Source organism: Phocoena phocoena, chromosome 1 (assembly GCF_963924675.1).
Source record: "Phocoena phocoena chromosome 1, mPhoPho1.1, whole genome shotgun sequence".
Taxonomy (NCBI): domain Eukaryota; kingdom Metazoa; phylum Chordata; class Mammalia; order Artiodactyla; family Phocoenidae; genus Phocoena; species Phocoena phocoena.
This window is the reverse complement of record NC_089219.1, coordinates 90,064,553-90,136,641: the sequence shown is the minus strand read 5'-3', so window position 1 is coordinate 90,136,641 and position 72,089 is coordinate 90,064,553.

The following is a 72,089-nucleotide window of genomic DNA, read 5'->3' as shown; positions in this document are numbered from 1 at the left end:
GGGGCAGTAAGGTTTAGAAGTAGAGGACTTCATAATCAGAGTAACCTGTCTTTGAAACACTGCTTTGCCACTGCTGTGTGAGAAAGTTATTTAACCTTTCTGAGCCTTGGTTTCTTGATCTATAACATAATACTATCTTCACATCAGGATTACTGTGCATTTTATATGATATAACAAATATGTGTGAAGTGTCTAGCACCGTGTTTAGGAGAATGGGAACTCAACTAAGCAGTGTTTTGTGTTCTTGATCAGATGCTGAGAGATAGGATGATGACGTGATAAATTAATGTTCTAGAAAGACAACTAGGGTGGCAATGTGGAGGATGGATTGATATATCAAGAAGCACAAGAAATGTATGATAGTTAAGAGTGTTTTGCAATGGTCTAACCAAAAGATGAATGTTAGAACTAAGGAAATAACCATTGGGATAGAAAAGAAGGAAGAATTAAGAGAAACACTCAGAAGTAGAATTGCCTTGTTGCTTGGCTGACTGTCAGGAGTAGAGAGGAGGGACAAGATAACCTGACAATTAATAATTGGGGAATCTTGTATATCATACTACCAGGGCCCAAGATAGGGAATATAGATGGAAAAATGGTCTGAAGGTAGATATTCTACTATTTTAGGTATATTGATTCAGGAAATGCTTGTTGAGAAGAGATGTCTAAGTAAGCAGATGGAGACATAGGTCTATATGTCAAGATTGTTAATTTAGATTTTAGAGTCAAGGAATACTTGTGAGTTGAAGGCATGCAAAAAGTGAGATCAACCAGGCAGAACCTATTACACCAGTACAGAAAAAGACAAAGACTAAACATCAGAGATATAATAATATTTAAGGGTCAGGCTATAAGGTGGGGTGGAAGTAACCCAGGAAAAGCCCCAAAATGACTAGTCTAGATAAACTAGATATAAACTAGAAATTGGGAAGTAAAATGAAGAAAGTGACATGACATATAAAACCAAAAGAAGAGAGACTTTAGAGGGAAGGTCAACAAATTATCACAGAAAAGATTAAAAACATGAGGACTAGTGGGAGTTCACTAGTAATGCTTTGAAAGCTTCAGTGGATTATATAAAAAGGAATTCACTGGGCAAAAAAGAGGTAAGGGATCTACAGAAGATAATAAGCATAAGCAAAGACACAGAAACAGGAAATAGTAAAGTGTGCCTGGTTTATCTCATTTTTGTGCAGATTAGAAAAAAGCACCCATTTGGGCAGACATTACTCCAAAAGTGCTCAGCTAGGCAACAGTGCAGGCTTATCCCTGTGCTTTTGTGCAGTACATAGACTATGCAACCATTTGCAACAGCTACAGGGGAATAGTCCCATTTAGTTGAAATTCAGGGTACAGAAAAGATAGTACTAGAACATAAATATGGAAAGATGACTTATAGATCACATTTGGATAATATTGAAAGACAGTTGAGACTTGTGCTCAATTCAGGGGTCAATGGGGAGCCATCCATGTCTGTGACATTCACTTAAAGAAGATGATTCTAGCAACAAAATGTGGTATAAGTGAGAGGAGGAAAATGCAGGCAGTAAGGAAACCACGTGGAAAGCTATTGCAATTGTATAGCTTAATGCATAGGTTCATTTTTCCCTTTGATCTGATTTAAGAAAATTTTAATGAAGTCTAAGGAGAAAGGCGGTGCAGAAAAAGCACAGTGTTTATCTATGGAGCTTTCGTTTCCAAATGTAAAAAGAATTAGCTCCTCCAGGAGCAAATTAGGCAGATACAGAGAAAGGCACTCTCTGCTCAACTTGGCAATATGATTTAGTGTCCTGCTTTTCCAGTCCCCTAAGGAACTAAAATGCTTTGAACTACTATATGTGGCCTTTCCCTTGGGTCATCCTCATGTTTTTCTGCTACTAGGTGAAAAGCTGATTCCTAGAAGTCCAGAACTTTAAAAACTAAAATGTTTAATCAAACCAACTATTTGGCCTCACATGGATTGTCTTTCCTGCTCATCCCATAAAATACTCATAAAATGACTACTATCTGATTTACAATTACTTAATTGATTTTTAAAACAAATCAGTTAACCTGGCTTAATGAATCTAAAAAGGCAAGTTAAAGAACAAAAAAGGGGAGAGGAATGAGAACATAATAGGGAAACGAAGAGAAAGATAAGTTAGAATAAGTTAAGAATTATTAAGTGCATATTTGTGCACCTTGCTCCATGTGAAAAACAATGAGACACATTATATAATCCTCATAACAATCCTGCTATTGTTATCAACATTTTACAGATAAGAAATACTAACTACTTAGAGATTTGACTTGCCCAATTATACCCACGGCAACTGATTCTAAACGATGCCAAGTCATTAATAAGGAAATATATATTGATATTATCATGATACTCCTACTGAACAACAGTTAAAATGAATATACTAATTCTACATGAATCAGCAGGGGTAAACCTTGATCCATACTGTTGAGTAGAAAAAGCAAGTTTCAAAAGAATGTATATAGAAGGAAAACATATATGTAACATTTTTAATTAAAAAACAAAAATAACATCCAGTTCATTCGCATCCAACCAAGATGGAGTAACAGTGATCAGATTTATCCTTTATCCTCCCTACTGAAATGATTAGAAAAAATATCAAGCAAAGAAACAAATGAGGAGAGCCATAGATTACTGCCTTGAAAGAAATTTCAGTCTGTGACAGAGAAGGAATTAAGAAGACTGCATGAGTTAAAGAGACAGCTGAGATCCCTGGGAGATTAGGCAACCAGATTTCATAGGAAAAGTACCAAAGAGGACAGAGCTGGACAGGGAAAAGACCCTGGAGATCTGTAGAGGACCACATTCCACCACCCCACTCCACCCCCATGAGCATTCAGCAGAGCACTGATCAGTGCAAGTGTGTGAGAAAATTATCCAAGGCAAGGAAAAACTATTGGAAATGATTAGAGAGAATATACCCAGCACTCACATAGGGTAAGATCAGTGTCTTTTCTGACCAGCAAGACTGTAAAAGCTCTTAATTCACAGGGCAGTGGAAAGAGTACCCAGGAAGGTATCATTTCATTAGTGGAGAAAAATTAATTCTAGAATGAGCAGTAAGCCAAATTTACCAGACAAATCATTTTTATAATTTCCCAGATCCAAAAGAAAACAAAGAAACTAAAAACAAAGCTGTAAAGATTTATAGGAATACAAAATTATCCAGCAACAAAAAAGATAAAATTCAAAATGTCTGGAAGCTAATCAAAAAATATCATGCATGTCAAGAGAGAGGAAAACACAATTCATAATGAGGAGAATAACAAATCAATTGAAATTGATCCAGAATTGACATAGAAGCTAGAATTAGCAGACAAGGACATTGAAACATTTATTACAACTATATTCTACATGTTTGAAAAGTTACAGACATAGAAGACATTTTGTAAAAGACCTAGATACAACTTCTAGAGATGAAAACCACCATATCTGAAGTGAAAAATACACTAGCCAGGATTAATGGCAGATTAGACATTGCAGAAGATAAGATGACTCAACTTAAAGGTAAAACAATAGAGAATATCCAAAATGAAATGCACAGAGAAAAGGGGAATTTTTTTAATGAAAAGAGCATCAGAGAGCTGTATGACAACATCACTTGGAGTCCTCAAAGGATAGGAGAGACGGGAAAGAACCAAAATAATATTTGAATAAATAATGGCCAAGATTTTTCCAAACATTATGTACAATATTCACCCACATATCTAAGAAGCTCAATGAATCCCAAGCATAAGAAACAGGAAGAAAATTTCACCAAGGCATATCATAATCAAATTGCTGAAAAGCACTGATTAAGAGAAATTCTTAAAAGAAGACAGAGAAAAAAGGTATGTGACATAGAGAGGAACAAACCTAAGAATAACATCAGAGTTCTCATCAGAAAGAATGCAAGCAAGAAGAGAGTGAAGCATCGTCTTTAAAGTACTGGTGGGGAAAAACAACTAGCAACTTGGAATTCTATACCCAGTAAAGTCTATACTTTATTTTTCTTATAAGTAAGTTGTAGACAATGATAGTATCTACCTCAAAGCGTTGTTGTGAAGATTAAATTGTGTGATTTGTGTGTGAATGTGTGGTGTGTGTGTGTGTCCGTGTGTCTGTGTGTGTGTGTGTATGCCAGCCAGAATAATGACTGGCATAATGAAAGCACTATAATTGTTTGCTATTACTTATGGTTTTACATATATATATGTATACATATATATGTATACATATACATGTATATATACATATATACATACATATATACATATGTATATATATATATGTATATATGTATACATATACGTGTATATATACATATATACATATATATGTATATACATATGTATATATACGTATTTATATATGTATATATGTATATATATGTATATATATTTTTTACATATATATGTATATATATATATATATAAATTAAAAGTAGAAAAACATGGATGAGAAGGACATACATAAAGCAACCCTACCACCAAATGAAACTTAAAAGATTTTGCACAGCAAAGGAAACCATAAACAAGACCAAAAGACAACCCTCAGAATGGGAGAAAATATTTGCAAATGAAGCAACTGGCAAAGGATTAATGTCCAAAATTTACAAGCAGCTCATGCAGCTCAATATTGAAAAACAAACAACCCAATCCAAAAATGGGCAGAAGGCCTAAATAGACATTTCTTCAAAGAAGATATACAGGTTGCCAACAAACACATGAAAGAATGCTCAACATCATTAATCATTAGAGAAATGCAAATCAAAAAAAACTACAATGAGATATCACCTCACACCAGTCAGAATGGGCATCATCAAAAAATCTACAAACAATAAATGCTGGAGAGGGTGTGGAGAAAAGGGAACCCTCTTGCACTGTTGGTGGGAATGTAAATTGATACAGTCACTATGGAGAACAGTATGGAGGTTCTTTAAAAAACTAAAAATTGAACTACCATATGACACAGCAATCCCACTACTGGGCATATACCCTGAGAAAACCATAATTCCAAAAGAGTCATGTGCCACAATGTTCATTGCAGGTCTATTTACAACAGCCAGGACATGGCAGCAACCTAAGTGTCCATCGACAGATGAATGGATAAAGGAGATGTGGCACATATATACAATGAAATATTACTCAGCCATAAAAAGAAATGAAATTGAGTTATTTGTAGTGAGGTGGATGGACCTAGAATCTGTCATACAGAGTGAAGTAAGTCAGAAAGAGAAAAACAAATACTGTATGCTAACACATATATATAGAATCTAAAAAACAAAAAACAAAAAGAAAAAGAAAGTGGTCATGAAGAACCTAGGGGCAGGATGGAAATAAAGAAGCAGACCTTCTAGAGAGTGGACTTGAGGACATGGGGAGGGGAAGGATAAGCTGGGACGAAGTGAGAGAGTGGCATGGACATATATACCCTACCAAATGTAAAATAGATAGCTAGTGGGAAGTAGTCATATGGCACAGGGAGATCAGCTTGGTGCTTTGTGACCACCTAGAGAGGTGGGATGCGGGGGTGGGAGGGAGGGAGATGCAAGAGGGAAGAGATATGGGGATATATGCATATGTATAGCTGATTCACTTTGTTATGGAGTGGAAGCCAACACACCATTGTAAAGCAATTATACTCCAATAATGATGTTTAAAAAAATGTTCTAAAAAAAAAAAGAATAGCTGAGACAAAAAAAAAGCAACAACCCTACCAATAAAAAGTCAGAGAAAAAGAGTAAAAGACAGCTGGAAATTGTATGTCCAATGACAAATACATGATGAGTAAGGTAATGGAACAATCCTTATCTTCACCAGCCTCATAGGAAAAAGGGAAGCATTCTGATCACGGAAAGAGAAGAGATGCTCTTCCTACTCCAGTTATATGTGAGAAAAAGACTACAGGAAATTATCCACTCAACTGTCCTTACCTTTCAATCACTATGGAAAATCAACCCCCAGGGACTGTGGACCATTGAGGACAAACATCTCTCCTGTTTTGGGATGGCTGGCCATAAAATCAAACCGTGAGCATCATTTAGAGGCTTAGGCAAAAACTACTGCCAGAAAGTTCTTAATTCTCAAATCTGTGAATGAACTTCAAGGTCCCAATATCCCTTTGAAATTGTATACAAAATGGGATATATAGGAATATGTTGTGTGAGTGAGTGTGTGTGTGTGTGTGTGTGTGTGTGTGTGTGTTTAGAGAGAGGTCCCATAGTCTTCAACAGATTGTCAAAGTGAAGACCTTAACCACCGAAATGATACAAATGCCTGAGCCAAGAGAAACCTGATTGAAACCAAAAGGTACGTTAATTAGGTTGTCTAATTCTAAGGCTAATTCTCTTCTTTAAAAGTTCATAGGATTTTTGTCGGTCTTGGGGATTATCAAGCCAATTAAAATGGGTAAAGAATTAAGATACCAGAATATAATTTATTAGTTGACCATGACAAACATAATTGCTATGAAATCTGAACTTTAGAAAATGCATCCACAGCATTCTTTCTCTTATGATCCAACTTTAAAAAGAAGCTATCATAATCCCAAGGTTATACAGACAGAATAGGATTGAAAATATTTAAATGGTCTTATTTAAAATCCTCCTAATAAGATAGACTTACGAGTTTTTCCCACTATTAGTGTAATCCTGGCAATGGAACCAAAAGACGTTAAATATTTTCACCCTAGGGACATGCTCTTTTCTCTAGGCATAACTGGATGGTCCTTGATCAAACCATTTAAGAGCTCCTTGTTTTTGGAACGTTGTCTAGACTGTCTTCTATTACTACCCTTTTTTCTTTATATCTGTTAATAATTTTGTTTATGCTACTGCTCTAAGTTACCAATATAGCCTGGAAATGAAAACAACCTCTTGGTTTCATAATGCAACTCTAAAAGTACAATGCTTTTCCTTTTATCCTCAAAGAATTCTCACATAAATTCAAGTACTACATAACAATAACCTTACTATTATCAAACAGAAATATCTCCCAATGGTTTACATTGAGTCTTCTAATATTGCATAATATTTATTGACTGAGTCCTCAACACTCTGATCCATGTCCACCTCACCTTCCCTTCACCATGTGCCCCAGCAGAAGGTGAAACTAGTTATGCACTTGTGTGTGGGCACATGTGCACAGCCACACACACAAATAACTAGGTTCAAGTATAAGGTCTTTGAGGTCAAGATTGTTAATTGCCTCACCAATTACTCCTGAGACTGTACAGCTGTGACAAGCAGTGACTCTTAAGCACTAACTTACAGTTGATTTTAAGCAAAGAGACAAACTCTGCTCTACATGAAATGGGAACAATGTTTAGTGTGGAGATGCTGATTTGCCTTGCAAAAATGATTTGAATAACATACTAATAATGATAAATCTCCTTTAAGAAACAAAAACTTTAACCATAATGAAATCCTTTTCATGTACTATTTATATACATGTTCTCATTAAAAGAAGATTCTGAACTTTTTCTACCAAAAATTCTTTAAAAGTCTCTTTAAATATTAAATATTTCAGGGCTTCCCTGATGGCGCAGTGGTTAAGAATCTGCATGCCAATTAAGGGGATATGGGTTCGAGCCCTGGTCCGGGAAGATCCCACATGCTGCGGAGCAAGAAATCCCTTGCACCATAACTACTGAGCCCACGCGCCTAGAACCAGTGCTCCACAAGAGAAGCTACCGCGATGAAAAGCGTGCGCACCATAACAATCTGTAGCCCCCACTCGCCTCAACTAGAGAAAAGCCCGCGTGTATCAACAAAGACCCAGTGCGGCCAAAAATAAAATAAATAAATTAAAACATATATATTAAATATTTCTTACAAGCACTCATTAAGTACAGAGTTGTGGAACCATTCTTGTTATTCCTTGCTATTTCTCTTTCCTACTGGAATGGAGAAGATCTATGAATAGGACACCTGTGCCATTTCTTAATTGTTTTGAGAAGAGCATACAGGGTAGGAGACCTGTGGCATTTTTTTGCAGTATGCGGGGCTCTCACTGTTGTGGCCTCTCCCATTGCGGAGCACAGGCTCCGGACGTGCAGACTCAGCAGCCATGGCTCACGGGCCCAGCCGCTCCGCAGCATGTGGGATCTTCCCGGACCGGGGAACGAACCCGTGTCCCCTGCATCGGCAGGCGGACTCTCAACCACTGCGCCACCAGGAAAGCCCGGGGAGTGAAATATTAATGGGAAAGTAACTTTGACATTCCTCTAAGCTCTGTACTAATACAAGCATGGTTGACAAAGCCCTCATTTCAAAAGTCAGAAACTCTGGAGAGATAACAAATAAAAATGACTCCAAGACAGGTCCTGGCCCCATAATATTGATACTGCATAAAAATGGAAAATACTGAACTTGAAGAAAATAAGAGCTAGAAAAGAGAGACACAAACTAGTGACTATTATAAACCAGAGAGAGAGAGACACAGAGAAATAGAGAATCAGAAAGAGACAGAGAGAGGGGCTTTCTATACATGCCTCAAGATTTTCAAATGCAGTGCCTTATAACAAATTAAAATGGGAAACTGGTTTGGAAAATAAAAAAGGGATAAATAGCTCAGGCAGTTGCCCTCTAAACCCTCACCCACACCCCACCCACAGCAACCCCCTGCCCCATTATCCCCTTATCAGGGTTAATATATTTCTACTTTTTTTAGGGTTGATAGCATAATATAGAATTACATTTTAGTGCACCTCTGCCACTAGCTAGTTGATAATTAATCAAATGTGGATTTATTGAGGATTTTCTATAGGCCAGGACTCTGCTGAGAGCCAAAGCTACACTGTCAGTGTTCCTGTTCTAAGAAAACTCACAGTGCCTTCATTTAACAAATATTTTTGGTTGCCCTTACCACACAGCATACCAGGTACTTAAAGATATAATGGCTTCCAAGGTAGACATTGCCCCTGATCCCATGGAGATTGCATTCTAAGCCAAAATTAAGACTTTAAACAGCGTATTCATTTTTACAACTTATTCATAACCCATTACAACTGTGATGAGACTTAACAGCACACATACTGACTACCTTGACCTAATTCTGAGAAATAAAGTAATTTTTCCTAATAATGGTCTAACCTTTAGAGCCATTTACTCCCAAGTTTAAATCCAAGCTCCACTACTCTTAGCTTTGTAACCTTGAAAAAGTCACTTAACTTTTCTCACTGCTCTGTACCTCGGTTTCTTAATTGATGAAATGGAGATAATAAATAGAACGTCCTTTGCAGGCTTGTGCTGAGACTTAAATAAGTTAATATTGTAAAGTGCTTAAGATAGTGTCTGGCACATAATAAAGCTCAGAAAAATGCTAGCTGAAATTACATTTATCAAAAAGCTGTGGAGTAAGAGAGAAGAGTGGGAAAAGGAGAGAGAGGGAGAGGTAATGCCATACAGCAAAACCTGCATGTGCAAAGGTGCTGATAAAGGTCCAATTGAAGAATGAAGGGAATTGAAAAGAAAAATATGCAAAATTGGAGAGATAGGCAGGCCCTCAAGAGTTTTAGATAGTAATCCAATTGGGTGTTGTGAAGAGTTTTAAGCGGGAGAGTAACATGGTTAAATTTTCATTTTAAGTAAAACAATCTCCAATGAAAAGAATGTTTTATAAGAGCAAAATAGAGGAAGAAAGCTTAAGAAGCTATAGCTGCAATATCAGTGACAGATGATAATTCCTTAAAATTGAGAGGCAGTGGTTAGAGATAAAGTTATATTTAAGATGAAGGTGCAACTAAAACTTGAATATGGGTCAATTTGCATTAATTACTATGTTTAATCAGATTTCAAATTTCTATACCTGTATGCATAATGGTGCCATCCACTGAAATAAGGAAGATAAGAAGAGTTGGTTTCGAGGAAAATAAATGAATTCAGTATTGGGGCATGTGTATTAGTTTGCTAGGGCTGTGAAATTAAATACCACAGACTGGATGTCTTAAACAACAGAAGTTAGCTTTCTTACAGTTCTGGAGGCTAGAATTCCAAGATAAAAATGTCAGCAGGTTTGGATTCTTTTGAGGACTCTCTCCTTGGCTTGCAAATTGTCACCTGCTAGCTTTGTCCTCACATGGTTGTCCCTCAATCTGTATGTCTGTGTCCACATCTCCTCTTCTTATAAGGACACCAGTCATATTGAGTTAAGGTCCACCCTAATTATCTAATTTCAACTTAATTACCTCTTTAAAGGCCCTGTCTCCAAATTCAGTCACCTGCTGAAATACTGGGGGCTAGGGCTTTAACATATGAATTCGATGGGCACACAATTAAAGCCATAATAGTTTGTTATGTTTGAGGGTACCTGTGAGAAAATGCATGAAAATAATATATGAGCAGGATATATAGATCTAAAGTTCAAAGGAAAGGTCTTGGCCAGAAGTTCAAATTAATGTATATAATTAATGTAAATAATAACTGATAAATGAAGTCAGGAGTGTGGATGACTTCACCAAAAATATAGAGATGGAGAATGGAAGAGGGATTAGCCCACTGACTGTTCAAAGTTTAGAAAAAGGAGGGGGAGAAGGGGAAAGTTTACAAGGGAAAAATCTTCGCAGGAGACAAAGAAGCAGCAGCCAGAAACAAGGAGAGGAGAGAAGTATGAGGTTTATGGAAGTCAAAGGAAGAGAGTGCCTCAAAAAGAATGAGTATCCAAGTATGATAAATTCTGTGGAAATGGTGAAAATAATAAATCTATTAGGAGGTATTGATAGATAAAGAGATAATGATACAAGGCAATGTTCAAAGAGAAATAGAAACAGAGTGATATAAGACCATGGAGGGCCTAAGTTTATTCATTCAACACATATTTATGGAGCAGACACTAATCTGTATCAGAAGCTTAACAGTAAAAAGACAGAAAAAGTACCTGCCCGGCTGAACTTAACAGCCTAATCAGATTTAGAGTAAAATAACCAGGCATTTAAGTATAATGATAGATGAAGTACTATTCTGGAGAATTAGAAAGAATTTTTTACAAAAATAAGTGGACAGAGAGTAGAGGCAGAAAATAAGGCATTTCTAATAAAGGGACAACTATTTCCCAAGGCACTGAGGCATCAAAGAGCCCAGTGTTCTGGGGAACAAGAACAGAGAGATGTTCCATATTGACAGAGCTGTGACATGAAAAGCAAAGAAATGTATGTGTAAATATGTACGTTGAAGTCATATCATGAAAGAATTTCTAGGCCAAACTAAGAAATTTGCATTTTTTTCAATATCTATTGTGTCCAATAGAGATTTTTTAAACAGGAAGGAAATTGCCAATGTTGTGTTATAGAAACATCATTGACAGTAAGCAGGAGTGTGGGTCGGATTGAATAGAAATTAGTAACCAACACATCTATTAAGATTCTGCCCCAGTAAGCCAAGCAAGAGGTCCTGAGAGCTTTACTGAATCAGTGGCAAAAGAATATGGAAGAAAGGGACAACCAGAGCAACATTTTCAGATAGAATCGTCACATTTCATTTCCAATAAGACTGGGAGGGAAAAAAGGAGTTAATGATAGAATAAAACAAGGTAAATGGTGCTGCTCTTATTGAAGAACACCGGAGACAAACATTCAGAAAGTTCAAGAATGTAATTGGGGGCTTCCCTGGTGGCGCAGTGGTTGAGAGTCCGCCTGCTGATGCAGGGGACACGGGTTCGTGCCCCGGTCCGGGAAGATCCCACATGCCGCGGAGCGGCTGGGCCCGTGAGCCATGGCCGCTGAGCCTGCGCGTCCGGAGCCTGTGCTCCGCAACGGGAGAGGCCACAACAGTGAGAGGCCTGCGTACCATAAAAACAAACAAACAAGCAAAAAATGTAATTGGGATGGGATAATACTTTGAAACAATAATCATGCTTCTTTCCTGCATTCAGGCTCCAGTGAGGATATTCTACACTACTCCACTCAGAGCTGGGTTGGTACAGAAAAAATGCAAAGGAAAAGAAATAGAGAGCTGGCTTTTCATTCCGAAATAGAATTTTGAAATACACAGTACCTATAAAGTTGTTGATGGGAACGCTTTTAAAGTGTGAGATCGTTCTGAATTTTCAGGATCAAAAGCCATATGAAGGGCATAAAGTTAAAGCCTTAAAGAGTAAGCACAGAAAAATCTGAGCTCAGCCAGAGTCTATCCTTTCTACCTACCAGAGAGGAGGTGAAATTGTCTTGGGCTGGTGAAGAAGAGTCAGAGAAGAGACTAATTTTTATATACCTATATGGGACTCTGAGAAGTAGTCTCCCTGTCTCTACCCTAGATTAAAACCACTGAGGGAAGAGTGGGGAAATAAGGACAATAAATCACCCAGATTAGGGATTTAAGAGCAATGAAAACCTGAAGACCTATGCCACTTTGGGTTAGCATTAGCAGAATACAAATGAAGGCATCAGTCTTCCACGTCTCCAGATTGGCATGAAAGAGCAACAGAAAATTTTCGTGTCTACATTGGGTAAATGACAAAGGGCCAAGAGCCATGTTATAAATGACTAAAGAGTGATCTGCCAAATGAGTACTGAGACCAAATAGGAATACAGCTGTCTCAGCAGATGCTGAGGTCAGACTCTGATAACCAGAACTGATAACCAGACTCTGATAACCAGAACCAACATTAGTGAGGCTGCAAAGCAGACATCAGTAAGCATAGGCATAGATCACATAGAGCCCTACCACCTTCCTCCCACCCACCATGCTTTTTTATGGCCCTGAAACTTAAATGCAATCTCAAAGAGAAGTAGGAGAGAAGGAGACAGTGAATCAACTAAAACTAATCTAAAATCTTCTGCTACTAGGTATTGTCTGGTTACAGAAAAATAAAGGTATCTTTTTGATTATAGAACTTAAGTAAAGTAATAGAAATGTATGTCTAGGACTAAAAAGAAAAGTCTGAGACAGAGAGTCCAGTTTGGGAGCCACTATCAGACAGATGATAAACAGAAGCCATAAAAGTAGATGAGAAAGAGTAAGGAGGACAGAGTCCTCGGTGCTGTAGCATCAGGGAACAGGCAGAGAAGATCACAAAAATAGAGGCAACTGCCTCTCTTTCTGCTTATTCATTCAGAGATGAGCAGAAATGAGTACTGGTAGCAATTAAGGCAAGAAGCCCAAGGTCACCAGAATCAAAAACCATTTGGTATGCGTGCTGCATATAAGAAGGTTATTGTTGACCTGATCAGAGAGTTTCATGGGAATGAGAGAGACAGAAGCCAGATTTAATAGGTTCAGAAGAAAATGGGGAATTTGACAAAGTGAAGACAAAATGTACAGGCTGTGTTTTGGGGAAAACAGTGCAGAAAAGAAGGAAGGATATAGGGAAGAAATCTGAAGGTGATCTTCAGTTAAAGGAATGGTTTTGGGTTTTCATTTGATTTTTATTCCGAAGATATGTTTTTCTTTTGTTTTGGGGATGAGGAAAGGAAGTATTGAAGATGGAAAGGGAAAGAAAAACAGATGAAAGGGATGACTGAGTGATCTGTGAAAGAAGTTGTGAGAATGTCAGGTAGTGCAAAGTAAAAGACTTGGCTTTGGAATGAAGCAGCATGAAGGAACAAATAAACAAAGCCGGAATGAATTCTAAATAAGGAGTGAAGAAGTGAATTCAGTGAACTCCACTATATTTTTCCTAGGAAGATGGCAATGAGTAATCAGATGGGAGTGAAGAGGACAGGAGGAAATCAGAAGGGCCTAGGAAGTTGAGAATCCTATCATCAATAAATCCTAACATAAGTAGGAATGAATAAAGGACTGCTGAGCTGTTCTAAAAGCCCAGCTAAAAGCAAAACCCTAAAACATTAGTGCCACCTATCAACACAGTATCTTCTACAACAAAATTGACTGATCACTGCAAATACAAAGGAAACTAAGACACATTTCCTACAGTTAGGCTGCTCAGTTGCAGGAAACTTGTAAGTAAACAATTGCAGTTCAATGTTATAAGTCCTTTAGAAGAGGGGCAAAGTGCTGTGTATGTGACAACTAACTTTGGATATTAGAAAAGGCTTCACAGAGGACATGATATTTTACTTAGGATTTGAAGGAGGAAGTTTTATAAGGGAACAAGGAGAGGAGGATTTCTAATACAAATACAGTATACAGAAATCAGAATTATAAGAGGAGTTGGAAATTTCAGACTATGGTGTAAATTTGATGTGATTCTAGAATGGGCTGAGCAGAGGGGAAGGTTGGAGAGTACTCCTTTATAAAGGTAAAAGTAGAGATTGCAATAAACTATTTCTAAAGTTCCTTACAGTTTTTCTTCAGAGATTTTGTGCTTTTAGTTATGTAGGAGAGCCATAGGAAATAAGGACTCTCTGCTATCATGAAATAGTTTATTTTTTTAGTCCAACAGTAGAACGTGTTCAAAGCTGACAGGTAGAAAAGAGACACTCTACCATCATGCTGCACATAGTTATTTAACTCTTCCGGATTGCATATCAATACCTAGATAGATACAGATAGCGGATAGCTGATAGATAGATGAGAGATAGATAGGGAGATAGATATTTCACAGGTATATTTCCCGAAACTTCTGTCATTTCTTGGTTTCCTCTTTGGAAATCATAGTTAAGACCATATTGTAGAGTCATTAGTTGAAAAGAAAAAGAAAATGTTTCCTTTGGCTACAAGTGGGAAGATATTTTTGTTGATCCAGAAAAGACTCATTTGTGAAAACTGGCACACCAGATGGCAGCAAGTGGTCTGTACAACAATCTATTATAGTTTGATAATCACAATGCACTAAGTGGTGCTCCTTCCATAGTGCATCACTGGAGTGACAGAATGAAATGGAACTAAGAACACCATGGCTAAAAAGAATAAAGTGGACTTCAGCCCTGTAGATCTAGAGATATAAAATAATAAAGGAAAGATCACTGAACCACTTTTATTAATCCGTCAGGGTCTAATTAAGAGTCTTCACTCTCTGGAAATTGCACTGTAACCCTAATCTGACCACCCCCTTCAGATCCTTTTATTCTACTCTATTCAGAAAAAGTACTTTACCATCTCTACATCTGTTTTCATTTCTTTTTACTTCAGAAATGTTAACAAATTTCCTAAATCACCAGTCGGATTTACAAAAGTGAAACTAGCTAATCTCAGGTCCCCTTATGTTTTCTTAGAAATCTCAGTTTGAATTTTCACATCAAGTATTTCCCTTGCTGAATGCAGAATTCATTTTAATAGTCTACCAGTTACTATTGCTGTGGAAAAAGTTCCTCCAAAACTTAGCAGCTTAAAACAACAATTTTTACTTAAATCAACAAAGATTCTGTGAGTCAGAAATTTGGGAAAGATACAGTGTGGCTGGCTTTTCTCTGCTCCATGATATCAGGGGCATCAGCTGAATTACTATGTATGACCAGAGAGTCTGGGGCAGGAGTCATTTAGTGGTATCTTCACTTAAATATCTAAGTCTTGGGGTGGGGTAATTGACAGGAGCACCTACACACAGCCTCTCCTTTTGGCATGGGCTTCCTCACAACAAGGCAATCTCAGTGTACTCAGAGCTCTTACATGCAGGCATGACCAAAGCTCCAATACCTTTTATGATCTGGCTTCCTAAATCACACAGCATCACTTCCACTGAACTCTATTAGTTGTGAATGAGTAACTAAGGCCAGTCCTACTTCTCCATGAAACGAATGTCAAGGAATTTACAGATATCTTTTAAAATCACCACAAACAACAAGTAAGAATTAAGCCCATTTCCCCGTTTTTGTTCAATGGGAATAGAGTTTCAGTTATGCTAGATGAATAAATTCTAGAGACCTGCTGTACAACATGGTAACTGTAGTTAACAATATGGTATACATTTCAAAGTTTGTTAAGAGGGTAGATCTCATGTTAAGTGTTCTTGCCACAAAAACAAAACAAAACAAAAACCAAAGGATACAAGGAAACTTTGAGAGGTGTGGGTTATGTCCATTACCTTGATGGTGGTAACAGTAATACAGGTGTTTGCATATGTCCAAACTCATCAAATTGTATATATTAAACATATGCAGTTCTTCCTATATCACTTATACCTCAATAAACTTTTTTAAAAAACAGAAAAAGAATCCCATAATTTAAATCAGACCATTCAAAGTAGGGGAAAATATCCACTGTACAAAGAGCCTTTTAAACTCTTTAAAGACATTTTAATGTGAGCATTATATATCACATTTTTACTTATTCTGAAAGAACAGGTAGTGGTACTCTGATTTTAACTGGGCTTCAATTAAACATTCTCAGAGAATTCAAGCCTAACAAGATATATTCAACACTATATACAATCTGAAATCTCCTAATGTAGTTATTGAAATATATTCTAAGGACAATGTCCATAATGTCATTTAGAGTCATTTATATAAAAGCTCATGTTAGGAGTTCCTTTAAGAACTCAGTATTAAAGGGCTTCCCTGGTGGCGCAGTGGTTAAGAATCCGCCTGCCAATGCAGGGGACACAGGTTCAAGTCCTAGTCCAGGGAGATCCCACATGCCGCAGAGCAACTAAGCCCGTGAGCCACAGTTACTGAGCCCGCGCACCTAGAGCCCGTGCTCCACAGCAAGAGAAGCCACCACAATAAGCCTGCACACTGCAATGAAGAGTAACCCCCACTCACCTCTACTAGAGAAAAGCCCACGTGCAGCAACAAAGACCCAATGCAGCCAAAAATAAAATAAATAAAATAAATAAAAAAAATTTAAAAACTCATTCACTTTATAAAAAAAAAGAATTCAGTATCAAAGAAAGTTTGTTTGCATTTTAGAATCAGTAAACTTCCTCCTTTTGATAAGAGTGGTATAACTGCTTTGCACTGACCACTTGGAAGCTCAGAGCCAAATCTCCAATACAAGATTTATGTTAACACATAAAATTGAACATATGAACTTCCTTCATTATACCCTTTTCTGATTTTCATCTATTCCTATTTTATCAACCTTACCGTTATATTGCAAGATATCTCAAACCCTTTTAGAGAAGAAAAAGGGTACAATAAAATGGAAATAAGTAAATACTGCCTAACATTAAGGTTATTCTAAACATAATGTAATCTTTCTTCAACAATTTAAAACATTTTACAGCTTATAATCTCTTGGGATCTGTGTGATGAACATCTATTTTCTTTTAAAGTAAATTTTAAAGTTAGAAGGGATTAGGTTAAATCTAAATTAACCCTGTGACATACTTTGGAAGATACTTCATTTTGAAGCTTCTTTAAATCCACTATGTATGTTCCATCTCTTTCTCTCATAAAGACCATTAGAAAGCTAGAAACTTGAGTTCTGGTAACCTCTATTCTCCACCATTTCACCAAAAACTTACCAATTTACTTCTCCAGACCTTAGTTCTTTCATCTGTGAAGGTATAAAGTGGAGGAGAAAATTAGGAATTTTTGACCTTTCAAATCTTTTGGATTTCAGGTAAGTAAAATTTGGATATCAGGGAGGAAAGAAGACATTTATTTTTCATGTGTAAGAATTTTTTATCCATATGTTTTGACCCCACAAACATATTAATATTCTGAGGAAATAAAATAGCGTTAGTCTTTCAAATGATAAAGAAATATCATTATTAAACATACACTTTGTGCATTATAATTTTTGGAATCCAAATTAGTTATTACTAGTGCTTAGTAGAAAATGTGAGATTTTCATTTTCTTATCATTTGAGGTTATACTGTATGTAGACATAGCAAAAATTATAATACACTTACCTTTTTTTTACAATTAACCAATGAGATTAAAAACCTCAAAGTGAATATAAAAACGTTTAGTATTTTAAAATAAATGTTGGAATTCCCTTAACATCAAACCAAGTTAACTGATAAATTTTTATAATCTTTATGAGTCATTCAGCAATATGAAATGTATATATATATATATATTGCTTTATGTGTGTACTACAGGTATATGTATATCTTTCCACCTTTATTCTCCTAGAGATACAGTAGAATAGGAATAGTGATGTTTTTACTTTAGGCAAAGCCCTTTTCTAACTGCTGTACATATATTAACTCATTTAATCTTTTGGGAAATGACTTAGCATTTATATACTTTAGTACCCTAATAAGGAAGTGGGATTTTGCTTATACCCCTCACTGCTCAGAAATCTAGAAGACTCTTATTTTTATTTCCATTCAGTAATTCCTGAGTTTTGTTACTCTAATACTTAGTATAAGTACTTATAAATATACTTACTAAAAATTACAATTATTTATGCATTTTCCATCCTTCCAGTAGATTCAGAAACAAGTAGGTTTTATAATTTGTATTTGTACACAGGACACTGGTCCAAATAAAGCAAGCAATGAGTGAAGAATCTTTGCTTTCTCTACGAAAAGATCCAAAATTTTTTCTATGCTGGTTTCAGCAGACTTACAAAGATTTCTGAAATCATTTGTGTTGAAAAGTTTTCCAAAAGACTTCGAATCATCTTTCAAATCTCTCGTTCCTTGTTCTCTTGATCCTTAAGTTGCACTGTGAAATAGACTGGACACAGTGAGCAGTCTATGAACCGAAGACCCATTTCTTCATTGAAGCACAGAACAAACATTAATCTAGCAGTTCTGATTCAACCAGTCATAAAATCAATACCAGAACTTTGCGAAACTCCCAAGAATGGTAAACCTTGTATATTTGCTGTCAGAGGAAGTCTTTCATTACTACCAAATATGTTTGTGGTCTATGATGAAATGCAGCAATGAAGAGCACAGATTCTAATTAGACATAGAGAGACCTGGTGTGAATCCTGGCTCTGCCACTAGACAGAGTGGGTGGTCACGGTCCTGCCATTTAACCTCTGCCATCTCAGTTTTTCACAGTGAAACTGGAAAAATTAATTCTGCTTCATAGACTGGTTGTTAGGACCAAATGAGGAAATATGAAAATGCTTAGAATGAAGGCTGGCTTATAGGATTGTGTTCCATAAAGAATTTCCATGCATATTGATGAATATAGCTCAAAGCTGTTATATTGTTTTCTGCTCTCCTCCATATCTCATGGGGGAAAAATATGCATGGTATTGCACAATAAAATATCATTTAATGACTCCAGTTGAGTGAGATTGAAAATACATGTCACTCAATTTATAAGGACTTTAAAAGTCTTAAAGAAAAAAGGGACTTCGCTGGTTGCACAGTGGTTAAAAATCCACCTGCCAATGCAGCAGACACGGGTTCGATCCCTGGTCTGGGAAGATCCCACATGCCGTGGAGCAACTAAGCCCGTGCACCACAACTACTGAGCCTGCATGCCACAACTACTGAAGCCCACGCACCTAGAGCCCGTGCTCCGCAACAAGAGACACTACCGCAATGAGAAGCCCACGCACCTCAATGAAGAGTAGCTCCCGCTCGCTGCAACTAGAGAAAGCCTGCATGCAGCAATGAAGACCCAACACAGCCAAAAAAAAGAAAAAGTCTTAAAAAAGAAATATCACAACAACCTTCACTCTCAGCTCAATCTCTTTTCTTAAATCACCTTATAGAGGATGTCTTTGAAATCTGGTGGCGCTTTAGTGCATCCCATTTGCTAAATAAGAAATATATAGCTGCGGACTTCCCTGGTGGCACAGTGGTTAAGAATCCACCTGCCAATGCAGGGACATGGGTTCGAGCCCTGGTCTGGGAAGATCCCACATGCCACGGAGCAACTAAGCCCATGCACCACAACTACTGAGCCTGCTCTCTAGAGACCGTGAGCCACAACTACGGAAGCCTGCGTGCCTAGAAGCCATGCTCCGTCCGCAACAAGAGAACCAACTGCAATGAGAAGCCCCCACACGACAAGGAAGAGTAGCCCCCGCTCGCCGCAACTAGAGAAAGCCCGCGCACAGCAATGAAGGCCCAATGCAGCCAAAAGTAAATATATTAATTAATTTTTTTTAATTGCAAAAAGAAAAAGAAATATATAGCTGCTAAACCATTGCCCACTCAAAAATTCCAGCCGCATCCTATAAATTCCTGGGGCCTTGACAGTTTTGGCTGCAGTAATCAGTTAATCCTTGAAATTTTGAAGCAAGCTCACCTGACCTCCAGGGTAAGAATTGACTAATTCCTATGATTTTAGGACCACTATGAAAAGGTCTCAGTACAAAAGATTACCTGTTCTACTCCTACTGAATATAGATGTCTGAAATTTCTTTAACAAGAAACAAAATTATCCCTTCTGTAATTAACGATAAAGGTCAAATACCTTGAAAAAGCTAATATTTATTGAGAACCTACTATGTGGCAAAGACTTTTGTGCTTTCCATATTTTAACTCATTTTAAAACAAGAGCACAAACCTTTGACATAGAAACTACTATCTTCTCATTTTACACACAAGGAAACAGGCATAGATGGTATAAGTTACAAGCACACTGTAAGTGGTGGATCTGGGATTTGAATCCAGACAGTCCAGTTTTCAAACCTCTGCTTTTAATTACTTTGCAAAATAAGGAGCAGAGATTAACAGAGAGTTGTTTCTGGGGGTTTATTGATGGATAGGAGGAAATATACTGGAGACAGAGGGAGAAGACACAAATTTCTAAAACCAATTATTGCGAATGCCGTGGAAGGGAGAAAATGACACAGTAAAAAAGGCTAGAGGTACCTCAGTGACTTCATAGTTTTGTCAAGGGGATATCCTGATTTTCTTGGAGTCATTCTGGTAGACTTCTTTCATTTCCTAGGAACTTACTCATGAAAGCAGAGTGTCTGAAACAACCACCTAGGATCTTTCTTCAGGATTTCTTCCCCATCAGCACTGAGCTAGAGCTATATTTAAAACTGCATTTTAGGCTAACTAATAGCATCATTTACTGATAATTTATTAGTCTGTAACATAACCCATTTTAGAAAGTGCTAAAAAAATAAGTATAATACTTTTTTATAAATTTTCTATATCTCTGTGAAAGACTGTAGTTAGAGCTAATGAACATTTATTATACCCTGACACCTTCACACATGTAAATTTTAAGTGTTATGCAAATATCCTATTTTTTTCTAAGGTAAATGCCAGGTTGTTGACAAATGCTTTATTAGAAATAAGCTATGCAGAGAAGTAATTAATATTTTATTTTCAGTTTGACAAACAAGAGTTATTTAAAGATGGATTCTAATAAGGAGCATAGCTTTCCTAAGTGGTTTACAAATCTTGGAGCTGAGTAAATCAGCATCAGCAACTTGCCAGGCTACATATTCTATGACCCAAGAACCTCCCTCAGAAAATGGAGTGAAAGATCATTGGGAAGGAGACCAGGAGTCAACTACAATATTGGCAAGTGTTCAGTCCTAGTAAAAATCAACACAGATCATGTTGGTCTTGAACTCTGATATGAGTCAATGTTGAAAAAGTTTTATTTTTACTTTTCATTCGTAATATTTTCTATAACCAGATGAGGTGGCCAGAAATATAAAGGTACAGAATTAACTGTCCCACCAAATTTGCTAATTTTAGGTTCACTTATCAGTGATTTGTCCATTGAGTAGAGAAGGATGAATGTAATGTCAAGTCCATGGATTGCATGCTTATATTGATCAACTTTCTTACTTCCCAGATTTACATTGTGCGGCTACTGATTGGAGAATGGCCTTGGGGTTTGGGGATGGGGAAAAGTATGGCAGTTGAAAGATCAATTAGGAGACTTCTGATGTAGTAAAAGTGAGAGATGATGTGGACTTCACCAGAGCAGTAGAAATGTTGAGAAGTAATCAGATTTGGGAAGTCATTTGAGACAGCACCAATATGACTTCTTGATGGATTATGTATGGGATGTTAGAGAAACTGCATCATACAGCATTAGCACCTACTCTAGGCCATCAAGTACCCACTGAATTGGTCACTGAGCTACTTTGAGCAAGATAAAACAAACAAACAAAAAACACAAAACAAAAAACAAACTTGACTTCTAGCAAGAGAAAGTGCATAGCCATGGATATAATAGAGGAATGCAGTGGTGTGAGTTTTCACTTTGTTTTATATTGCTGAGAGTAAAGAAAAGTTAAGTTTAGAGATTTCTATATGAGCTGATTATAGGCTAATCTGTTTAAGAGACAGTTTTCAAACTCTTCTAAAATGAAATTTACTGGAAGTTTTCATCTGCCTCACTCCTATGGCATTAAATGAAAGTGCAAAAAACTCAACATATGTGGGAACATATTGGATTTTCAATGTCTAATTCTTCACTGGTTTCATCGTAAAATCTAATCTCTAGATTCTTGGCCAATTAAAATGTTGTATCTTCATTTTCTCTTGAGCTTTTTGCTCTAATAGTTGAATTCTTATGATTATTTATTTATTTGTTTGTTTATTTATTTGGTACACAAAGCACACAACTGTTAGAAATGGATTTTAAAACTGGTCATTTTCAGTGAAGCGTTTGACTTACATACATCAGGATGTGAGAAGGTCACAGCTTGCCAAACATGCCAATTACTGTTAATATTTTATTGATTTTAGTGAAAGTCATCTTCAGCTGTGCTAAGCATACATCTTATTGTGTTTCCTCAATCCAGATTGAGAGCAGGTTACAATCATCCTGGTCCCCAACAGAATTGCTTTCACTTAATTGTATTTTTGTGTACGGCCATTAATCCACATTGAAGGTAATTATAAGAAACAGTCTCTGAAATTCATAGTTATATATATTTCCATGATTTATAAAGGAGTTAGTTTATTACATCACAAGCATTCCTTTTTGTGATATACTTCTATATCTGATATTCCTACCCGATCAGAATATTAAAATTAGCTGCTAATTGTACTTTTGCAAAATAAATTATTTTTGTCTTATAATTGCTGTGAATCCTCTGATTCAATTTTCCTCTTTGCATAAACTGTTAAAAAAAATTCCAAGACATTTTGGGTTACATAGAAAATACTTAAATAGTCAACTACAGTGTGCACATTTACATTTTTCCTGTGTTTTTTATTTTTGCCCCAGGTTTTATAGATTCCCTGTTATATTTATTTTATGTAACTTTTTCAACTTTTGGGAAAAAGTCAAGATTGGACAAACGACTTGACCTCTTTGGATCTCAGTTTTCTGATTCTAAAACTTGAAAGTAAGATTACAAAACTTCCAGGATTCTTTCCTTCTATAACTGTGAATATTCAGATAGATGAAATATGTACTTCAGCTTCAGTAATAGGAGAAAGATTTTAGTACTTCTCAAATCTCTATATAAAAGCAGCTGCATACTCTGCCTACATAAAAAGCCAACTTTGCCTTCAGGAAATGGAAAATCCAATTCCTACCCTATCCTGTTAGGTTGCAAAGTCACACTCATTAGAACTGTACTCTTCAAGCAACATCTCTGAGTTCTTAGAACTTATGAGGTTATTTTAAGTGACTATAGCTCTCCAGCAGTTTGTAACCTACACCTAGGTGGCTCAGTTTATAACTGAACCTAAAAAAGTGGATAAAGAAAAACATGTTTTTCTTTTCATTTCAGGGGAGTATTTTATTTTGGCATGAACTATTGCCAGTTGCCTCTGTTCTCTATGTTGTGAATCCAGAAAATCATAAAGTAAAACTGTTTCCCAGACCAGATACAGGCTCTCATCATGCCAAGCTAATACAAACACAAAAACAAACAAACAGGAGATGCTAACGAGCAAAAATTTGAAGGAAATACCACTCTGTAAATCAACAAAGAGCTATGAAGTGGTGCAGTATTTTTAAAGCTGCATTATGCTGTGCCTATTCAAGAGCTTGAACCGTGGCCAGCTCCAAGCACTGACTATGTTTCACTGTTATATATCTTCCACTTGCGGTTTCTTAAGTGATTTGCAGACTGACGGATGTCAGAGATGACTGCTTTTGAGTCTCCCATAGTACTGCAGTCAGAATGGGAACTGAGAAACTGCAGGCCAACTGCCTCAAGAATTGCATCTTCCACACTGTGGTCTTTTCTGGTGACTAATTATTGTTTTAGATATCTCTAGGCCTTTTCTCTGCACCTTGTGTGAACAGAGAAGTAGCAAACTGAAAACAACACAGATGCCTCAACATTGACTCTACACTAACTTCTCTTAATTACCCTCTTTTATTTAGATTCCCACATAGAAACTAATAGAGGAGATTGTCCACATTTTATAAGGCCTGCAAATGTAAGCAGACTGTGTGCGGGCACACATGCAAATGTGCACCTGTGTGTATAAAAAGCTTATTAATCCTGACTTCCAGAACTGTTCCTATTTTCAAACTGGATTGTTAACAATACAGTTTTCCATTAATCCTAAATGAGAATCCTAGAGGAAAGAAAACCTTAGGAAAAACTTAGGCTCAAATAAACTAAATTCAGCAAGGTTGTTTTCAATCATCTCTATCTGAAACTTCAGAGTTTCTGTCACATAGAATGTTCCACAATTTAGAAGAGTGATATTCTACATCACTAATAAATATGTGATTAACAAAGTATAAGATTAAGAATTGAGCAAATCATTATTATGGTAAATAACCCAGGGTTCTTAAAAAATCTGAACTTTCTTTAAGCTTATAAAATGTTTCCAAAGAACTCTGCTTGGAAACCTGCATCACTCTTATTTTCTAACTCTGAGATAATTTGGAGATAAAAGATAAATTATTTTAAATTGCATGCTGCATAGTTTTCTCACTCAAAATGACTCAAAGATTTCTATTTTTTTCAACTTTTCCTCTGACTGTAGAATTAAAACTTTAGGATTTATATTTTATTTTATTTATTTTTTTGCGGTACGCAGGCCTCTCACTGCTGTGGCCTCTCCCATCGCGGAGCACAGGCTCCGGATGCATAGGCTCAGCGGCCATGGCTCACGGGTCCAGCCGCTCCACGGCATGTGGGATCTTCCCGGACCGGGGCACAAACCCTTTTCCCCTGCATCGGCAGGCGGACTCTCAACCACTGCGCCACCAGGGAAGCCCTAGGATTTATATTTTAAACTCACCAACAATTTTTTAAAAATTTACCTTAGCAATCAAATGCCTGTCTTGAATGTTGAATCATGATCATCAGGGAGGTTTTATTTTTTTAAATACAGATTCATAAAACTAACTCTATAAACTGAGTCAGTAGGTCTGAGAAGTGTATAGAAATCTGCTTTGTTTTGTTCTGTTCTTTTGCTCTGTTATATATTTCATAATATATTATTCTAATTATATAGTTAGTTAATATATAATATGTTATATATGAATTTTATACATGATATAATACATTAATATCAGAAACAGTAACCCTTAAGACAAAGAGCACCAAAGGAGATAAGATATTCAAAATGATATAATAATGACAAAGGGTCATTCATATCAAAACCTAACAATCATAAATGTGTGTGTACCTAATAAGAGAGTTTCACGGTACATGAAGTAAAGATGGACAGAATTAAAAACAGAAATAGATAAAGCTACATCGTTGGCGGTTTTAACACCCCTCTCTCACCAAATGATAGAACCAATTTTAAAAATCAGCAAAGACGTAGAAGTTCTGAACAACACTGTCAACCATCTTAATCTAATTGACTTTTATAAAACATTACAACCAACAACTGCAGAATACATTTTCTTTTTAAGTTCACATAGTATGTTCAACAAGATAGAAATATTTCTGGGGCAAAAACAGGTGTCAATAAACTTAAAAGAACTGAAATCACACAGCATGTGTTCTCTGACCAAAATAGAATCAAATTAGGAATAAGTAACAATAAGACATCTAGAAAAAAAACAAAATTTGAAAGGAAAAAATATAGCTCTCATATTAAATATTTATTTAATTAGTATTAAGATTTAAGGGTAGAGCTAGAGAAGCACTTACAAAGAAATGTGGTTTTTAATGCTTATAATAGAAAAGTAAAAGGTGCAAAATCAATGACCTTAAGTTCCACCTTAAAAACTGGAAAAAGAAGTGCAAAGAAAACCCAAAGTAAGCAGAAAACGATGAACCAGAGAATAGGCAAACAATAGAGAAAATTAGCATAGTCAAAACTTTGTTATTTGAAAAGATCAACAAAATTGATAACCTCCTCCACCCCCGGTATAATTAAGGAAAAAGAAAAAACAAAAATGATGTTTATGCATGATTGGGGATCACATAGGGTTCCATTATAACTAATCAACATAACTTTGTTAATATAAAGTGTCCGTCTTATTTGGACTTGTCCATCATATTTTCACATTCACTTTTCAATAGGAAGCATTCTGGATGTAACTTGAAGTAAAATGTTTCCTTATAAGCCTCAAATTTTTGAAATTCAATCAGTCAGTTGAAATATAGTCATATTTATGTTTGGATGAGAGATCTGTTCCAATAATCAACTGACTATGAAAGCTGTTAATTTTATGTATAAAACAATAGTTAAAATGTGAAATAGATTGACAGTTAATACAAATATTGAATTCACTAGTCAGACAACTTTAAAAATTATTATATTCTTTTAAGCCCAAAAGTATGTATGAAAATTTAAATAATACAAAGCAGAAAAATGAAGATTACTTTATATCTAATGTTAATATTTGTAAACTTGTTTGTTGTGCTAGTATTTTTAACACAAAATAACATAACTGAATTTGATATTTAGTTGTTGAATTCAACTTATGTTCTAAGAACTTCAAGAAAAATTCCTATTAGAGAATTATTCACATCTTTTGAGGAAAAATTCAAAGTGGACTACCTACTTGCTCCCTCAAAATTTTCTCGAAGGAAAAATTTCTCTATGATCATGCACTGGTGTAACCATAATAAATCCCTTAAATCATACAAAGTAAAGAATATAGGGGGTATGAATATGAGAGAAAAATGAGACATTCCAAATATTCTCATTAATTAAACTTCAAAATAACAAACTTCACCATAATGCTTTTTCAAAAAAGCATTCTTGAAAATTTCGAGTATAGGAAATCTCGATCAACTTTTTACAAAAGCTTTTAGGAAATTGTTATAGATTGTCTCTTATTTTCAGTAGATGAAGACAAAAATTTGTATGACCTGCTGAAGTTATAAATTCTCCTAGAAATACTGTTACTTGCCAGATAGAGCTGGATCAAGGTAGCCTCCTGCATTCCTCAAACTAGCAGCCCATAAAACTTAGAGCATGGAAAAGGGAAGAGAAACAGGGAGAGAGAGAGAAAGAAAGAGAGAGAGGGAGGAGGTGGGAGAGAGAGGAAAGAGGGGCAGGAAGAGGAGGAGGGGAAGGAGGAGAGGAGAGAGAAGAGGGGAGAAAGGATCTAAGCTGCACATGACCTGGTTCTTCTCCCAAACCCCCTCCACTCCTAAGGAATGGAAGCTTTTAAAAGGACAGACACAGGCCAGGGGTGTTACAATATTTGATGTCTTCCTCTGTGGAAGGAAACACCAGGTATGGAAAAGAAGCTTTCCTCCCGAGTGGCCCTCAGACCTTCTTTGTGCCAGGGCCTGATTTGGATGTGGAGGCTGTGGAGAAGAATCAAGTGAGGTCCCTGCTCAGGAGGAGCACACAAGGTAGTAAAGAAGGCAGACCTCTCAACAGCCATCTGCACCCTCGGGCTTGACTCCCTCACTTCTGCTCCATCCTCCCCTCACTACAAAGTGGCTCTGTCCCAACCACATCATTAAAATAACTCTCATGGATACATGTTAGATAAATCTAATAAGTTTGGTCTGTCCTCTTGGTCCTCCTCTCCTGGTTCTGTGAAGCCACATATTCCTGAGTTTTCTTCTATTTCTCAGGCCACTCCTTGCTTGAGTACTTAGTGGGATCGTCCTTCTCGCTTTCTCATGCTAAGTGTTGGTGATTCTCAGGGCTCTCCTCTTCACTCTCTTGCTAGGCGGTATCGTCAGTTCCTAAATTTCACCACATTATTTCCATATGTAACCCAGTATGAGAAAATTATTCCAAGACCAAGAATGGAGGGATAATGTAAATAGATTGGATTAGATTCCTAAGTTAAACATTTACTGACACCTCAAAATACATGCACTCATTCAGACGTCACTTATACTTGCTCAGACGTTAGCCATTCTCATTTATTTTCAAGCATCACTCCGATTTTAGTCAGTATTGACCTAGTATTGAAATTTTAAAAATCAGGCTCCTGTCACCTACGTGGATATAGAAGATCTCAGCAACAGTTCTAGTTTTGTTTTTATATGTTAATTAATTCATTAATGAACAGCAAATTAATTATGGCAACAACTCTAAAAAGTTTGGGAAACTGTGAGGTTTGTGTGATTGGCTGTGTGTTTTCCATTCATCTGCAGAATACATTTTATGTGTATGTTAGGTCTTCAGTCTCTAGTCTTCGATTAATCAGAGATGGAGTAACAGGGTTTCATGAACTTCCCAAGGTAACTTCAGAAGAGTTAAGTGTGGAGTCAGGTAGGCACAAGCTCTAAGTTCACAGTTCAACCAGGTCTGCATATCAATTGAACTTAACAAAAAAGTTTACTGCTTATGAAGAAGAGAGTGAGGTGGCTTCTACTAATGGGTCCTACAGATCAGCTAGGCGTACATTATATCCTGGGGGCTTTTAGCTGCAAGTACATGGGGAGAGGAAGATGAAGGAAGACTCTATCACAGAAGATTACAAGGAAAAAAGAGTGAGGGGATGAGATCAAGGAGAAGACTCAGACCTTTAGTTGAAGGACTTACCCCACTATCTGTTTTCAGGGAAGCCTGATGAAGGGAGAAAGGGATGGGTCATAAATTCTGAATGGGTCCTTCAAAATCTTCAAGTTTGTATTCTCATTTCACATATGGGGATACCAATGCCTGGAAAGGGGTAGGAAACTTCCAGAATTCAGATAGTTTGAAAAAACAAATAAAATAAAATTTTAAGGTAATCATGTTTTCTTTCCTGATTTTGATGTTTTGTTTTTTGCTTTTAGTTTGTTTTACTTTTTATTTTTTATTGACATAGAGTTGACATACAATATTGTTAGTCACAGGTGTATAACACAATGATTGGACATTTATATGCATTATGAATTAATCCTCTCAATAAGTCTAGTAATCATCTGTCACTAGGCACAATTATTTCAATATTATTGACAATATTCCCTATGCTATACATCACGTTCTTGTGACTTATTTGTTTTATAACTGGAAGTTTGTACTTTTTAATCCCCTTCACCTATTTCTCCCAACTCCTCACATCCTCCCAATTTGTTCTCTGTATCTATGAGTCAGTTTCTGCTTTGTTTTCTTTATTGCTTTGGGTTTTTTTTTTAGATTACACGTATAAGCAAAATCATATAGTATTTGTCTTTCTCTGTCTGAATTATTTCACTTAACATACATAAACACCCTACAGGTCTATCCATGTTGTTGTAAATGGCATGACTCCATTCATTTTGTGGCTATTATTCTATTGTGTGTATATATATATATATATATATATATATATATATATATCACATTTGCTTTATCCATTTATCTATCAATCTAGCACTTGTGTTACTTTCGTCTCTTTGCTATTGTAAATAATGCTGCAATGAACATAGGAGTACATATATCTGTTTGAATTAATATTTTATTTTTCCTCTGAGTAAGTACCCAGAAGTAAAATTACTAGATCATATGGTAGTCCTGTTTTTAATTTTTTGAGGAATTTTCATACTGCTTTTCATAGTGGCTGTACAAACTTATATTCCCACCAACAGTGCACAAGTGTTCCCTTTTCTCCACATCCTTATCAATACTTGTTTTTTGTCATTTTTTTATAATAGCCATTCGGACAAGTGTAAGGTGATAACTTAATGTGCTTTTGATTTGCTTTTCTCAGATGATTAGTGATGTTGAACATCTTTTCATGTGTCTGTTGGCCATCTGTATGTCTTCCTTGGAAAAATGTCCATTAAACTCCTCTGCTCATTTTTTACAAACTGTTTGTATTTTCTAATATTGAGTTGTATGAGTTCTTTATATATTTTGAAAATTAACCCCTTATCGGATATATCATTTGCAAATATCTTCTCTCATTCAGTAGGTGGCCTTTTCATTTTGTTGATGGTTTGCCTTTACAAAAGCTTTTTAGTTTGATGTCATACCATTGGTTTATTTTTGGCTGTGTTGCCCTTGCCTGAGGCGACAGATCTAAAAAAAAAAATGCTAAGATGGATGTCAAAAAGCAAACTGTGGGTGACCTTCAAGATGGTGGAGGAGTAAGACATGGAGATCACCTTCCTCCACACAGATACATCAGAAATACAGCTACATGTGGAACAACTCCTACAGAACACCTACTGAACGCTGGCAGAAGACCTCAGACCTCCCACGTACCTGGGTAGGGCAAAAGAAAAAAGAAAAAACAGAGACAAAAGAATAGGGATGGGACCTGCACCTCTGGGAGGGAGCTGTTAAAGAGGAAAAGTTTCCACACACTAGGAAACCTCTTCACTGGCGAAGACAGGGGTGGCGGGGAGAGGGAAGCTTCAGAGCTATGGAGGAGAGCGCAGCAACAGGGGTGCAGGGGCCAAAGCAGAGAGATTCCCGCACAGAGGATCAGTGCCGACCAGCACTCATCAGCCTTAGAGGCTTGTTTGCTCACCCGCCGGGACGAGTGGGGGCTGGGAGCTGAGGCTCAGGCTTCAGTGGTCAGATCCCAGGGAGAGGACTGGGGTTGGCTGCATGAACACAGCCTGAAAAGGGCTAGTGCGCCACAGCTAGCCGGGAGGGAGTCTGGGGAAAAGTCTGGACCTACCTAAGAGGCAAAAGACCATTGTTTCGGGGTGCGCGAGGAGAAGGGATTCAGAGCACCACCTAAACGAGCTCCAGAGACGAACTCGAGCCTCTGCTATCAGCACAGACACCAGAGACCGGCACGCGATGTTAAGGCTGCTGCTGTGCCACCAAGAAGCCTGTGTGCAAGCACAGGTCACTATCCACACCTACCCTCCTGGGAGCCTGTGCAGCCCGTCACTGCCAGGGTCTCGTGATCCAGGGACAACTTCCCTAGGAGAACACACGGCACACCTCAGGCTGTTGCAACATCACATCAGCCTCTGACGCTGCAGGCTTGCCCTGCATTCCGTACTCCTCCCTTCCCCCGGCCTGAGGGAGCCAGAGCCCCCGAATCAGCGACTCCTTTAACCCCGTCCTGTCTGAGTGAAGAACAGACACCCTCAGGTGACCTACACACAGAGGTGGGTCCAAATCCAAAGCTGAACTCCAGGAGCTGTGCAAACGAAGATGAGAAAGGGAAATCTCTCCCAGCAACCTCAGGAGCAGCAGATTAAATCTCCACAATCAACTTGAAGTACCCTGCATCTCTGGAATACCTGAATAAACAACTAATCATCCCAAACTTGAGGCGGTGGACTTTGTGTGATTTTGTCTGTATAGCTTTGCTTTTACCATTTGTCCTAGGGTTCTGTCTGTCGGTTTGTTATTTTTTGTTTGTTTGTTTTCTTGCAGTACGCAGGCCTCTCACTGTTGTGGCCTCTCCCATTGCGGAGCACAGGCTCTGGATGTGCAGGCTCAGCGGCCATGGCTCACGGGCTGAGCCGCTCCGTGGCAGGTGGGATCTTCCCGGACCGGGGCACAAACCTGTGTCCCCTGCATCGGCAGGCAGACTCTCAACCACTGCAACATGAGGGAAGCCCTTTTTTTTTTTTTGTATAGTTTTTACTGCTTGTAATCATTGGTGGATTTGTTTTGGGTTTGGTTACTCTCTTTCTTTCTTTTTTTTTTCTCCCTTTTCTTCTGAGCTGTGTGGCTGACAGAGTCTTGGTGCTCTGGCTGGGTGTCAGGCCTGTGCACCAAGGTGGGAGAGCCAAATTCAGGATATTGGTCCACCAGAGACCTTCTGGCTCCACATAACATCAAATGGCAAAAGCTCTCCCAGAGATCTCCATCTCAATGCTAAGACACAGCTCCACTGAACAACCAGCAAGGTACAGTGCTGGACACTCTAGGCCAAACAACTATCAAGACAGGAACACAATGCCACCCATCAGCAGAGACGCTGCCTAAAATCATAATAAGGTCACAGACACCCCAAAACACACCACCAGACACGATCCTGCCCAACAGAAAGATAAGATCCAGGCTCACCCACCAGAACACAGGCACCAGTACCCTCCACCAGGAAGCCTACACAACCTACTGAACCAACCTTAGCCACTGGGGGCAGACAACAAATACAACGGGAAGTACAAACCCACAGCCTGTGAAAAGGAGACCCCAAACACAGTAAGTTAAGCAAAATGAGAAGACAGAGAAACACACAGCAGATGAAGGAGCAAGGCAAAAACCTATCAGACCAAACAAATGAAGAAGAAATAGGCAGTCTACCTGAAAAAGAATACAGAGTAATGATAGTAAACATGATCCAAAATCTTGGAAATAGAATGGAGAAAATACAAGAAACGTTTAAGAAGGACCTAGAAGAACTAAAGAGCAAACAAACAATGATGAATGAAATTAAAAATTCTCTCGGAGGAATCAATAGCAATCAATAACTGAGACAGAAGAACAGATAAGTGACCAGGAAGATAAAATAGTAGAAATAACTACTGCAGAGCAGAATAAAGAAAAAAGAATGAAAAGGATTGAGGACAGTCTCAAAGACCTCTGGGACAGCATTAAACACACCAACATTCGAATTATAGGGGTTCCAGAAGAAGAAGAGAAAAAGAAAGGGACTGAGAGAATATTTGAAGAGATTATAGTTGAAAATGTCCCTAATATGGGAAAGGAAATATTCAGTCAAGTCCAGGAAGCACAGAGAGTCCCATACAGGATAAACCCAAGGAGAAACACACCAAGACACGTATTAATCAACTTATCAAAAATTAAATACAAAGAAAAAATAGTAAAAGCAGCAAGGGAAAAAGCAACAAATAACATACAAGGGAATCCCTAAAGGTTAACAGCTGACCTTTCAGCAGAAACTCTGCAAGCCAGAAGGGACTGGCAGGACATATTTAAAGTGATGAAAGGGAAAAACCTACAACCAAGATTACTCTACCCAGCAAGGATCTCATTCAGATTCGATGGAGAAATTAAAATCTTTACAGACAAGCAAAAGCTAAGAGAATTCAGCACCACCAAACCAACTTTACAACAAATGCTAAGGGAACTTCTCTAGGCAGGAAACACAAGAGAAGGAAAAGACCTACAATAACAAACCCAAAACAATTAAGAAAAAGGTACTAGGAACATACATATCGATAACTACCTTAAATGTAAATAGATTAAGTGCTTCAACCAAAACACACAGACTGGCTGAATGGATACAAAAACAAGACCCATATATATGCTGTCTATAAGAGACCTACTTCAGATGTAGGGACACATACAGACTGAAAGTAAGGGGATGGAAAAAGATATTCCATGCTAATGGAAATCAAAAGAAAGCTCGAGTAGCAGACAAAATAGACTTTAAAATAAAGACTATTAGAAGAGACAAAGAAGGACACTACATAATGATTAAGTGATCAATCTAAGAAGAAGATATAACACTTGTAAATATTTATGCAACCAACATAGGAGCACCTCAATACATAAGGCAAATGCTAACAGCCATAAAAGGGGAAATCGACAGTAACACATGCATAGTAGGGGACTTTAACACCCCACTTTCACCAATGGACAGATCATCCAAAATGAAAATAAATAAGGAAACACAGCTTTAAATGATACATTAAACAAGATGGACGTAATTGGTATTTATAGGACATTCCAACCAAAAAAAAAAAAAAAGAATGCACATTCTTCTCAAGTGCTCATGGAACATTTTCCAGGATAGATCATATCTGGGGTCACAAATCAAACCCTGGTATATTTAAGAAAATTGAAATTGTATCAAGTATCTTTTCCAACCACAATGCTATGAGATTAGATATCAGTTACAGGAAAAAAATCTGGAAAAAACACAAACACATGGAGGCTTAACAATACACTACTTAAAAACCAAGAGATCACTGAAGAAATAAAAGAGGAAATCAAAAAATACTTAGAAACAAATGACAATGAAAACACCATGACCCAAAACCTATGGGATGCAGCAAAAGCAGTTCTAAGAGGGAAGCTTATAGCAATACAATCCTACTTTAAGAAACAAGAAACATCTCAAATAAACAACCTAACCTTACACCTAAAGCAATTAGAGAAAGAAGAACAAAAAAACCCCAAAGTTAGCAGAAGGAAAGAAATCATAATGATCAGATCAGAAATAAATGAAAAAGAAATGAAGGAAACAATCGCAAAGATCAATAAAACTAAAATCTGGTTCTTTGAGAAGATAAACTAAATTGATAAACCATTAGCCAGACTCATCAAGAAAAATAGGGAGAAGACTGAAATCAATAGATTTAGAACTGAAAAAGGAGACGTAACAACTGACAGTGCAGAAATACAAAGGATCATGAGAGATTGCTACAAGCAACTGTATGTGAATTTAATGGAAGGAAATTAGAAAACAATTAAAGAATCAAAGAAATAGGACATTGTGTGGTATTCTCTATATTTAAATGATAAGTAAACTTACAGAATTCTAAAATGCTCTCAGTTCATTATTACTGTAATGGGTATAATTTTTCTAATTACTGCCCTCTAACTTTATTTATTTTTAACATCTTTATTGGAGTATAATTGCTTTACAATGGTGTGTTAGTTTCTGCTTTATAACAAAGTGAATCAGTTATACATATACATGTGTTCCCATATATTTTCCCTCTTGCATCTCCCTCCCTCCCACCTCTAACTTTAAAATTGCACATCTTGATGCATTTGACCTTGTTGGACTGTTGAATATTTTTAAAGGCTTTTCAGAAAAATAAACTTTTCAAATATTTTAATAGCTTTACATGTATTCAAATGATTAGGATGGAATAGATATGAATCTTTAAAACAGATTCAGACCAAAATTTCATAGAATAAATGACCTTTTCTCTTCTTAAATAAGCATGTGAAAAGTGGCAGTTTTGTTACAATGGCTTTAGGACTAATAGACGTGGTTTTAGGCAGAACTTCAAAGATTTCAGAGTAGAAGTTCTACTTTTTTATTTTATTTTATTCCTTTTTTTTTTTTGCTTAGAGAACAAGTGTGGAAGACATAAAGTAGATTATCGAAACTTCTGAAATGACCCTCTTATATAAAAAAGTTAATTGAATTTAAAAAGGAAAAGTCATTAAATCACATGAAATGATGTTGACAGCATCATGTTTCATCATCACACTTCTTAGTCATATGCATAAATATATTGCAGAGTTAGACTAAAATTCCTCTCAGTGCAGATTCTGTTTGTACACCAAATGGTGAAGGATAGGTCATTATGTTGTGAAGTTTGGAAATTTTCTTTTTACACCTCTGTTTTCAGAGTCCTGTTAAACTTGGATCCCCATCTACCCTGGCCTAAGCCTCTCAGTGGCCTTGATCTGGCCTACCTCCATTCCACTTTATAAAACAGAAAAGTCCCTCTTATTAATGGCTCACATTTGCTGATCTGAGATTAACTGCTTTTTATTGCAAAAGAGTTTAATTGATATGTATATAAATTTGCATTTTGTGTCAGAATACTTATAATTTTCCCCTATTGAAGTAATTTCAGGCTTCAGCAATTACTAAATCAAATTTAATCCTTCTGTGATAATTATAGGAAGGATGGAGAAAGGAGGGAGATCTCAGGAATACAAGGACTCCTGATGCCCTGGGACAACCAACAAACCTGGCTGTTACTGCTAAAAACCTATCACGAGGTACGAGATGCTATGACTCCCCACTACCAATCTCCCAAGACCTGCAGCTCTCCCTCCCTTCCCTCCAGACTCCCAGAACTCTTCTCCTCTTTCTGGAGAATTCTGCTCTCCTCTAACCACCCCTTATCGCTGACACATTTATATTTTCTTTTCTGGTCCATTTGACATTATTGTAATTTAGTTAATCTTTAATTATATTTTCTACCATAATACCCCTATTATGATGACTTGGAACACAGCCCTGTGCCTCTGATATTTATGGTTCCCACTTAGCTCTGCCTTTCCTGGAGTGTCCCAGTTTCAAATATTCTGCCCTATTGTCCTCATAAATGCACTCATACTTGTCAAACCATCTGTCCTGAATTTTAGTTTCTAAAATAATGCCTTGGAACTCTTGGCTGGAATTTGAAATACTTTTTTCTTATGGAAATAATATTAACATGTTGATAAGACTCCTGGGCAAGTCCCAAAGCTCATTTAACCCATGGTTAAATATAATACAGATAATATTAATGAATTATTTATCAGTTAATCCACTAGCCTATAGTGATTTCAAGGTTGACAGGGGTTACAGATCATGTCAGTATTGTGGCTACAGGGGGTGATGGGCTAACAACAAAGGAGAAGGGAGCACTAAAGGAAAGCAAGTCATGCTAAAGAAAATACAAATAACTGTTATTCTGTATATGTGAGTTAGGCTTTTTCAGGAACAAAGGTATATTCTGTTCCTCTCAAATAATGAAAGTTCATTATATGGATTGTCAGGGAAGTAAGCAAGAGCAGAAAAATATCCCAGTCACCAGAGAGCTGAAGTCATGAAAAAGTCTGAAGTGAACCTGAGAACAGACCGACCAGCATGGGTGTCTCTCCAGACTAAGCAACAGCTGCAGGGATCTGGTCGGCTCTTTATGCCCTCTACAGCAGTGCTCTGCTTTTAGGTGACTCAGCTATTCTCTACATTGCCTCTTGCAACTTCTCTTATCACTACTTGACTCTTATGCTATTTTTCATTAAAAATGCCCAAGTGAGAGAAAGTTATTGCTTTAGACAGTCTCCATCTAATGCACAGAGGGCCACATCAGGGCTGCTGTCCACTAAATAGACTACTGCTTTTGGGAATTCTACCAATCCTTAATCCAGTCAACAGTAGTAAGGATGCTAACTTAGGGTGGCCATCTGTCCTGGTTTGTCCCAGACAGTCCCACTTTATACCTGTTATCCTGGTGTCATTATTAGCAATGCTTTCATTCTCAAAAGTGTTCAGTTTGTATTACAATTTATATTGTTTCTCTATGCAGAATCACATTGAACCAAAGCATGAGGTTTGTCAGTTGGAAAACACCTGCAGGAGGACAAGTACTGACATTCACCCCAACCATCTGTCTGGTTTGGTAGGCTATTGCCTCAGCAAAGGCCAGTCCATTAAATTGCTAGATTATGGGACTCATTCTTACCAGTAACATGCAACTCATCAGTTCTAGATGCAAATAACGTTACATTAATTCAATCAATACATTTTTCATGGGGCATTTCTATCCAGGCACTATTCTAGGTACTGCAGATCCACCAGTAAACAAAACATACAAGAATCCCTGCTCTTGTGTGTCTACATAGTGGTTACATATCTTCCTCATTGTAGCAAATATTCATTGAATACTCCTATAATACATGCTGGGTACTGGTCATCATATTAAATGTGTCCTCAGGATAACTCCAAGGAGTGGATCTTATTTATTGCTGTTGTTCCCATCATCATCATCAAGGACTGAGCCACAGAGAATCTTAGAAACATGTCAGAGAGACAGCTGGTGAGTGGTAAACCAATGATTTGAGCCCAGAAGTTCTAATTCTGAGTCTCTGCTCATGACTACTATATAAGTCCACTTCCCTGTTTGCAGAAAGTACAGTCTCCCTCTTGAGAACTTCCAGGAATTGTAGAAGAATCCCAGAGTTTTAAAAGTCCAAGGGAGGCCAGCTCTACTTAAAATGTCAAAAAAAATTGAACTGAAATATGAACAAGCTACTACTATCCTTTCCTTCTCCTGTCAATTTTTAGCACTTGCATGGCACAATTTAACAGTTTTCTGTCCATTTCTTGGAGAATCCCTTGAGGACCATTTGTCCATTGGTATCATATGCTCAAAGGTTACATCCTCTTAGATCACATGCACTTGGTCTGTCATTGTTTCCCAAGTCAATACTCCAAGTCTAGAGCATTTCTAGACTTACCCACACTTTGCTAAATCCAATTCTCCAGCCTGTGAACACTTAGGCTCTTGTCTTCCAACCTGCTCACCAGCTTAGCTGCCACTTTTCCTGAAAAAACAATTAATTAAAAAACAGCGGGGGAAGGGGAGGGTGGGATGAATTGGGAGACTAGGTTTGACATAAATACACCAGCCTGTGTAAAATAGATAGCTATTGGGAACCTTCTGTACAGCACAGGGAGCTCAGCTCGGTGTTCTGTGATGACCTAGATGGGCGGGATGGTGGGGGAGGGAGGTCCAAGAGGGAGGGGATATATGTCTATGTATAACTGATTCACTTCACTGTACAGCAGAAACTAACACAACTTTGTAAAGCAATTATACTCCAATAAAAAAGTATATATATATTTATTTTCCTTCCTCAGTTTAATTGTTGGTTGTCTACAGGAAGATCATCTCCAAGAACTGAAGAACTTTATGCCAGGAATGCAAGATTAGATAAATATTTGAAAATTAATGCAACTCACTACATTAGCAGAATTAAAGAGAAAAATATTATGATCCTTTTAATAATTACAGAAAAAGCAACGGATAAAATTCAGCATACACAATAAAAATCTCAGCAAACTAGGAACAGATGGAAGCTGCCTCAATTCGATAAAGGATATCTATGCAAAACTTTTAGTGAATTTCTGTAACGATAAATCAATAAATTTGTTTTCCCTAAAATCAGGAATACATCAAGAATGTGTTCTGCTTTTACCCCTTCTTTTCAACATTGTAATGGAGGTCTTAGCAATGCAAGAAGGCAAGGAAAAGAAATATGCATAATGATTTTATAAAGAAAGAAGAAAACTGCCCCTAATCCAAGACAATATGATTGTTTATGTAGAAAGCCTAAGAAATCTATAAAATTATCATAATTAATTTTAACTTTAACATGATTTTAGGACACCAGATCAATATAAAAATATAATAGCAAGTCAGTAAAAAAATCCATTTCTATAAACTGGCAATCAAATTTATGAAATAATAATGTTTAAAATAGCTACAAAAAACAAAATATTTAGGAATTTTAATTAATGTACAAGACCTCTACACTAAATACTATTTAAAAAATAGAGAGAAATTAAAGAAGGCTTAAATAAGTGAGGAGAAAAACTATGTTAATGGATTGGGAGACTTAATATTGTTAAGATATCAATTATCTCTGCACAACCAGTGGCAGTTAAGCAGGGTTTGGTTGTCAAAGAAGACTCACAGGACTCAAAATGGCAAAGCTTATAAATTTACAGCTTACTGCAGGAGAAGAATGTATTATAACATCCATTTTAAGGGGCTTTCAGCCACTTTAAGTATTCTAGAGAGGCCACGTGCAAATTGAAATTGTCCTCCCTCTGCAAGGTTCACAGGGAAACATTTTCTCTCTTAGATCAGAAACCACCAAAATGTTTAGGGAATACTTCAGGGAGTCTGAAATGGAATCTCAGCTGTGACTTCTTATATCTTGCTGGTCACATAGGCATTTGTGTAATGTAACCAGCCCAGCAGTGGAGCCTTCCCAGGGTTTCACTGAGATGAGATGCAAGTAATCTAGCTCACTATTATCAATAAGTAATGCTGAAAAGCTGGTACACGCAACTCTGAATTTCCTTGAACTCATGACTACAAAGCAAAATTATTAATCAGTATATTTCATGCCTTAACCAGAGGTCAGTACAGTGCAGGTACTTGAGCAGAATATCTCAGGCCAAATCAGAGCTGCTGAAATTAACCTTCACAGCAAAATTGCTCAACAGAACTAGAATCAACATCATCTCTACCAAAATTCTAGCAGACATTTTTGTTGAAACTGAGACACAATCAAAAATATATTCAGAAATTCAAACAATGAAGTTAGAGAATTCACATTGCCTGAGTTCAAGACTTACTATAAAAGTACAGTAATTAAGACAGTATCGAGTTGACATAAGTAGACTTGACTAGGTCAGTGAAATAGGATGGAATCCAGAAATAGGCTCTCCCAAATACATAACTGATTCTTGACAAAGACACCAAGGTAATTCACACTTCTCCCTATTTCTCCCAATAAGTAGAGCTAAAAATATCAAAATGAGACAGAAGAACCTGAGGAACAACACATTGGTGAATTCTCTGGGCTTTATTTTATCTAATATATTCCATTCATTGCATTAAAAAAATGAATTTGAGGTGGTTGGAACAGCTGGACCAATAAAACTTCCCTAATAAAAAATGACATCTCATACTTAGTGAGAGTATTGTAGCCCACAACAAGATTGCCTGCGTTCAGATTTCAGCTCTATATCATTATTTGTGTGACGGTAAGCAAGTTACTTAATTTTTCTGTGCCTCTTTTTTTAATCTGTAAAATGGGAATAATAATTGTATTTACCCCAAAGGATGGTTCTGAGGATCAAATACAATAATGCATGTAAGGAGACAAGGGGAAGATGGCGGAAGAGTAAGACGCAGAGATCACCTTCCTCCCCACAGATACACCAGAAATACATCTACACAACTCCTACAGAACACCTACTGAACGCTGGCAGAAGACCTCAGACCTCCCAAAAGGCAAGAAAACCCCCACATACCTGGGTAGGGCAAACGAAAAAACAATAAACAGGGACAAAAGGATAGGGATGGGATCTGCACCAGTGGGAGGGAGCTGTGAAGGAGGAAAGGTTTCCACACACTAGGAAGCCCCTTCGCGAGCGGAGACTGCAGGTGGCGGAGGGGGAAAGCTTCGGAACCACGGAGGAGAGCACAGCAACAGGGGTGCAGAGGGCAAAGCGGAGAGATTCTCGCACAGAGGATCGGTGCCAACGGGCACTCACCAGCCCGAGAGGCTTCTCTGCTCACCTGCCGGGGCGGGTGGGGCTGGGAGCTGAGGCTTGGGCTTCGGTCAGAGCGCAGGGAGAGGACTGGGGTTGGCGGCGTGAACACAGCCTACAGGGGGTTAGTGCACCACGGCTAGCCGGGAGGGAGTCCGGGGAAAAGTCTGGAGCTGCCGAAGAGGCAAGAGACATTTTCTTCCCTCTTTGTTTCCTGGTGCACGAGGAGAGGGGATTAAGAGCGCTGCTTAAAGGAGCTCTAGAGACGGGCGCAAGCCGCGGCTAAAAGCACGGACCCCAGAGACGGGCATGAGATGCTAAGGCTGCTGCTGCCACCACCAAGAGGCCTGTGTGTGAGGCCTATGTGTGATCCACACTCCTCTTCCAGGGAGCCTGTGCAGCCCGCCACAGCCAGGGTCCCGGGATCCAGGGACAACTTCCCCGGGGGAATGCACGGCGCACCTCAGGCTGGTGCAATGTCACGCCGGCCTCTGCGGCCGCAGGATCGCCCCGCACTCTGTACCCCTCCCTCCCCCAGGCCTGAGTGAGCCAGAGTCCCCAAAGCAGGTGCTCCTTTAACCCCGTCCTGTCTGAGCGAAGAACAGACGCCCTCCGGTGACCTACACACAGAGGCGAGGCCAAATCCAAAGCTGAGCCCCGGGAGCTGTGAGAACAGAGAAGAGAAAGGGAAATCTCTCCCAGCAGCCTCAGAAGCAGCGGATTAAAGCTCCACAATCAACTTGATGTACCCTGCATCTGTGGAATACATGAACAGAAAAGGAATCATCCCAAATTGAGGAGGTGGACTTTGAAAGCAAGATTTATGATTTTTTCCTCTTTTCCTCTTTTTGTGAGTGTGTATGTGTATGCTTCTGTGTGAGATTTTGTCTGTACAGATTTGCTTCCACCATTAGTCCTAAGGTTCTATCCGTCCGTTTCTTTTTTCTTAAAAAATTTTTTTTCTTAATAATTATTTTTTATTTTAATAACTATTTTATTTTATCTTCTTTCTTTTTTCCTTCCTTTCCTCCTTCCTTCCTTCCTCCCTCCCTCCTTTCTTTCTTTCTTTCTTTTTCTCCCTTTTATTCTGAGCCGTGTAGATGAAAGGCTCTTGGTGCTGCAGCCAGGAGTCAGTGCTGAGCCTCTGAGGTGGGAGAGCCAACTTCAGGACACTGGTCCACAAGAGACCTCCCAGCTCCACATAATATCAAATGGCGAAAATCTCCCAGAGACCTCCCTCTCAACACCAGCAACGAGCTTCACTCACTGACCAGCAAGCTACAGTGCTGGACACTCTATGCCAAACAACTAGCAAGACAGGAATACAACCCCACCCATTAGCAGAGAGACTGCCTAAAATCATAAGTCCACAGACACCCCAAAACACACCACCAGATGTGGACCTGCCCACCAGAAAGACAAGATCCAGCCTCATCCACCAGAACACAGGCACTAGTCCCCATCACCAGGAAGCCTATACAACCCACTGAAACAACATTAGCCACTGGGGACAGACACCAAAAGCAACGGGAACTATGAACCTGCAGCCTGCAAAAAGTTGAACCCAAACACAGTAAGATAAGCAAAATGAGAAGACAGAAAAGCACACAGAAGATGAAGGAGCAAGATAAAAACCCACCAGGCCTGACAAATGAAGAGAAAATAGGCAGTCTACCTGAAAAAGAATTCAGAAAAATGATAGTAAAGTTGATCGAAAATCTGAGAAATAGAATAGACAAAATGTAAGAAACATTTAACAAGGACCTAGAAGAACGAAATATGAAACAAGCAATGATGAACAACACAATAAATGAAATTAAAAATACTCTAGATGGGATCAATAGCAGAATAACTGAGGGAGAAAAACAGATAAGTGACCTGGAAGATAAAATAGTGGAAATAACTACTGCAGAGCAGAATAAAGAAAAAAGAATGAAAACAACTGAGGACAGTCTCAGAGACCTCTGGGACAACATTAAACGCACTAACTTTCAAATTATAGGGGTTCCAGAAGAAGGAGAGAAAAAGAAAGGGACTGAGAAAATATTTGGAGAGATTGGAGTTGAAAACTTCCCTAATATGGGAAAAAAAATAGTTAATCAAGTCCAGGAAGCACAGAGAGTCCCATACAGGATAACTCCAAGGAGAAATATGCCAAGACACATATTAATCAAACTGTCAAAAATTAAATACAAATAAAACATATTAAAAGCAGCAAGGGAAAAATAAAAAATAACACACATGGGAATCCCCATAAGGTTAACAGCTGATCTCTCAGCAGAAACTCTGCAAGCCAGAAGGGACTGGCAGGACATATTTAAAGTGATGAAGAAGAAAAACCTGTAACCAAGATTACTCTACCCAGCAAGGATCTCACTCAGATTTGATGGAGAAATTAAAACCTTTACAGACAAGCAAAAGCTGAGAGAGTTCAGCACCACCAAACCAGCTTTACAACAAATGCTAAAGGAACTTCTCTAGGCAAGAAACACAAGTGAAGGAAAAGACCTACAATAATGAACACAAAACAATTAAGAAAATGGGAATACGAACATACATGTCGATAATTACCTTAAATGTAAATGGACTAAAGGCTCCCACCAAAAGACACAGAATGGCTGAATGGATACAAAAACAAGACCCATATATATGCTGTCTACAAGAGACCCACTTCAGACCTAGAGACACATACAGGCTGAAAGTAAGGGGATGGAAAAAGATATTCCGTGCAAATGGAAACCAAAAGGAAGCTGGAGTAGCAATTCTCATATCACACAAAATAGACTTTAAAATAAAGACTATTAGAAGAGACAAAGGAGGACACTACATAATGATCAAGGGATCAATCCAAGAAGAAGATATGACAATTGTAAATATTTATGCACCCAACATAGGAGCACCTCAATACATAAGGCAAATACTAACAGCCATAATAGGGGAAATTGACAGTAACACATTCATAGTAGGGGACTTTCACACCCCACTTTCACCAATGGACATAACATCCAAAATGAAAATAAATAAGGAAACACAAGCTTTAAATGATACATTAAACAAGATGGACTTAATTGATATTTATAGGACATTCCATCCCAAAACAACAGAATACACATTTTTCTCAAGTGCTCATGGAACATTCTCCAGGATAGATCATATCTTGGGTCACAAATCAAGCCTTGGTAAATTTAAGAAAATTGAAATTGTATCAAGTATCTTTTCTGACCACAATGCTATGAGACTAGATATCAATTACAGGAAAAGATCTGTAAAAAAATATAAACACATGCAGGCTAAACAGTACACTACTTAATAAAAAAGTGATCACTGAAGAAATCAAAGAGGAAATAAAAAAAATACCTAGAAACAAATGACAGTGGAGACACGATGACCAAAAACCTATGGGATGCAGCAAAAGCAGTTCTAAGAGGGAGGTTTATAGCAATACAATCCTACCTTAAGAAACAGGAAACACCTCGAATAAACAACCTAACCTTACACCTAAAGCAATTAGAGAAAGAAGAATTAAAAAAGAAAACCGAAGTTAACAGAAGGAAAGAAATCATAAAGATCTAATCAGAAATAAATGAAAAAGAAATGAAGGAAACGACAGCAAAGATCAATAAAACTAAAAGCTGTTTCTTTGAGAACATAAACAAAATTGATAAACCATTAGCCAGACTCATCAAGAAAAAAAAGGGAGAAGACTCAAATCAATAGAATTAGAAATGAAAAAGAAGAAGTAACAACTGACACTGCAGAAATACAAAAGATCATGAGAAATTACTACAAGCAACTCTATGCCAATAAAATGGACAACCTGGAAGAAATGGACAATTTCTTAGAAATGCACAACCTGCCAAGACTGAACCAGGAAGAAATAGAAAATAAGAACAGACCAATCACAAGCACTGAGATTGAAACTGTGACCAAAACTCTTCCAACAAACAAAAGCCCACGACCAGGTAGCTTCACAGTCGAATTCTATCAAACATTTAGAGAAGAGCTAACACTTATCCTTCTTAAGCTCTCCAAAACATAGCAGAGAGAGGAACACTCCCAAACTCATTCTACAAGGCCACCATCACCCTGATACCAAAACCAGACAGGGATGTCACCAAGAAAGAAAACTACAGGCCAATATCGCTGATGAACTTAAAAGCAAAAATCCTCAACAAAATACTAGCAAACAGAATTGAACAGCACATTAAAAGGATCATACACCATGATCAAGTGGGGCTTATTCCAGCAATGAAAGGATTCTTCAATATGCGCAAATCAATCAAAGTGATACACCATATTAACAAATTGAAGGAGAAAAATCATATGATCATCTCAATAGATGCAGAGAAAGCTTTTGACAAAATTCAACACCCATTTATGATAAAAACCCTGCAGAAAGTAGGCATAGAGGGAACTTTCCTCAACATAATAAAGGCCAAATATGCCAAACCCACAGCCAATATCGTCCTCAATGTTGAAAAACTGAAAGCATTTCCACTAAGATCAGGAACAAGACAAGGTCGCCCACTCTCACTATTATTCAACATAGTTTTGGAAGTTTTAGCCACAGCAATCAGAGAAGAAAAGGAAATAAAAGGAATCCAAGTTGGAAAAGAAGAAGTAAAGCTGTCACTCTTTGCACACGACATGATAATATACATAGAGAATCCTAAGGATGCTACCAGAAAACTACTAGAGCTAATCAATGAATTTGGTGGAGTAGCAGGATACAAAATTAATGCACAGAAATCTCTGGCATTCCTATACACTAATGATGAAAAATCTGAAAGAGAAATCAAGAAAACACTCGCATTTACCATTGCCACAAAATGAATAAAATATCTAGGAATAAACCTACCTAAGGAGACAAAAGACCTGTATGCAGAAAATTATAAGACACTGATGAAAGAAATTAAAGATGATACAAACAGATGGAGAGATATACCATGTTCTTGGATTGGAAGAATCAACATTGTGAAAATGACTATACAACCCAAAGCAATCTACAGATTCAATGCATTGCCTATCAAACTACCACTGGCATTTTTCACAGAACTAGAACAAAAAATTTCACAATTTGTATGGAAACACAAAAGACCCCGAATAGCCAAAGCAATCTTGAGAACGAAAATCGGAGCTGGAGGAATCAGGCTTTCTGACTTCAGTCTATACTACAAATCTACAGTAATCAAGACAGTATGGTACTGGCACAAAAACAGAAAGATAGATCAATGGAACAGGATAGAAAGCCCAGAGATAAACCCACGCACATATGGTCACCTTATCTTTGATAAAGGAGGCCAGAATATACAGTGGAGAAAGGACAGCCTCTTCAATAAGTGGTGCTGGGAAACTGGACAGGTACATGTAAAAGTATGAGATTAGATCACTCCCTAACACCATACACAAAAATAAGCTCAAAATGGATTAAAGACCTAAATGTAAGGCCAGAAACTATCAAACTCTTAGAGGAAATCATAGGCAGAACACTGTATGACATAAATCACAGCAAGATCCTTTTTGACCCACCTCCTAGAGAAATGGAAATAAAAACAAAAATAAACCAATGGGAACTAATGAAACTTGAAAGCTTTTGCACAGCAAAGGAAACCATAAACAAGACCAAAAGACAACCCTCAGAATGGGAGAAAATATTTGCAAATGAAGCAACTGACAAAGGATTAATCTCCAAAATTTACAAGCAGCTCAGGCAGGACAATAACAAAAAAACAAACAACCTAATCCAAAAATGGGCAGAAGACCTAGACATTTCTCCAAAGAAGATATACAGACCACCAACAAACACATGAAAGAATGCTCAACATCAGTAATCATTAGAGAAATGCAAATCAAAACTACAATGAGATATCATCTCCCACCAGTCAGAATGGCCATCATCAAAAAATCTAGAAACAATAAATGCTGGAGAGGGTGTGGAGAAAAGGGAACCCTCTTGCACTGCTGGTGGGAATGTGAATTGGTACAGCCACTACGGAGAACAGTAGGGAGGTTCCTTAAAAAACTACAAATAGAACTACCATATGACCCGGCAATCCCACAACTGGGCGTATACCCTAAGAAAACCATAATTAAAAAAGAGTCATGTACCAAAATGTTCATTGCAGCTCTATTTACAATAGCCCAGATATGGAAACAACCTAAGTGTCCATCATCAGATGAATGGATGAAGAAGATGTGGCACATATGTACAATGGAATATTACTCAGCCATAAAAAGAAACGAAATTGAACTATTTGTAATGAGTTGGATGGACCTGGAGTCTGTCATACAGAATGAAGTAAGTCAGAAAGAGAGAGACAGTTACCGTATGCTAACACATATATATGGAATTTAAGGGGAAAAAATGTCATGAAGAACCTGGGGTAAGAGCAATAAAGACACAGACCTACTAGAGAATGGACTTGAGGATAAGGGGAGGGGGATGGGTAAGCTGTGACGAGGCGAGAGTGGCATGGACATATATACATTACCAAGCGTAAGATAGATAGCTAGTGGGAAGAAGATGCATAGCACAGGGAGATCAGCTCGGTGCTTTGTGACCACCTGGAGGGGTGGGATAGGGACGGTGGGAGGGAGGAAGATGCAGGATGGAGGATATATGGGAACATATGTATATGCATAACTGATTCACTTTGTTATAAAGCAGAAACTAACACACCATTGCAAAGCAATTATACTCCAATAAAGATGTAAAAAAAAAATAATAATGCATGTAAAGTGTTCACTGGCACATGGTGAGTGCCCGATTGATAGAAATTGTTATTTTTTTGTTATTATTATGACACACTTTTTCTAAGCCTATACAGTTTTTTTTTTTTTTTTTTTTTTTTTTTTTTTTTTTTTGCGGTACGCAGGCCTCTCACTGTTGTGGCCTCTCATTTTGCAGAGCACAGGCTCCGGATGCGCAGGCTCAGCGGCCGTGGCTCAGGGGCCCAGCCACCCCGCAGCATGTGGGATCTTTCCGGACCGGGTCATGAACCCACGTCCCCTGCATCGGCAGGCAGACTCTCAACCACTGCGCCACCAGAGAAACCCCTACATTTTTATATACTCTGTATATAGTATATAAACATATACTATATATAAAAAATATATAATATACATATATAAATATGTATTTTTTAAAATAAGAAGTTGGGGAAAGAAAGATTTCAGCTAAATGACAACATTATAATTTGTGTTAAGGTATTGAAACTGAGGGTAACTTTTTTATCTTTTCAATATTCCAATTTCAATGTGATTATACCTTTAATAAAAATAGATCTGTAATAATTTCCTTTAACAAATGAATCTCAACTCCCACCTCATATCATACAAAAAATTAAAAATTGAACCTATAAAGCTTTCTAGAAAAAAAATGAAAGAATATCCTCATACTCTTCAGGTAGGCAAAAGTTTCTTATATACACAAAAAATGGTGGCACAAAAAATAATAACCACAAAAAGAAAACAAATAGGACTTCATCAAAATTTAAAAATTCTGCTCTTCAAGAAATGCCATTAAGGAAATGAAAATGTAAGCCACACAATGGGAGAAGATATTTGCAATACATATACTTAGTCAAACATTTGTATTTGGAATTTATGAAGAAAGCTTACCACTCAATATTAAAAGGACAACTGACCAAAAAATAAATAAACATTGAACAAACACTTCATAAAAGAAGATATTCAAATGTATATAAGCACAGGAAAAATATCTCAATCTCATTAGTAATTAGAGAATTATATATTAAATCTAGTGTAAGGTACCGCTTCGCACCCACCAGAAGAACTAAAATTCAAGACTGACAATACCAGGCATTGGTGAGGATGTGAAACAATTTGAACTGTTATACATTACTGGTGTATGGAGAGAGTAAGACGGTATATCCACTTGGGAAGACAGTATCATATATAAACCATAGCAGTATCATATATAAGCCATGACCCAGCACTTCCACTCCTAAGTGTTTATCAGCAAGAAAGGAAAACATTTATTCTCAAAAACATTTTTTTCTATTTTTTTAATTTTTAAAATAAATTTATTTATTTATTTTGGGCTGCATTGGGTCTTCGTTGCTGCACACGAGCTTTCTCTAGTTGTGGCGAGCAAGGGCTATTCTTCATTGCAGTGTACCGGCTTCTCACTGTGGTGGCTTCTCTTGTTGTGGAGCACAAGCTTCAGCAGTTGTGGCATGCAGGCTCAGTAGTTGTGGCACACGGGCTTTGTTTCTCCACGGTATGTGCGATCGTCTTGGACCAGGGCTCAAACCCGTGTCCCCTGCATTGGCAGGCACATTCTTAACCACTGCACCACCAGAGAAGTCCCAAAAAGATGTTTTAAAGGATGTGTGTAGCAGCTTTTTTCATAACATCCAAACACTGGAAATAGTGAAAATGCCAGTTGACAGAATGGATAAACCAACTCTAGTATAGTTACATAATGGAATACTCCTCTGCAATTAAAAGGAACTACTAAAACACACAAGAACCTAAGTACCAAGAAAATTGTACTGAGTAAAAAAAGTCAGATGCAGTAAGCACACCCTGTATGAGTCCATTTATATAGAGTTCTAAAAAAGGCACAACTAATTTATGGGGATAATAGTCAAAACAGTGGTGCCTCTTGGGGGAGTGGCAATTCATTGGAAAAAAGTCAACGGAGTTTATTGGAGTGGTGAAATATTCTATATCTTAATTTGAGTAGTGTTTCTAGGTATATACATTTGTCAAAACTCATCATACTGTACAATTAAAATGTGTATTTTTGGCTTCATATATATTATACTCAATAAATAATTCTAAAAGCAATAATATTTTATGTAAGTGTAATGTCATGAATGTAAGCTTATGATACAGTGTCAAGTGTCAAATCAATAGAAAATACTGGTATGTACGGGGACTACACTTACAAATGTCCATGGAAGACAGAACTCATTAGAAAAAAATATATTAAATTACGAATAATGATTGCTTTATTTTGCCAATTGCAAATAGCATAATTAATGTGTCTGGCAATTTATACCCATATCAAATGTCTTCTGGTTTTATGAGTCGTTGTTGCTGACTCTGCCCCGCTTCTCTTTCTCTCCTGGACCCTGGTCCCTCCCAGTAACCATGGGAGTCCCAGAGATTAAAAAATATATGTGAATACTTGAAACAGAAAAAGATTACGCAAATAAATCAATGGCCTGAATGTAAGTTACTCAACATAATTCAGTAGATTTTTCTCAAACTGCCTCCCCAAAATGCAAGATTATGTAGTCCTAGACCACAATAACTTCATTCCAAACCATACACCTGTTTTACTCCTCAGATGTGCTATCACACTGGAAATTCTAATGTGAGACTTCTTTTTATCATCTTATTAATAGTCTGCAACTTTTTGTTGTTAAAACCTTGGCCATTCCCTTTACTTTCTGTTTCCAATTCCAAGCTTTCTCTGTATGGAAATACCTCCATCAGTCTTGACACACAATTCGTCTATGACGCACATGAAAGCTTCATAGTGAACAGAACAAATACTAACATAAATTAACTTATTCTAGAATTTTGCAAGTGGAGAACTCGTAGTAGGAGAGAAATTAAAGATACATGCCAACTCCCATTATTCAACAAATAATTAAGCTCATGGTATGACGGGGCACAAAGGTGTACAAAATAGCTCAGACTTCAAGAAATCTTTAATAGAGCAAAGAAGACATACAATAGTTATTGTTTAATCCTCAAAGCAATGTAGGGGGTTGTTGCTATCATCATTCTCATTTTACAGATGAGTAAACTAATAGTCGGAGGTTCAATAACTTATTCAAGATCACATAGATAGTAACCAGAAAATCCAGATTACTGGAATTGAAACTCCAGTAATCTAACTTCAAATGCTCTATTCTAAATCCCCACACCATTATAATATGTAAGCCAAAGTCAGTCTTTCTTAATCTTTTTTTAATCTTTTAAAATTAATTTTTTAATTTAATTAAACCTTTGAAAAGTTTTCTATCCTCATCACATAGTGTCTAGAACATAACAAATTATTGATATAAGCTTTGTAATGTGCATTAAGATATTTATTAATAAATCAAAATAAAAATTTATTTAACATCTACTATGTAGTAGGCTCTATGCTATCCTCTTTATATACAATATCCAATTTAATCCTCACAGCAGCCTATGACATTATTATTAGTATAATACCATTATTGCAGCTGAGAAACTGGCCAAGTTAAAAAATGCATCCAAGGACTATTCAGCTAGTAAGAGGTGCAGCTGATATATGTATACAGTCTGACATCAAGACTCAGGTATTTCCTTTCCACCACACTAATATTTTCTGAGACATTGGCAAATCGATAAAGTATTTATATCCCAAAGAAGAACTAATTCATATGATGTTGTCTGGAATTGAGCCAGGACTAACAACATAAAGTGTCCCTGCGTCTGATTTGTGTGAGGTCACTTGTACCTGATAGGTCTTCTTCTTTAGTGCTAACATTGCCCTGGAGGAACTCCAACGAATTGCCAGAAGTGTTTCTTCTCCGACATCTCATCTTATCCTCAGCTGACCTGAAAGATGCAGGGCAGTTCACTTCTGGCTGCACTCTCAAGTTCCCTGATAAAATTTTCTGTTTTGAAAATAAAGCCATTGTTTATACCTTGTTGGGAATTGAGAGACAAATATCACTTTGCCTCCTCAAAACAAAGTCCAAGAGGAACAATTCTTCCACTAACTGAGGTATTTTCACCTAATTAAGTGGAAAATTAAAGTTTGTCTCTTCTCAGCTAATTTTGTTAACTCTAACTTGTTAGTTATTCATTAAAAACCAGCCAGAAACTATACTCATTTTAACTCTCAAGAGACTTTTCCTCCTCTATCTCAAAGTAGAAAAAAATAATTACCTTAAAATAATGATTGTCTTTTGTCCAGCAGTGTGAGTGGGAGATAGCTAGTCCCTCCATGATGTTTACTGTGGGTCCCAGCTTCAAAAAGAGAAACAAAGCTGACAGATACAGGCTCAAAATCCAGCACAATCCCTTATTCTTTATATGACATTAGGCCAAATATCTAATGAGATCTTTGAGTCTCACTGTCTTCATCTACAAAATGAAAATGACATTACTTGGTTGGGATTAACATATACACACTACTATATATAAAATAGTCAACAAGGACCTACTGTATAGCACAGAGAGTTCTATTCAATACCCTGTCATAACCTATATGGGAAAAGAATCTGAAAAAGAATAGATATATGTATATGTATAACTGAATCACTTTGCTGTACACTTGAAACTAACACAACATTGTAAATCAACTGTTTTTTGATATAAAATAAAAATTAAATTAAAAAAAAGAAAATGATATTACCTAATAACTCACAGAACTGTAGTAGGGCTACAACCATAATGTATGTATGGTACTTAGCACAAGTTCTGGAATAAAATGTATGTATTCAAAAATATTAGCATCTCTCCCCTATTCACACTTTTATTCATGCACAGTTAACATAAATTTTGTGTTTGCAGTCCAAAGCTATCACTTACTCCAGCCATAGTTTTTTTCAGTCAATATTCTTTTCTGGAAGCCTTTGAACATTCATAGAATATTTAAACAAATATGGCTTCCTATCAGATCCAAACCAACATTGATTGCATGGAAATCAAATTGGTGGTTCACATGAAAAAACTAGAGAGAAAGCCAACATGCTAATGACAGATTTAGGAACCAAAAAGGAGTTCATCAAATCTAATTATGGGCTGAATCTAACTAGAATTTAACATGGTTAAATAAATCTAAAGCACAAGTCCAAAAATAAAGGAACACATACAAAATAGTTGATTTAATTTTCGGCAAGATTAATAATGAACAACAATCTATGTGTAGGTTTATACACACTAAAAGTGAACATGTTAATAAGGTATATGGCCTACTTTATCTTCAAAATGTGGAGGTTACCTAAAATTATTCTACTTTATCTGCATATTGGATGTAAAGTACCAGAACAAGGAATATTATCCTATTTTACCCAGAGCTAATCGAATACATTTAGATATAGTTTTGGGTATCAGAATAAATGAGAGTTTGGAACATTAAGGTAAGCACTAAAAAGAGTTTCTGAGAGGGTGGGAGGATTAAATCCAACAGCTGTGGTTGAAGTCCCAGAGAAGAGGGAAGGCTTGTATGGGACATGATAATTGCTTTCATATATTATGTACGCCAGAGAGAAATTTAACTTTTTTTTTCTATGTGCCCCAAGGAGCAGCACAAAGAACAATGAGTATAATTTTCTGGGAGCCAGATCTCATTTCAACATAAGGAAAAACTTAACAATTGTATCTATTATTAAACTGAGCAGACTATCTTATATAAAAGTTCAGATCACTGGTGGTTTTAAAGGAAAAGCATCAGAGTTTTCTCTCATCAGAAAATGACCTCCAAAGTGCCTTCCAACTAAAAGTCTCTTAGGGAATTTCCTGGCAGTTCAGTGGTTAGGACTCCACGCTTCCACTACAGGGGGCATGGGTTCGATCCCTGATCCGGTGGGGGAACTAGGATTTTGCAAACTGCCACAAGGCGCGGCCAAAAAAAAAAAAAAAAGTCCCTTATTTCAGTATATGGGTTTTTTTTTCAGCCCCGTCATCCAGGATATTCGGTAAACACATGTACTCCGAAAGTAAGCCTAGAGTAGGAAGAGAGTATAGAATTGTGTGATAGGTTCTAAACCAGACTCCTCTATACAACATATACCTGTATTTTTGCTTAAAATTATTTTCTGATTTTTTTATTGTTAATCCATTACCTAGCAATTGATAATAATATTCACAATGGCAAACTATGACATAAGCCCAATGCAAATATTCTTTATGGATTATTCCATTTAATCCCCAACACAACTCTAGGATTTTAACAAACACATACTCCTAACTATATTCAGTGTTATAGTTACATCCATTTTACCAATGAGGAAGCAACAAAATTAAGTAATGTTATTGTTATACTCATAGAATAACATAGAATAAAAGTCTAAAGTTTTTTTGGCAGAATATATGAGGCCAATCACACTGTCCCACAGTTCAGTAACATAAGGAATAATAGGAAATATCAAGAGTCCCATTCAGGACACTCAAACTCTGAAGTCCAAGATCTCCATTTATATATTTTTTACCTATAAGATACAAGGGCACTGAGGGAATCATCAATTTTTTTTGTTACTGGAAATTTAAAAACAAAATTCTGACTTCCGAAGGAAAAAATAATTCTCCAACTAGATGTCAGGGCATAACTTATTGATTTTCTTCTTACAGATTTAATGACCACTAATAAATTTTTGTGGATGGAAAACAATTTTGCAACAAGATTGACTATTATTCACTGAAGACAAATGTCTTTTAGATTTCCTTGTAATTCAATGCATCCCCAAATACTAAACTACCTGAAGGGAAATTAATAATTTCTAGCCAATAAAATTCCACAGTGGTATTCAGTTTTATATACATGTCAATACTGAAATAATCTTCCAAGGTTATTACTTCTAGGTAAAATTCATGTTCACATTTACTGAGTACGATTGTATGATGAAATGTGCAAGATAGTGGCTGTAAAACGATGACTAAGACATTGTCCTAATACGGAGGAGCTCAGAGTCTTTGCGGGGGCACAGATATATAATGAGAGTATATTATCAAAATGAAATGATAAGGTAGAGATTAATCCAGGATGCTATGGGGAGCACATAGAATGAAAATTGTATTAGAATTCTCAGTTACAACTAAAAGAAAATCTCCAACAAATAGAAATATTAAAGTTTGTGGGAAGGTATTGGAAGGATTCTGTAGCACATAGGATCAAAAAAAAAAAAGGTGCCAAACCCATGCTGTGTACATTAGGGAATGGAAAGGGAACTCAGTAATTGTCAGGACTCTTATCTCTCCATCTCCTGTGTCTGCTCGTCCTTTTCTTTTTTTTTTTTTTTTGAAGTAAAATTTAGTCTATTTGGATGTGGCATAATCATGTACTTAGACAATCCTAAGGAATATATTTTAAAAAACCTCCTACAATGAATTACTGAGTGTAACAGGTTTGCGAGATAAGAATGCAATATAAAAAATTGTTTTCTTTGTCTTGAGTATACATTGAGAACTGCAGTTATTTTATTTTTTAAAAAATTTATATATATTTAAGTGTACAACTTGATGTTTTGATATACATATACATTGTGAAGTGATTACTAGGGTTGTTAATTAACTTATCCATCTCTTCACAGTTACCATTTGTGTGTGTGTGTGAATGGTGAGAACACTTAGGATCAACTCTCTTAGCAAGTTTCAAGTATACAGTACAGTATTAGTAATTATAATCACCATGCTGTACATCAAATCACTAGAATGTATTTATCTTACATAACTGAAACTTTTTACCATGTGACCAACATCTCCCCATTTCCTCCACCTTTCCCCTTGTCCCTGAAAACCAGCATTGTATTCTCTGCTTCTACGAATTTGACTTTTTTAGATTCCACATATATGTGAGATGATGCAGTATTTTTCCTTTTGTGTCTGGTTTGTTTCCCTTAGCTTAATGGCTTCGGGTTCATCTTTGTTACTGCAAATGACAAGATTTCCTTCTTTCTCATGGCTGAATAATATTCCACTGTATATTTATAACGCATTCTCTTTATTCATTCATCCACTGACAGATACTTAGATTGCTTCCATATCTTGGCTATTGTGAATAACGGACATAGGAGTAAAGATATCTCTTCAAGATAATGAGTTCATTTCCTTTGAATATACACCCAGAAGTTGGATTGCTGGATCATATGGTACTTCTATTTTTCATTTGTTTAGGAAACTGCCTACTGTTTTCCATAATGGCTGTACTAATTTACATTCCCACCAACAGTGTACAAGGGTTCCCTTTTCTCCACATTCTCGCCAACAATTATTTTTGTCTTTTGATAATAGCTAATCTAACAGGTGTGAAGTGACATCTCATTATGGTTTTGATTTCCATTTTCCTAATGATCAGAGATGTTGAGCTTCTTTACATATAGCTGTTGGCCATTTGTATGTCTTCTTTGGAAAAATATCTATTTGGATCTTTTGCCCATTTTTAAATCAGGTTATTGATTTTCCAGTTATTGGAAAATCCAATATTTAATATTTATCCAGTATTTTGGATATTAACTCCTTGTCACATGTATGGTTTGCAAATATCTCCTGTTCTGTAGGCTGCTTATTCACTCTGTTGATTATTTCCTTTGCTGTAGAGAAGCTTTTTCGTTTGATGCAATCCCACTTGCTAATTTTTGCTTTTGTTTTCTGTGCTTTTGAGATCTTATCCAAAAAATCATTGCCAAGACCAATATTGAAGGAGATTTTTCCTTATGACTTCTATATACTACAAATTTTATGGTTTCAGGTCTCATGTTTAAGTCATTAATGGATTTTTAATTTTTTTATTGAAGTATAGTTGATTTACAATTTTGTGTTAGTTTCTGCTGTACAGCAAAGTGATTCAGATATACACATATATATATGTATATATATATATTTTTTTCATGTTCCCTGTGCTATACAGTTATGTCCTGGCTGTTTATCTATTTTATATATAGTAGCTTGTATCTGCTAATCCCAAGCTCCTAATTTATTCCTCCCCTATCCCATTTCCCCTTTGGTAACCATAAATTTGTTTTCTATGTCTGTGAGTCCATTTCTATTTCCTAAATAAATTCATTTGTTTCATATTTTAGATTCTACTTATAAGTTATATCATATGATATTTGTCTTTCTCTTTCTGACTTACTTCCCTTAGTACGATAATCTCTAAGTCCATCCATGTTGCTGAAAATGGCATTATTTTATTCTTTTTTGTGGTTGAGTGATATTCCACTGTGTATATATACCACATCTTCTTTATCCGTCTGTCAATGGACATGTAAATGGACATGTCTTGGCTATTGTAAATAGTGTTGCAGTGAACATTGGGGTGTATGTATCCTTTCGAATTAGAGTTTTCTCCAGGTATATGTCTAAAAGTGGGAATGCTGGATCATATGGTAACTCTATTTTTCATTTTTTAAGGCAGCCAGTCCCCAACATTTTTGGCACCAGGGACTGGTTTCAGGGAATGGTTTCAGGCTGATTCAAGTGCATTTCATTTATTGTGCACTTTATTTCTATTATTATTACATTGTAATATATAATGAAGTAATTTTACAACTTTCTATAATGCAGAATTCATGGGAGCCCTAAGCCTGTTTTCCTGCAACTAGATGGTCCCATCTGGGGGTGATGAGAGACAGTGACACCCAAAGTGTGTTGCTTATGTCCAGTCCACTCCATAATCTCTTTCTGGTTGATGTCACTGCAGAAAATCCTGCTTCACAAAGATAGGATGTTGGAAATGGAAGCTGTGCTTTTGTGGAAATCTCAGGATATTCTGCCTTGACTTTAATCCAGAACATATGGAGATTTGATGTTGTCTCAACCATACTTTTAAGGCTACCGTCATTTGTGATCTCAAGCAGTGGATCCTCTTCCAGCATGGACAAAGTCGATTCACCTGGCTTATTCACAAATGGGTCGCGGATCCATTCCTTCCCAGTTCAGGGGTCTTTTGTGGTTGGGAAGTAATGCTCAAACTCTTTTGAAAGCTGAGATAGGTGATCAATGCACCAGCTGGGATAAAGAAGGCCCTGGCTCAGTCTCTTTCAAAATCTCTGCTAATGTTTGAAACATGTCAAAAATCCCAATGTTCACTCGTTGCCCCCATAATTCCAGTTTGGCTTTGAATGCAGCCACTTCATCTGCCTACTTGAACACAGTTGTTGTTCTCCCCTGAAGTGACAGATTGAATTCATTGAGCAGATTGAATATGTCACACAAGTAAGCAAGTTTTGTGACCCATTGTGTGTCACTGAAATGTGCTGCCAGTGGTGACTGTTTTTCTAAAAGAAATCTCTGGAGTGGCTCTCAGAGCTCAAAAACTCTGGTCAGTGATCTGCCTTTAGAAAGCTATCTCACTTCTGTGTATAAGAGAAGATGTGTGTTCTCTGCGTCCATCTCCTCACAGAGCTGTGCAAACAGACGCGAGTTAAGGGCATGTACTTTAATGTGATTGCTGATTTTAATCATATCTTGCAAAATATTGTTAAGCTCAGGTGACATATTTTGGCTAGTCAGCATTTCTCTATGGATGCCACAGTGCGTAGATTCACATTCAGAAGCGACCTCTTTTTTTTTTTTTCAGACGTGACCTTTGACCCGAGTAGTGAACCCAGAAAGCCACCCTGTCATGGCAGACACTCCCTCTATGCATATACCGACACAAAATGACCATTTCAGTTTTCCTAATATGTAATCATTCAAAGACTTGAATAGTTCTGCAGCTGTGGTGTTGGTTGACCACAAAAGTGCACATTACATATCCTCATGCAAAACAAGCATTGTTGCCCTGTTGTCAACATCGGTAGATTCGTCGACCTGGATTGCGTACCATGGTGACTTATTAATCCTCTCTAACAGTGGTGCCTCAACATTCTCTATTTCATCAATTCGTCTAGTTATGGTGCTAGCCAAAAGAGGAACACATGCCACCTTTTGAACTGCAGCCTCTCCTAAAAGTTCACAACAAATTTCCTTAGCAGCAGGTAGGATCCACTCTTCACCAATAGTAAAGAGCTTCTTAGCTTTAGCAATGCGGTTAGACAGTAAGAATGATGCTTTCAGTGCAGATACATTAGATGATGTGGTGGCCTTCAATAATTGCTTCTGTTTTTTGTGTTCATGTTTTTTCTTTTGAAAAACTCCAAAGGCTTGTGTTTTAATGCAGGGTGCTTCCTCTCCATGTGGTGAAGCAGTTTTGAAGGGTTCATGGCTTCGTTGGATAGCCGGTCACCATATATTATACAAAGTGGGCTTGAAGAATGTGAATCGCCTGTTGCAATGAACCCATAATTTAAGTAGGACTTTTGTTGGCAGTCTTAGAGTCTTCTGCAGTCTCATCATTGGGTCTTTCCCCCCTTTTCAAAGCAGCTCTCCAGCGACGTTTGTTTTTTACTAATTTTGGCTAGGGTTAGCCTGTGGGATTACCAAAACTGTGACTGAGACAAGTGCACAGCGCAGGAAAGAGGCACGGACAGAAGTGGTAAATAAAATAATGGGTGGGCCACGTGCGGACTAAAATAAGTGTCGGATTCTGACTTAAAGACTGCCACCAGATGCAGCTGTACAATTGAAGTACACCAACTCACTTGCCACTATAAAGCCTGCCACCAGATGCAGCTTGTCACTTGCCACTCACTGATAGGGTTTTGATATGTCTGCAAGCAATTGACTTATTATAGTCTCTGTGCAGTCAAACCTCTCTGCTAATGATAATCTGTATTTGCAGCTGCTCTCCAGTGCTAGCATCACTACCTCAGCTCCACCTCAGGTCATCAGGCTTTAGATTCCCAAAAGGAGTGCACAGCCTAGATCCCTTGCATGCGCAGTTCACAGTAGGGTTCGCGCTCCTGTGAGAATCTAATGCTGCTGCTGATCTGACAGGAGGTGGACCTCAGGTGGTAATGTGAGCAATGGGGAGCGGCTGCAAATACAGATGAAGCTTCACTTGTTCGCCCACCACTCACCTCCTGCTGTGTGGCCCAGTTGCCCAGGGGTTGGGGATCCCTGTTTTAAGGAACCTCCATACTGTTCTTCATAGTGGCTACACGAATTTACATTCCCACCAACAATGTACCAGGGTTCCCTTTTCACCACACCCTCTCCACCATTTATTATTTGTAAACATTTTAATGATGGCCATTCTGACTGGTGTGAGGTGCTACCTCATTGTAGTTTTGATTTGTATTTATCTAATAATTAGCAATGTTGAGCATATTAATGGACTTTTAGTTGATTTTTGTGTATGTTGTAAGGGTCCAGTTTCATTCTTTTGCATGTGGATATCCAATTTTCCCAGCAACATTTATTGAAGAGACTATGCTTTCCACATTGTATACTCTTGGCACTCTTCATGAAGATTAGTTAACTGTATATACATGGATTTGCTTCTGGGATGTCTATGCTGTTCCATTTGTTTATATGTCTGTTTTTATATGAGTACCATTCTATTTTGATTACTACAGCTTTGTAATATAATTTGAAATCAGGAAGTGTGATACCTTCAGCTTTGTTCTTCTTTCTGAAGATTGTTTTGGCTTTAATTCATTTAGAGTTGATTTTTATATATGGAGTGAAATAGGGTCCAATTTCTTTCTTCTGCTAGTGGAAAACCAGTTTTCCAAATACCGTTTATTGAAGAGACTGTCCTTTCCACGTTGTGTTTTTTTTCCACACTGTGCATTTTTATTTCAGTAAGTACTTTGATGTGTGGTCTATCATTTTTAAAAATTTTATTTGGAAAAAATTTCAAATCCACAGAAAAGTTACAAGAATGGCTCAACATTTTTCTGTCCTGCACCTATAACAGTGATTCCCATCCAGGGGTAATTTTGCTCCCCCAGGGGACAGGTCTGGAGGCAATGTCTGGAGACATTTTTGGTTGTTTCAACTAGGACGTGCTAATTGCATCTAGTGGGTAGAGGCCAGGCATGCTGCCACCACTATGTGTTCTTTACACCCTTCTCAAATATCTATTGACCAAAACTGCATGGATTTTTTTCTGGGCTCTCTATTCTGTTCTATTGGTGTATATGTCTGTTTTGTGCCAGTACCATGCTGATTTTATTACTGTAGTTTTGTAGTATATTTTGAAATCAGTAGTGTGATGCCAGCAACTTTGTTCTTTTTGTTCAAGATCACTTTAGTTATTTACAGTCTTTTGTGATTCCACATTAACTTTAGTATTGTTTTTCTATTTCTGTGAAAAAGCCATCCATGACACTGTACAATTGAACCCACTTTCCCATTTTGCCCCCCACCACCGTCCCCTCTGGCAAACATAATCCATTCTTTGATTCTATGAATTGTTTTTTTTTAATTTTCTTTGTTTGTTTGCTTTTGTTTTTTGTTTTTTTAGATTCCACATATGGGTGCAATCATACAGTATTTTTCTTTCTCTGTGTTCCATATTTCACTTAGCAAAATATCCTTAAGGTCTACCCATGAGGTTGTAAATGACAGGATTTCATTCTTTTTACAGCTGAGTACCATTCCATTGTTTATATACACACCACATTTTCTTTATCCATTCACCCATTGATGGACACTTATATTGTTTCCATATCTTGGCTTTTGTAAATAATGCAGCAATGAACATAGGAGGTGTATATATCTTTTCGAATTAGTGGGTTTTTGTTGTTGTTTGTATTTGGAAACTTGATATATATGCATCAAATAGAATTAATATTTTTCAGCTTTCAAATACAATTAAGGCTGAGAAACTGTGATGCTAGTGATTACTTTCTTCCATGCGCTTCTAGACAAAAGTGTTGTATCAAGCATATTTGCATATTTACTATATCTTTGAAGGAATATGTTAAGGTTAACTTCTTCTAAAGATTGTCTAGTGTCTGATACCTTGGATATTTTTTAAAGAGCAATGAGACTAATGAAAAATATTTCATTCATTGAATTAGTGTTTTTGTGTTCTTCAGATAAACACCCAGAAGTGAAATAGCTAGGTCATATGGTATTTCTATTCTTCTTTTTTTGAAATATCTCCATACTGTTTACCATAGTGGCTGCACAAATTTACAGTCCCACTAACAGTGTACTAGGGTTACCTTTTCACCACATCCTTGCCAACACTTGTCATTTGTTGTTTTTTTGATAATAGCCATTTAATAAGTGTGAGGTGATATCTCATTGTGGTTTTGATTTGCATTTTCCTGATAATTAGTGACACTGAGCATCTTTTCATGTGAATGTGGGCCATCTGTTAAATGGCTATTATCAATTGGAAAAATGTCTATTCAGATTCTTTGCCCATTTTTTTTTTTTTTTTTTTTGCGGTACGCAGGCCTCTCACTGCTGCGGCCCCTCCCATTGTGGAGCACAGGCTCCGGACGCGCAGGCTCAGCGGCCATGGCTCACGGGCCCAGCCGCTCTGTGGCATGTGGGATCCTCCCGGACCAGGGCATCGGCAGGCAGACTCTCAACCACTGCGCCACCAGGGAAGCCCTCTTTCCCATTTTACAATTGGGTTGTTTGATTTTTTTGTTTCGGGGTGATATGTGTTCTTTACATATTTTGGATATTAATCCCTTATCAGAGATACAATTTGCAAATATTTTCTCCCATTCACTAGATTGCCTTTGCATTTTGATGATGGTTTCCTTTGCTATGCAAAATCTTTTTAGTTTGATGTAGTTTCATTTGTTAATTTTTGCTTTTGTTTCTTTTGCCTTTGGAGTCAAATCCAAAATAACGTCACTAAGACTAATGTCAATGTGGTTACTGCCTATGTTTTCTCCTCAGAATTTCATGGTTTCAAGTATTACATTTAAGTCTTTAATATATTTTGAGCTAATTTTTGTGTATGGTGTAAGATAGTGGTCTAGTTTCATTCTTTTGCATGTGGCTGTCCAGTTTTTCCAACAACGTTTATTGAAGAGACTATCCTTTCTCCATTGCATGTCCTTTCCTCTTTTTTGTAGATTAATTGTCCACATACGTGTGGGTAAAACTGCTTGTAGTAGTCTCATGACCCTTTGTATTTCTGTGATATCAGTTGTAATTTCTCCTCTTTCATTTCTGGTGTTATTTTTTTTGAGTCCTCTCTTTTTTTCTTGATTAATCTAGCTAATGGCTTGTCAATTTTCTTATCTTTTCAAAGAAACCATTCGTAGTTTCATTGATCTTTTCTATATTTTTCTCTATTTCATTTATTTTTTGCTCTGGTCTTTATTATTTTCTTTCTTCTATTAATTTTGGGCTTCATTTTTTCTTCTAGTTCCTCTGGTATGAAGTTAGATTGTTTGAGATTTTGTTTGTTTTTTTCTTGAAGTAGGTCTGTTTTGCTATGAACTTCCCTCTTAGAACAGCTTTTCCTGTGTCCCATTAACTTTGGTATGTCATATTTCTGTTCTCATTTGTCTTTAGGTATTTTTGTATTTCTCCTTTGATTTCTTTGATGACTGGTTATTCAGTAGCATGTTATTTAATCTCCACGTTTTTGTGTTTTTTTCCCCATTTTTTCTTGTGATTTATTTCTAGTTTCATACCATTGTGGTTGAAGAGGATGCTGATATGATTTCAGTCCTCTTGAATTTATTGAGATTTGTTCTGTGACCCCAAAATGTGATGTATTCTGGAGAATGTTCCATGTGTACTTGAGAAGAATGCATATTGTGCTGTTTTGGGGTGAAATGTTCTGTATATATCTATTATCTGGTTTAATGTGTCCTTTTTTTTTTTTTTTTTCTTAATTTTTGGCTGTGCCTTGTGGCATGTGGGATGTGGGATCTTAGTTCCCCAACCAGGGATTGAACTGTGTCCCCTGCATTGGAAACATGGAGTCTTAACTACTAGACCACCAGGGAAGTCCCTAATGTATTCTTCAAGGACAATGTTTCCTTATTGATTTTCTGTCTGGATGATCTATCCATTGATGTAAATGGGGTGTTAAAGTCCTCTTCTATTATTGTACTGCTTTCAGTTTCTCCAAGTCCATTAATATTCGCTTTATATATCTTTGTGATCTTATGTTTGGTGCATATACATTTGTAAATGTATATCTTGCTAGATTGACTCTTTTATTACTATGTAATGCCCTTCTTTGTCCTTTATTACAGTCTTTGTTTTAAAATCTATTTGTCTGATATGAGTACAGCTACTCCAGCACTTTTTTCCACTTTCATTTGCATGGAGTAACTTTTTCCTTTCTTCACCTTCAGTCTGTGTGTGTGTTTAGCTCTAAAATGAGTCTCTTATAGGCAGCATATATGTGGGTCTTTCTTTTTATTCATTCAGACACTGTAACTTTTGATTGGTAAATTTAGTCAATTATGTTTAAAGTAATTATTAATAAGTATGTACTTATTACCATTTTGTTTATTGTTTTCTGGATGTTTTTCTTGTTCCTCTCCGTCTTTTGTCTTCTCTTTCTTTACCCTTATGTTTTGGTAGTTTTCCTTAGTGTTATGTTTAAATTCCTTTCTCCTTTTCTTTTGTGTATTTACTATAAGTTTTTTCTTTGTGGTTACTGTGAGGTTCACATATATTGTTCTATATAAATAGCAGTCTACTTTAAGTTGGTAGCAACTTAAATTGGAACACATTCCAAAGTTTTATCTTTTTACACACCCCAATATTTTATACTTTTGATGACACGCTTTCCATCTTTTTAATTTTCTGTATTACTTAACTAATTGTTGTGATTGCACTCTAGAGTTCCCCTAGGGGAATAGTCAATGGATAGTTGACTTTATAATTGTTTTTGTGTGGAGTTAAAGGCTATGATCTCATGTCTGCCATTTTGTGATCTGCTTATCTTTATTTCTTCTAACGTCAGGAGTTTTTTCCATCTTAATGACCCAACAAGCAACAGGATCCTCCTTCTCTAGATCCTGTTAGAATAAACTTGGTGAAGGATTCTGCCATGTCACTTCTACTGTAGTCAGAACTTTCAGAGCTGTAGCAAAAATAGGGAATAGTCAAAGGTACTAGACAGATAAAAATTACCAGTATAATAGGCATTTCCAAAAAAAGAGCAGTTCATAAATCCTCAGAAAGAAGGACAAGGCAAAGTGTTTGAAAATGAGTAAGATTTTGCAAGACACATAAGGGAAAAATAATACTATTCTAGACTGGAGAATCAGAATAAGCAAAGATATCTCAGCAAGAGTCAACCTGCAGTGTAGCTGGGATACTTTTGTAGGTGGAGATATGGGAGATAAGATTGGCATGTCAGATAAAGGTCAAGTCATGGACTTGTACACTGTGCCCCAAATTTAAGATGATTGATGAGCCTGCAAAACCTGGAAATCCTACGTTTTTGTTTTCAATTTTGCATAGGATTTAGTGAGCTAATGCACATTATGTTCCTCATAGGCAAAAGTTCTACTTTACCAAAACCCACACCCATCTTTCCTTCTTTTATTCACCACCCTTGAACTTTCTCCATCATCCCATTCATTTTGTTTTGTTGCCTCAACCTCATTAACTCTGATAATGTCATATATTTGTATGGTAACAAGCTCAAGGTGCATAACAATGGTGGCAACTCAGAGACTTTTCTTCCTGGCAGAGTTTAGCTACTTCAGTCGGGTTTCTTTCTACCATCCTATCATAACTGAGGGCACAGAATTCACCGAGCTTGCCAATCTGTCCTAAATCCTCTCACTTGAAATCTATTTGTCATTTTATCCAAAGAATTGCCTAGGAAGAAAATCTTTCTTGAGACATGTATAAAGCTGGGGCCTATTATAAAATAAATGGAACCAGTGGGGAAATTAATTTGTTTCAGCTGCATTAGAAATCCACATTTGTGTTTTATGTATCCTTTCAAGTTCAGCCTCCTTCTACTTTACAATTAATATTCCAGAGTTTTGATCACATAGTGAATACCCATCACAGGAAAACTGTCGTTCTTTCTTTTGATATTTTTCTGTTCGCATGCCAAACACTGCTGTGAAGCCCTCTCAGAGGAATTCTATTTCAACTCCAAAAAGTTGCTAACATAAGGCTGAGCCTGTACTGTGACCTTATTATGACAGCTTGTTCAAAACTACAAAAGACGAAGGACAGTAAAAAGTTTAGGAATTGTGTCTGTTATATACACACATGTTCTCAACAATATGTTAACTTTGGAAATGATGGAGGCTGTAGTCCTAGAAGAAAAACAAAAGCAGTGAACCATTCCTGATCCTTTTCAGCCATTTCAATAGTAGGCAGCTCTCTGGAATCCAAAATAAACCTGACTGTTAATAATAAATGCTGGAGAGTGTGTGGAGAAAAGGGAACACTCTTGCACTGCTGGTGGGAATGTGAATTGGTACAGCCACTATGGAGAACAGTATGGAGGTTCCTTAAAAAACTACAAATAGAACTACCATATGACCCAGTAATCCCACTACTGGGCATACACCCTGAGAAAACCATAATTCAAAAAGAGTCATGTACCAAAATGTTCATTGCAGCTCTATTTACAATAGCCAGGAGATGGAAGCAACCTCAGTGCCTATCATCGGATGAATGCATAAAGAAGATGTGGCACATATATACAATGGAATATTACTCAGCCATAAAAAGAAACGAAATTGAGCTATTTGTATTGAGGTGGATAGACCTAAAGTCTGTCATACAGAGTGAAGTAAGTTAGAAAGAGAAAGACAAATACCGTATGCTAACACATATATATGGAATTTAAGAAAAAAAAAATGTCATGAAGAACCTAGGGGTAAGACAGGAATAAAGATACAGACCTACTAGAGAACGGACGTGAGGATATGGGGAGGGGGAAGGGTGAGCTGTGACAAAGCGAGAGAGAGGCATGGACATATATATACTACCAAACGTAAGGTAGATAGTGGGAAGCAGACACATAGCACAGGGAGATCATCTCGGTGCTTTGTGACCGCCTGGAGGGGTGGGATAGGGAGGGTGGGAGGGAGGGAGATGTAAGAGGGAAGAGATATGGTAACATATGTATATGTATAACTGGTTCACTTTGTTATAAAGCGGAAACTAATACACCTTTGTAAAGTAATTATACCCCAATAAAGATGATAAAAAAAATGCAGGGATGGCAATTATTCAGGTAGGATTCCATAGTAACTATTCAGAAGATTCTTTAAAAATATTTAACCACTTGATTCAAATTATCCAACCCCTTAGGTTAATTCTAAGTGTTAGTATGGAATTCTCTCCACCTAAGAAGGTGAAAAATCTCCTGTGTGATTCCATCTTGTGGTGTGGCTTGAAGCCTTCAGTGGTAGGCATAGAATATGTACATAATGTAATATTAAAATAAGAAAACAGACCAAAAGTATCATAAAACAATTATTAAAACTATATAAACTATATAAATGTTATTTAAAGTGATGACAAATTAGAAGCAATCAAAATATCCAACAATGGGAAATGCTTATGTAAAATGGCATATTCATCTCAGGGAATGTTATATAGTTGCTAAAAATGACATTAATAAAAGTTTATAATACCACAAAGACACACTTATAATAAAAAAGTAGAACCAGAAGTTGAATATTAATATGGTCATGATTTTATAAATAAAAGGCATATAAGAAAAGGTTTTAGATGGAATGCAGCTATTTTTAGTTTCCTTTTTTAAAATTTCCAAGGTTTCCAGGTATTCTTTAATGAATATGTATTTTTATAATATAAAATTACAAAATATTTGTGAAACCATACTTGAGGAGCAGTTTGTCAAAATCTGTTAATGGTGAAGATGCCTATGTGTACAATCAAATAATTTCATTCCTAGGTATATAGTAGCCAAAAGAAATTTTCACACTTGTACACAAGGATACAAATAAAAACATGTTCATTGTAGCATCAACTAGCAGCAAGAGAACAGAGAAAAAACTTAAGCAGTGGTGAAACTGAATGAATCAGAGTTACATGTATTAAATCTGAGAAGCATAACGGTGACAGAAGAAAGAAAAAATCAAGTTGCCAAAAATATATAAAGTATGATCTTTTTACAAAGTTTAAAACATCCCAAAGAGTGCTACATATTATTTATGCATGCTTATATCTGTAGTAAACGTGAAAAGTAAAAGAAATGCTTGGATAGAGTAAATACCACATTCAAACTGGTGTAAACCTCCAGGAGGAGAGAGAAGAGATCAAGTCAGAGAGAGATACATAGATTTCATTTGCTGTTTTTATATTTCATTATATTTTTAAAAAGATTAAAAACAAATAAGGTAAAAATGATAAGATTTGGCAAAGACAGATTGTAGGAATTTGGATCCTTATTATATGACAATGCTTTGTAATATGCTTGAAATGCTTCATAATGCCAGAGAAAATAAACTATATTTTAATATATGTAGAGTGAGAAAGTTAATTCTATTAGGAAAAAGTAGCAAATTTTCATCTATACATGACAAAGTTATTTTTATAAATCAAAAAATTTTGACTACAAGAACTTAAAAGTATATCTGCTTAAAATGTGTTTAAATGGTCAGAAATGGGAGGAAACAGAAACACATTTGCACACTGTAAAAAACTGAATAGTAAATTACAGTTACTAAATGAAAAAAGCAGGAACCTAAGAAACCAGGAGTCTGAGCAGTTTTTTTGGTTTAAGTAATGTTACCCAGAAAGCTGAATAGAGTATGTTTATGAGTGTGGACGTTGTATTGTATTCATACTATCAGTGTTTGAATTCTAGCTCTACCAGTTACTAGCTATTCACCTGAAGCAGGTTACATATTTTGACTGGGTAATTGTGCTTTTTTTTTTTTTGCAAGTAATATATTTTATAATTATATCATTTGAACAAAAATTTTTGTTACTTCAAAATGACCGCCATGTACATACAAATCATCTCCCTGTATTTCTTGCCTAATCAATCACTGAATAGGATAAGCATCTATGATGGATCAAATACTATAAGAGATACAATGTTATAGAGTACCCTTTCCAATATCCTCAAGAGACAATTGGTTAGAAATATACATGTAAAATATATGCAAGGTTGACCAAATGGACAATGAGAAATGCAGAGTTACCTTGCTTGGAATCTTCCTTTCCTCTGTATTTCTCCCTCTCTCCATTGTTTAGGGCCTAATCCAAGCACTATTGTTTTTTTGTAATTTTACGTTCGTTTGTTTGTTTTTAACATCTTTATTGGAGTATGTTTGCTTTACAATAGTGTGTTAATTTCTACTCTATAACAAAGTGAATCAGTTATACATATGTTCCCATATCCCTTCCCTCTTGCATCTCCTTCCCTCCCACCCTGCCTATCCCACCCCTCTAGGTGGTCTCAAAGCACCAAGCTGATCTCCCTGTGCTATGCGGCTGATTCCCACCAGCTACCTATTTTACGTTTGGTACTGTATATATGTCCATGCAACTCTCTCCCTTTGTAACAGCTTACTCTTCCCCCTCCCCATATCCTCAAGTCCATTCTCTAGTAGATCTGTGTCTTTATTCCCATCTTGTCCCTAGGTTCTTCATGACCTTGCTTTTTTTTTTTTTTTTTAGATTCCATGTATATGTGTTAGCATACAGTATTTGTTTTTCTCTTTCTGACTTACTTCACTCCGTATGACAGACTCTAGGTCCATCCACCTCACTACAAATAACTCAATTTCGTTTCTTTTTATGGCTGAGTAATATTCCATTGTATATATGTGCCACATCTTCTTTATCTATTCATCTGTCGATGGACACTTAGGTTGCTTCCATGTCCTGGCTATTGTAAATAGAGCTGCAATAAACATTTTGGTACATGACTCCCTTTGAATTGTGGTTTTCTCAGGGTATATACCCAGTAGTGGGATTGCTGGGTGGTATGGTAGTTCTAACTTAGATTTTAAGGAACCTCCATACTGCTCTCCATAGTGGCTGTATCAACTTACATTCCCACCAACAGTGCAAGAGGGTTCCCTTTTCTCCACACCCTCTCCAGCATTTATTGTTTGTAGATTTTTTGATGATGGCCATTCTGACTGCTGTGAGATATCTCATTGTAGTTTTGATTTGCATTTCTCTAATGCTTAATGATGTTGAGAATCCTTTCATGTGTTTGTTGGCAATCAGTATATCTTCTTTGGGGAAATGACTGTTTAGGTCTTCTGCCCATTTTTGGATTGGGTTTTTGGTTTTTTTGTTATTGTCCTGCCTGAGCTGCTTGTAAATTTTGGAGATTAATCCTTTGTCAGTTGCTTCATTTGCAAATTTTTTCTCCCATTCTGACAGTTGTCTTTTGGTCTTGTTTATGGTTTCCTTTGCTGTGCAAAAGCTTTCAAGTTTCATTAGGTCCCATTTGTTTATTTTTGTTTTTATTTCCATTACTATAGGAGGTGGGTCAGAAAGGATCTTGCTGTGATTTATGTCATAGAGGGTTCTGCCTATGTTTTCCTCTAAGAGTTTGATAGTGTCTGGCCTTACATTAAGGTCTTTGATCCATTTTGAGTTTATTTTTGTGTATGGTGATAGGCAGTGTTCTAATTTCATACTTTTACATGTACCTGTCCAGTTTTCCCAGCACCACTTATTGAAGAGGCTGTCTTTTCTCCACTGTATATTCTTGCCTCATTTATCAAAGATAAGGTGACCATATGTGCGTGGGTTTATCTCTGGGCTTTCTATCCTGTTCCATTGATCTATCTTTCTGTTTTTGTGCCAGTACCACACTCTCTTGATTACTGTAGCTTTGTAATATAGTCTGAAGTCAGGAAGCCTGATTCCTCCAGCTCTGTTTTTCTTTCTCAAGATTGCTTTGTCTATTTGGAGTCTTTTCTGTTTCCATACAAATTGTGAAATTTTTTGTTCTTGTTCTGTGAAAACTGCCAGTAGTAGTTTGATAGGGATTACATTGAATCTGTAGATTGCCTGGGGTAGTAGAGTCATTTTCACAATGTTGATTCTTCCAATCCAAGAACATGGTATATCTCCCCATCTATTTGTGTCATCCTTAATTTCTTTCATCAGTGTCTTATAATTTTCTACATACAGGTCTTTTGTCTCCTTAGATAGGTTTATTCCTAGGTATTTTATTCTTTTTGTTGCAATGGTAAATGGGAGTGTTTCCTAAATTTCACTTTCAGATTTTTCATCATTAGGGTATAGGAATGCAAGAGATTTCTGTGCATTAATTTTGTGTCCTGCTACTTTTCCAAATTCATTGATTAGCTCTAGTAGTTTTCTGGTAGCATCTTTAGGATACTCTATCTACAGTATCATGTCACCTGCAAACAGTGACAGCTTTACCTCTTCTTTTCCTATTTGGATTCCGTTCATTTCTTTTTCTTCTCTGATTGCTGTGGCTAAAACTTCCAAAACTATGTTGAATAACAGTGGTGAAAGGGGGCAACCTTCGCTTATCCCTGATCTTAGTGGAAATGGTTTCAATTTTTTACCATTGAGGACCATGTTGGCTGTGGGTTTGTCATATATAGCCTTTATTATGTTGAGGAAAGTTCCCTCTATGCCTACTTTCTACAGGGTTTTTATCAAAATGGGTGTTGAATTTTGTCGAAAGCTTTCCCTGCATCTATTGAGATGATCATATGGTTTTTCTCCTTCAATTTCTTAATATGGTATATTACATTGATTGATTTGAGTATATTGAAGAATCCTTGCATTCCTGGGAGAAACCCCACTTGATCATGGTGTATGATCCTTTTAATGTGCTGTTGTATTCTGTTTGCTACTATTTTTCTGAGGATTTTTGCATCTACGTTCATCAGCGATATTTGTCTGTAGTTTTCTTTATTTGTGACGTTTTTGTCTGGTTTTGGTATCAGGGTGATGGTGGCCTCATAGAAGGAATTTGGGAGTCTTCTTCTCTCTGCTATATTTTGGAAGAGTTTCAGAAGGATAGGTGTTAGCTCTTCTCTCAATGTTTGATAGAATTTGCCTGTGAATCCATCTGGTCCTGGGCTTTTGTTTGTTGGAATATTTTTAATCACAGTTTCAATTTCAGTGCTTGTGATTGAACTGTTCATATTTTCTATTTCTTTCTGGTTCAGTCTCAGAAGACTGTGCTCCTCTAAGAAATTGTCCATTTCTTCCAGGTTGTCCATTTTATTGGTATATATTTGCTTGTAGTAATCTCTCATGATCCTTTATATTTCTGCAGTGTCAGTTGTTATGTCTCCTTTTTCATTTCTAGTTCTATTGATTTGAGTCTTCTCCCTTTTTTTCTTGATGAGTCTGGCTAATGGTTTATCAATTTTGTTTATCTTCTCAAAGAACCAGCTTTTAGTTTTATTGGTCTTTGCTCTCATTTCCTTCATTTCTTTTTCATTTATTTCTGATTAGATCTTTATGATTTCTTTCCTTCTGTTAACTTCGGTTTTCTTTTTTAATTCTTCTTTCTCTAATTGCTTTAGGTGTAAGGTTAGGTTGTTTATTGAAATGTTTCTTGTTTCTCAATGTAGGATTGTATTGCTATAAACTTCCCTCCTAGAACTGCTTTTGCTGCATCCTATAGGTTTTGGGTTGTTGTGTTTTCATTGTCACTTGTTTCTAGGTATTTTTTGATTTCCTCTTTGACTTCTTCAATGATCTCTTGGTTATTAAGTAGTGTATTATTTAGCCTCCATGTGTTTGTAGTTTTTACAGATTTTTCCCTGAAATTAACATCTAGTCTCATAGGGTTGTGGTCAGAAAAGTTACTTGATACGAATTCAATTTTCTTTAATTTAACAGGGCTTTTTTTGTGGCCCAAGATATGATCTATCTTGGGGAATGTTCCATGAGCCCTTGAGAAGAATGTGTATTCTGTTGTTTTTGGATGGAATGTCCTATAAATATCAATTACGTCCATCT